Genomic DNA, 72,089 nt, shown 5'->3' with positions numbered 1-72,089 from the left:
AACTGTACTATTGCGTAATCGGGTTGCAAAATGAAAAGCTATCTGGTTTTGTTTCTTTTCCAGGTTGGAAGTACAAATGTGTTTTTCCCAAAATGGGACAGATCTGGAAATATTTGGGAAAGCTTGGCAAGAAAAGTAATAAATACCACCACCTTCTGTCTAGCCGGTGGAACCTCGGTAGAGGAAGTTTTCACCTCCTGCCTCTTAGGAGTACCTACTCCTCCGACGCTTTTGGAAAATTATACTATTTTAAGATCTTTTAATATCAATATGACATACAGCAGCATGTATAGCTGGGGAAAACCAACTAAAATCAGGGAAAAAGGTAAGCTAAGAGTGAGAGTTAAGGGCATGTTTCCAGCTGAAAGTTGTGTTCAGTTTGTGAAGTGCACTCCACGGTCTAAATGTGAAAATCTTTCAAGAATCGAGCCCCCACTGAAACATAATAAAACTGAGATAGTAAGTTATGCGTGGGCCCATACTAAATTGCCAGTAGGATGGTTTCTTCTCCGTGGAAAGAGATCATATATCTATATCCCTGTAAACGTCACTGGAGGACCATGCGCAATGGCAAGGTTAACAGCAATGTTACCAAAAAAAGGAAGACTTACGTGAAAAGAAAACTGTTAGACAGAAGAGACAAGTCTCTGCTCTGTCTCCAGATTGTAACTCTCAACTGACATTATGGAATCACAGAATCACAGAATCAGTACGGTTGGAAAAGACCTGTAAGATCATCGAGTCCAACCTGGGGAAAAAAAAAAAAAAAAAAAAAAAAAAAGAAAAAAAACACACAACATCAAAAAACCCACCAAAAAAAAAAAAAAACCCAAAAACAAAAACAAAAAACACCAAACCACAAAATCCACGCCACACAACAACAATAACAAGCCACAACCCACCCAACACCACACAGCACCATGTCCATCAAGCTACATCCCACAATGCCACATCCACACGCTCCTTGAATACCTCCAGGGAGGGTGACTCTACCACCTCCCTGGGCAGCCTATTCCAGTGTTTCACCACTCTCTCAGTGAAGAACTTTTTCCTAATATCCAGCCTGAACCTCCCCTGTCGCAACTTGAGGCCATTTCCTCTTGTCCTGTCACTAGTCACTTGGGAGAACAGACCAACACCCACCTCTCTGCAACCCCCTTTCAGGTAGTTGTAGAGAGCGATAAGGTCTCCCCTCAGCCTCCTCTTCTCCAGGCTAAACAACCCCAGCTCCCTCAGCCGCTCCTCATAAGACTTGTGTTCCAGACCCCTCACCAGCTTCGTCGCCCTTCTCTGGACACGCTCCAGCACCTCAATGTCCTTCTTGTAGTGAGGGGCCCAAAACTGAACACAGTATTCGAGGTGCGGCCTCACCAGAGCCGAGTACAGAGGCACGATCACCTCCCTGCTCCTGCTGGCCACACCATTTCTGATACAGGCCAGGATGCCGTTGGCCTTCTTGGCCACCTGGGCACACTGCTGGCTCATATTCAGCCGGCTGTCGATCAACACCCCCAGGTCCTTTTCTGCAGGGGAACTTTCCAGCCACTCATCCCCAAGCCTGTAGCGTTGCCTGGGGTTGTTGTGGCCGAAGTGTAGAACCCGGCACTTGGCCTTATTGAACTTCATCCGGTTGGCCTCAGCCCATCGATCCAGCCTGTCCAGATCCCTCTGCAGAGCCTTCCTACCCTCAAGCAGATCAACACTCCCTCCCAACTTGGTGTCGTCTGCAAACTTGCTGAGGGAGCACTCTATCCCCTCATCCAGATCATCAATGAAGACATTAAACAAGACCGGTCCCAAAACCGAGCCCTGGGGGACTCCGCTTGTGACCGGCCGCCAGCTGGATTTCACCCCATTCACCACAACCCTCTGGGCTCGGCCATCCAGCCAGTTTTTTACCCAGCGAAGAGTGTACCTGTCTAAACCACAGGCCGCCAGCTTCTCTAGGAGAATACTGTGGGGAACAGTGTCAAAGGCTTTGCTGAAGTCCAGGTAGACAACATCAACAGCCTTCCCCTCATCCACTAGGCGGGTCACCTGGTCATAGAAGGAGATCAGGTTGGTCAAGCAGGACCTGCCTTTCCTGAACCCGTGCTGGCTTGGCCTGATCCCTTGGGTAACCTGCACGTGTCCCGTGAGCGCCCTCAAGATGAGCCTCTCCATAACCTTCCCCGGCACCGAGGTCAGGCTGACAGGCCTGTAGTTCCCCGGATCCTCCTTCCGACCCTTCTTGTAGATGGGCGTCACGTTGGCAAGCCTCCAGTCATCCGGGACCTCCCCCGTTGACCAGGACTGTTGATAAATGATGGAGAGCGGCTTGGCAAGCTCCTCCGCCAGCTACCTCAGCACCCTTGGGTGGATGCCATCAGGCCCCATAGACTTATGAGTGTCCAGGTGGCATAGCAGGTCGTTAACTGCTTCCTCCTGGATCATGGGGAGCCTATTTTGCCCTCCATCCCTGTCATCCAGCTCAGGGGGACGGATACCCTGAGGATACCCGGTGTGGCTGTTAAAGACTGAGGCAAAGAAGGCATTAAGTACCTCAGCCTTTTCCTCATCCTTCGTGACAAGGTTCCCCGCCGCATCCAGTAGAGGATGGAGATCCTCCTTGGCCCTCTTTTTGCTGTTAATGTATTTATAGAAGCTTTTTTTGTTGTCCCTCACGACCGTGGCCAGGTTGACCTCTAGCTGGGCTTTCGCCTTCCTAATTCCCTCCCTGCATGACCGAACGAGGTCCTTGTACTCTTCTTCACTTGCCTGCCCCTTTTTCCAGAGGTGGTAAGTTCTCTTTTTTTCCCCAAGCCTCAGCATAAGCTCCTTGTTGAGCCAGGCCGGCCGTCTTCCCCGCCGGCTCTTCTTACGGCACATGGGCACTGCCTGCTCCTGCGCCTTCAAGATTTCCTTCTTGAAGAGGGTCCAGCCTTCCTGGCCCCCTTTGCCCTTCAGGACCATCTCCCAAGGGACCCTCCCGACCAGTGTCCTGAACAGGGCAAAGTCTGCCCTCCGGAAGTCCATGGTAACGGTATTGCTCACCCGCCTCCTTACTTGGCTAAATAATGAAAACTCTATCATATCATGGTCGCTACGCCCAAGACGGCCTCCGACCTTCACTTCACCCACCAGACCCTCTCTGTTCGTAAACAGCAGGTCAAGCAGGGCACCTTCCCTTGTAGGCTCGCTTACCAGCTGCGTCAGGAAGTTATCTTCGACACACTCGAGGAATGGAGCCCTAGTGAAATTATGGCAGCTGCCATCCTTGCACCTGGAGTTGGGGTAGCTATGAATTATCACAGTATAAAGAGACTAGCTTGTGAATTAATCAAAAATACTAACTTTCCTTCCCAGGTGCTCTCTGCCTTGAGAGAAGAGATGACACAGATTAGAGAAGTCATGTCAGAAAACCGAGCAGCTGTTGACTCTCTGCTTTTAAGACATACCCATGGATGTGAGGAATTTAAAGGAATGTGTTATTTTAATTTGACAGACGATTCTCAGATCACAGAAGAAAAGATCCAACAGTTGAAAGAATTAGCGGAAAACACCAAAGAGAGAGAAGGCTTGGATTTTTCTTGGCTGACTTCCTGGTTGCCCGGTTTTGGATGGTTAAAGCAGCTGTTTATAGCTGGCTTCCTCCTGATATTTAGGATTCTGATCAGCTGTTGCATGATACAATGCTCACCTTTATGTTCTAATTGGCTGAAATAATCTCTTCAGAAAAAGCCTTCAAATAATATTTTAATGGTGCAAAAAGAAATTAACCCCTTCGTTGACAAGATAGAACAGATGGCAATGGAAATTAAGGACGTTCAGACTTGTGGGAATGGTAAAACATATCCATAAGTCTCAAAAGGGGGGAAATTGCTGTGTCTGGAACCACATTATAGCAACGGAATTCAGGTATCCCTGAGGACGGGGACGGGGACTCACCTTGGTCGCTGGGATACGCATCCTGGCGAAGACAACGGTGCTGTGCGAGGGCCTTCGAGTGGGCAGTGACACACAGAAACGAACTTCACAACTGACAGAGAGTTATAAAGCAGGCATGTTTATGGCGGCGCCGGGTGCAAGGGGATTTCTCCTCCTAACATGCACACCGGGTTAAAATCATGACAGGTATTTAAGACAGTTAACAAAGTTAGTTACGCCTCCTGGTTCTGCCCCTTAATTAACTCTTGGTTAATACTTTTCTTACTTCATCTTAAAGTTACAGTTCTCTTTTAATTCGCCACGCATGCTCAGAGAGTAGGGGGCTTAATTGGGTTGGGGCTTTTCTAACCAGGAGGTGTGTTCCTGAGCATTAGAATGAGATTATAATGAGACGAGTTAACTCTAGGGCACTATTTGGGCAGTCCATTGTATTTTTCTACTATTCGTCCTTGCGCTAATCGTTATTGCTAGTTAGCAGAGAGTCGGTGAGACAGTCTTTACCTCTAATATTTCTAAGTGCCAAGCACACTTGTTATGAAGTATCTTCTTTACATTCTTCTCTCTTACTTTTAACCCTTGTTTTTCAACATGTCCTGTAACAGCAACAACCTACTGAGTGTGTGGGATGGCGTGTGGGGACGTGGGAGTTATTGTGGAGAAGGAGTCTGGGATTTCATCAAGACTGGGATCCCAAACTAACCTCAGTTAGTGATTTTAAGAGTAAAAAATGGGCCCCTCGGAGGAGATTTTAGGTGCAAGTACAGGTCCCCCTCAGTGTAACGAGTGACATTAAAATGAAGACACGCGCAGACGGACTTTGGTGTGAGCGACCAGTCAGGGACTGCGATGTGATTCTGTCTTTGTCGCTGTTCCGTACGAAGGACCCCGCGTGTGTCCCAGGGGTGCGCTGGGTGATGGGCAGTGCCCGGCACCGCGCTCTGCAGAGCGGCGATACGGACCGAGGTCTCGGCTCCCGGTGCTGACGGGCGTTGTGCACAGCGGGCGAAGAGCCCCGGTGTAGGGACAGGGACCGCACCCACAGCCCGCCCGGCCCCGCCGCCTCCCGCGGCCCCCACCCGCGCCCCCGCCCGCCCCTTCTCCCCCGCGGGTCTGTCCCCGCAGCAGCTGCAGCGGGATCGCGCTGCTGCCCGTCCCCAGCGTGCGGGGCAGGGCTGCGCACACGGAGCCCGAGGGGTCCCGTCCCGCGGGCAGAGCCCGGCGGAGACCTGCGCGGGGGACGGGCGGGAGCGGCGGCAGCAGGAAAGGCGTCTGGGAAAGGTCTTCTCCGGCACGGAGCGGAGCGGGGCGGGCGGAGCAGACGCGGGGCTGGGGAGCGGCTGCGGAAGAACCCCCGGCTTGAGGTGCTGGAGAGAAGGGGGGCCCTGCCTCCTCTAAAACTGGGAGTTTTAAGTAGTACAGATACTGAGATAATAAGGAACAAACTCACCACGGTGACCAGTGATCTGAACAAAATATAGAACCCTTTAAGGTCTTCCCTCCTAACTTTAGGAACCGGTCAATGGCTTACAGGAAATGTGTTACCACAGTGGGATAAGCTTCATGAAAAGGACAGTGAACTAATTATAAATGCATTAGACGTGGCTCAGACTAATGCTTCTACAGCACTCAGTTGTATCCAAGCTCAATTATGGTTACAGACAATAGCAGCTGCAATCATTAGGGAAGGTGGAGACGGAATCCTACCAAAAGAAATCCGAAAGGTGATTTGGAATAACGCAACGGAATTTGAAAGGAGATTCCAATCGTGGTGGCATTTGGTTAATTTTACCTTTGACCCTACTAACAACATAGCTAACATAACAACAGCTTTTGTACTAACAATATATAAAGCTTTAGTACATAACATATACCCGATTGTTGCGCTAGGATTAAATTACCATGGAACTGTACTTTATCACCCAGAACATAGGGTACGGGCTATGAAAAACAGGAATAAGTGGCAAACTACTGATGTCGAGGCCTGTGTCGTACGAGACCAGCAAGGATTTGTTTGTGAAGGAAACACCATCAAAGGGCAAGATATTTGTCTTGACACTGAACAAAATGTTTGTCACTTTGAGGTGCATCCCAACGAGACCCTAAGAACCATCATAATTTACAGGGGTATGGGATGTGTTTGTCTGAGAACTCAATGTGATTTTGCACAAGTAGATGATCAAATGGTGGACATGAGAAACCATTCAAATATTTGCATTTGCAACTTTGTTAGTCTTACAGGATGTGATTTTAACTACACTGCTCCTGTTACTACTTATCAATTGCTACAATTTAATTATACATTGATTCAGGATAGACAGCCCACCCCTATTGGAATGAATCTCACTCTAATAAGAAAACTATTACATCATGAAAATTTAAAAAGGTTGTTAAAACAAGTTGAAGAAAGTGGAAGAAAGACTTTAATTACTGTCCATCATGATGCAGATGGGATGTGTTTAGGGGTTATTCCCTGTCAGATACTAAAATCTTAAACATAATGACCCACCCGATATTGGTGTTACTAATAGCTACGACAACATTAACAATAGTAAATCTTATCCTTTGGTGTAAACTAAAGGAACTTATTGGACCGGTTATTAAAATAATGATGAAACTTATTATTATTGTTATTGTTATTGTTATTGTTATTGTTATTGTTATTGTTATTGTTGTTATTATTATTATTAAAAATAATGATCAAACATAACGAACCACTTTTAAAAGCAACGGAATTTGCTTACGGGAAAGAAAAGGGGGGACTGTTACAGGACATGTTGAAAAATAAGGGTTAAAAGCTCCCCTCGTCGGGGCCGGCGGGAGTCGCTCGGGAGCGCCCGGCCTGCGGCGCAGAAGCGGCGTCCGCGCCCGCGCCGTGCGGGAGGGCAGTCTGCGGACCCCCCCGCGAGGGGTTCCGCGGCCCGGGGGGAAGCGCCGGGAGGGCAGCCGGCAGCCGGCAGCTCCCCCCCGCCGCCCCCCCGGGTCTGCAGCGCCGGGGGCCGAGCGCGGAGCGCAGACGGGGCGAGCGGGCGCCCGCGCTGCCGCCTCCCGCGGGGCCCTGCCGGGGTTTCCCCGGGGACGACCGGCGGCTCCAAAGGCGAAGGAGCAGCCGCCCGTACAGCGGGAGGTAAAGCACCGTCCCTGGGGCCAGACCCACCCCTGCCGCGGCGGCAGAGCTTGGCGAGGGGCGAATCCGGTCCCTTGGCCGGGAGGGGAGTGGGGCGTGAAGGTGCGTGCTGGGTCACCCCTCCTCCCCTGCCTTTAATGCACAGCTTTAACTCCCTTCCCCGTACCCAGCTCCGCCGGAGCTTCACCAGAGGTTGATCCCAGCGATTAGATCCCTTGTTATCCAGGCACTCGTGTGCAGGAACTCTTACTCTCTTCTTTAGGAACTCTTCTTTAATCCGGTGGTTTTTCCCACCCTCCATTCCACCCTGAGCTGAGAGACTGTGGTCAGGCACTGGTCACAGAATTTTATTTTAAAAAGAAACGGGAATCATCCATAGAACACCGAGGAGTTCAGAGCTTGTGAAGTGTGGAGCACGGTGGCGAGCTGAGCTTTTACTGGTTTCTTCTTTGCAGGAAGAACGCGCAGCACAAGCTAGAACACAAGCGCCGTGCACCTCCAGGTAAGCCAAGTTGCTTAATACAGCTCAAAGCAGGGGGAAAAAACAACCCCAACCCAGCAACGGATAGAAAAATGGGAATTAAATGCTTTCAGCTGCTGTAAGTGAAGAACACCGTATTTGCAGCTTGCTGCGTATTACACTGCGCTCTCGCGAGTAAAAGATGGTATAGTGTGGTATTACCGGATCTCTGTATTCTGCTTCCCCCCTTCAGAGCTGGAGTCTCACAGTGAAAACAGGGAATATATTCAGGTGTTACTGAAGTGTTTCTCAGCATTTCCAATGGACACTTTGCCTTTTTGGGAGCTTTTTTGTGATTATTGGACTTGGAGGTTTTTTCCACTTGAAATCCCAATGCAATTCAGAGCGGAGCAGAGCCGTCATGGCAATTTAATGATAATGTGTTTTACTGCAAACAATCGGGATTATGACATTATTAAGGAGAAATTGCACCCCGGCCGCGCCCGCCCCGCCGCCGTCCCCCGCCCGCGGCCCCGTTATTCCAAACTGCTGCGAAAGGAGGAAAAACAAATGCACACGCGGGTGCGCGCGCGTGCTGCCCACCCGGGACGTGGGGGGTCGCCGGCGGGACGCTCCCCACCCCGCTCCCCGCAGCGGGGCTCGGCGGCGGCGGTGGCACCGTCTCCCGTGGGAGCTGCTCCGCGTCCCGGGGCTGGAGCCAGCCGGGCGTCCCCGGCCAGGGCCCCCTCGGTCCCGGAGCTCCTGCGGGGGGGCGCGTTTGGGTTCGGCAGCCGGGTGCCTCTTCCACCCGCTTCGGTGCCGCCGCACGGGTGGGCGTGGGGCAGCAGCCCCGGGACAGCCGCTGCGGACCCCTCTGTCCCGGGAGGGGAGGGGAGGGGCGGGCCGGGACCGCCGCGCCTCTGCCCTGCGCCCGCCGGGGTCTCTCGGTCCCGCCGGCTGCCGCCCAGCGAGGGGGGTTCGGCGGAGCTCGGCAGGGGTGTCCCGGGACCCGCCCGAGGAGAGCTCCTGCGTGGGCAGCGCCCGGGCCGGTTCGCCTGGGCGGGGGCTCCGGCACCGGGCCCGGCCCAGACCCGCCCCGCCGAGTCCCGCCGAGCCGAGCCGAGCCGAGTCCCGCCGAGCCGAGCCGAGCCGAGTCCCGCCGAGCCGAGCCGAGCCCCCCCCGGCCGGGGCGCAGCGGCAGGGGCGGGCGGGGCGGGCAGCGCTGCCCGCGGGCGCGGTGCCGTTCCTTCCGCCGCAGGCGATGGCGGGCAGGAACCGGCCCCTCGGCACCGCACACCGGGCGCTGCAGCTCCGCGTCCTGCCCCGCTCCGGCGGTGGAGGGGCGGGAAGCTGCCGGGGGCCGGGGAGCGAAGGGCCGGGGAGCGCCCCGGGGGTCCCCGTGTCCCGGGCGGCGACAAGGACGCCGAGGCCGAGGGGCCGAGCCGGCTGCCGCCGTCCCGGCGCTCCCCGGAGGCGCACGGTGCCGGCCGGGACGAAGCCCGCGCCGGCCCTCGGCCGCACCCGCGGCAGACTGCGCCCGGTGCTCGGCGCTGCCGGCCGGCCCGGCCCCGCCGCCGGGCTCGGTAGCCAGCCGGGCTCGGTAGCCAGCCGCGCCAGGGCTCGCCCCGCTCCCGGGGGCGCGCCCCGCTCGGGAAGCCCGGCCCGGGCTGGCCCCGGGAGGGGACCGGCTCGGGAGCGTTTTCCTGCTGCCGCCGCTCCCGCCCGTCCCCCGCGCAGGTCTCCGCCGGGCTCTGCCCGCGGGACGGGACCCCTCGGGCTCCGTGTGCGCAGCCCTGCCCCGCACGCTGGGGACGGGCAGCAGCGCGATCCCGCTGCAGCTGCTGCGGGGACAGACCCGCGGGGGAGAAGGGGCGGGCGGGGGCGCGGGTGGGGGCCGCGGGAGGCGGCGGGGCCGGGCGGGCTGCGGGTGCGGTCCCTGTCCCTACACCGGGGCTCTTCGCCCGCTGTGCACAACGCCCGTCAGCACTGGGAGCCGAGACCTCGGTCTGTATCGCCGCTCTGCAGAGCGCGGTGCCGGGCACTGCCCATCACCCAGCGCACCCCTGGGACACACGCGGGGTCCTTCGTACGGAACAGTGACAAAGACAGAATCACATCGCAGTCCCTGACTGGTCGCTCACACCAAAGTCCGTCTGCGCCTGTCTTCATTTTAATGTCACTCGTTACACTGAGGGGGACCTGTACTTGCACCTAAAATCTCCTCCGAGGGGCCCATTTTTTACTCTTAAAATCACTAACTGAGGTTAGTTTGGGATCCCAGTCTTGATGAAATCCCAGACTCCTTCTCCACAATAACTCCCACGTCCCCACACGCCATCCCACACACTCAGTAGGTTGTTGCTGTTACAGGACATGTTGAAAAACAAGGGTTAAAAGTAAGAGAGAAGAATGTAAAGAAGATACTTCATAACAAGTGTGCTTGGCACTTAGAAATATTAGAGGTAAAGACTGTCTCACCGACTCTCTGCTAACTAGCAATAACGATTAGCGCAAGGACGAATAGTAGAAAAATAGAATGGACAGCCAAAATAGTGCCCTAGAGTTAACTCGTCTCATTATAATCTCATTCTAATGCCAAGGAACACACCTCCTGGTTAGAAAAGCCCCAACCCAATTAAGCCCCCTACTCTCTGAGCATGCGTGGCGAATTAAAAGAGAACTGTAACTTTAAGATGAAGTAAGAAAAGTATTAACCAAGAGTTAATTAAGGGGTAGAACCAGGAGGCGTAACTAACTTTGTTAACTGTCTTAAATACCTGTCGTGATTTTAACCCGGTGTGCATGTTAGGAGGAGAAATCCCCTTGCACCCGGCGCTGCCATAAACATGCCTGCTTTATAACTCTGTGTGTTGTGAAGTTCGTTTCCGCGTGTCGCTGCCCACTCGAAGGCCCTCGCACAGCACCGTTGTCTTCGCCAGGACGCGTATCCCAGCGACCAGGGTGAGTCTCCGTCCCCGTCCTCAGGGATACCTGAATTCCGTTGCTATAATGTGGTTCCATTCACAGCGATTCCCCCCCTTTTGAGACTTATGGATATGTCCTCTAGCAGAGGACAAGGTTTTCAGTGCGATTTCTGTATTTGATACCCAAGGGAATTTTTTCCCTCTGCGAGGGTTTCTGTGCAGGCACGTGCATGAAACACGGGTGTTTCTCTGTGCCCTAACTGGGACTGGTGACAGCCGGGTGGGTGGGAACGTGTGCAGTCAGGGAAGGAGCTTCACTCTGTTCACAAAATTGTAAACACAGATTCAAGTTCTACAGTCAAAACAGAGCAATAGTTAACCTCTACTGTAGCCTGAAAGTCCGCACTATATCCTCTGAGTGTCCTTGAAAGAGACATTTCCAACCTAGTGTAATTTGTAGTTGTTCAAAACAAAGTCCAAACGTATTGCAGCTTAAGAGTGCCTATGTGGTTAGTGAGAAGAAACTAAAATAACCAAACTCGCTTGAGATCAACTTATTGTTCCGGAGTATCTCAGAGAGCGACCCTTGTCAAATGCTCACAAGTCCTTAAAAGTTGAAGGGGTAAGGAAGCTGTCAATTTGCTGCTAAAAAAGCATTTAAAAAAATATTTCAGTTTATTTGAAAAGGAAGCATCACTACAGGAAACTGTTTTTCAGTGTAGTTTGTAAATTAATCAGTTAATATCTCATCATTTATAAATGCACAGGGCTGTACTTTATGAACACAGTATAGTTGCCTGTCAAAATAAAGCACGGGTATATCAGCCCTGAAACATGAACTCTGCCCCTCCTGCCAGTAAGTTTAAAAATGCCAAAATCACTGTACCCCACAAAACCCAAATAAAAACACCAATCCCAAACATCAGCCATTAAAGTAACCCACCACTTTGCCTAGAAAAAAATAAACTGCTGAAGTTATTGAAATGAAGGTGTTTACCACGACAGAGTAGCCCATAAAGACTGAGAAAACGGGTTTCTTGTATTTTATTAGACCACAGGCCATACTATCCCAGTTTGTTTGGGAATTGTGAAAACTTAGTATTATTCTCCTTGCTATCAGACCAACACCCATTTCTAATGATGATGTAAACATGGATTCAGAGCACAATCCTGTAATAGTTTTCTCCACTGCAGCCACACTCCTCCCTCCCAGCTACCTACTGGAACAGCTTGCAGGAATGAAGTCCTCAGGCCACTGGTTAGTAATGGACTGCAGTGTTTAGTGAGAGCGAATGCTGAAGGGCAGTTTTTCCACAAGTAAAAAGCGTAACTCTTGTCTTGCTCTTTTTCCAGTATATTGAATTACATTACGCCACAAGCAGCAGCAGTTAAGCTTACACTAGTAAAACATCATCAGAAAGACACATCGCTGCTCATTATGTCTGAAGTTGTTCAAAAACGTAGAAGAACATCTCACCGTGTAAACTGAACAGCTCTCCTCAAGAGGCCACTAAATCGATCAGCAGAGAGATTAAAACCCCTCCTTGGAAAAAGCTCCTGTCCTTTATTCCCTCATGTGGTGGAAGAATTCAAGGGAGCAGTTTTAGCAGTCTCGGGGGGCGGAAAAATACCTACATGCAGAAGAGGATTCCTCACTCCAGTTAATCCTTCCTTCTCCATATATTTAGGAAAGCACATACAACATTTCTGTATTACCAGCTCAACAGTTCTTGAAGATGTGCCTTTGGAGAGGAGCACCCAGATCTGGAAACAGACACCTTCTTTCCATTGCAAGTCTTACCATAAGACCCACCCTTCCGTCTTTTCAGAACATTTTGCACCCAGTTCTGTTAAAAAGGAAGCCTGATCAAGTACTTTGAAGCTTCATGCACCGTATGCCACTCTTTTTTACATGTGGGAAAGACAGGCCTATGTTTTTACCACTATCATTTTGTGTTTTTTCAGAAGCCAACAAGAAATTAGGAAAACTCTCAATTGGAGTCTTGCGTTAAACAGTCCAGTATTGACCAGTAACTGAAACATAACAGTTAATAAACTAATAGTGAGTTCTTGTATTTTTTCGGGAAGCAGTTATTCTCTGGCCTGCAGGCAACAGTCTCATTTCTTCGAGGAGGTGATAGCACTCCTTTCTACTGAACGGTTACCAAAAGCAGCAAATAGATAATTAATGTGCTATTTAGAACGTTTGCGCAACAACCATCTTCCAGTGATCCAACATTCGTGGGTCTTTTGTTTTTTCCTTTAAATTTCCATGGAATTACATCCTGCCAGTCCCTCCAGTCAGTCACGTTGAAACAACAGCTCCATGAAACTTGTATACAACCCCAAGATAATACTGCAGAAGAATTGGGAAAAAAAAGCCCAAGCAACAAACAAACGTAAAACCCCAGACTCGACAGTCAATGTATTAACTCCCATTTCAAACAGAAGACTAAACAGCAACGAACACAAAGCAAGTGGGAAAGGGGAGGCAAAATAGGAGGAAAAGGCTAATCTCACTGCTGGAGTGCCACATTTAAATTACAGTGGTTTTCTAAAACAGGACAGCAGCATCCCTGTGGCTACCCACAACCCAAAGCAGGTAAAGTCAGAGCAAACCAGAGGGAAATGTTTTTGTCTTGTCTTTTGTCTTTCATTTACTTTAATTACTATGAACGAACACGAAGTCTTCCCTCCCACTCCAGGACTCTTCCTTTTTTTTTCTTTTTTTTTTTTGAGACATCTGTGTTAGGTTATGGTAAGATGCTACTTAGAAATGTAATGCAGAGGTGCCAGGGAACACACGAGTCTAAAAGAATGAGAACTCTATTTATGAACATGTGAGTTGTGTTTATGCACATGCTAGTAAACAAAGAGAAAAAACAGCCATGCAATTGTCCATGTTCCAGAAACGCTTCTATTTTGGCTCTTGCAACCCCCCCTGAAATGTCCATAACCTACAGCTAATTAAAATCCTCTGCGAACATTGTCTTAGTTAAATTAACGCAAAATTAACAAAACATATGAAAAACAGTAAACATCCTTTTAAGAGGAAGATGTTTTGACACTGCCTGTCTTTGGCGACTGCCCCTTCACTTTTTTCACAGGTGGTTCCATTCGCGGAGATTTTTCACAATCTCTCTCTGCCTTCCCTTGGGAAGCTTCAGCTCGTTTTCTGATACTGCCTTTCTTAGGAGATGAAGCCCTATAGGGAGACTTGGACCTTAAAAAAAACCACAAGAAACATAAATGAAGTTAATTCAAAACAGTCACTCTTCCCATTTTTTTCCTTCCCAAATTTGGTTTGGTTTTCTTCTCCCTCTCCATATGCTTATGTCAAAGCTTCTTTCAGCTGTTGCCATAATGCTCCTGCAAACTGAAGATCTTGATCACATGTAAAAGGTTCTGCTTACAAGACAGAAGAGCTGCTGCTTTGGTAGTGTGAAAACAAACAGGAAGGGTAAGGCTATTTCCACTCCCTTCTAGCACATGAAACTCCCACAGCTATTGATTGGTTTCAGGTGGTGTATCCTGGCCTCTACTGGTACGTGAACACGCACATTTTTCACTACTCCGCAACGACATGGGGTGCAACTCATTTTTGCTGCAGTAAGATGCAAAAAGAGCAAGTCTTAGTGGCTACAGTGCACTATCAAACATCAAGAAAACGCCATTTAGCCTGAAGAGAGTAAAACTCCATTTTAAAATGCCAGCTTAGTCTATTTACCTTCACTACTTATTTGGCAAATTGTACAGGATGCAAAATACTTGTACTGCAATCCTACGTACAGGACTATTTAATCAACACTTCTAGCCAGACGTCCTAGCAATATCTTGCACTTACCTCTGGCTCTAACCAAGGATAGTGACCGCATTTTAAGAAAAGTCCTATCTAAAAGCTTCTGAGCTCAGCCTCTTGCACTATGACTCAATGCCATTCCTCTAGGAATATGAGCCTCCTATCACTCCTCTAGGAATATGAAACTCCTATCACTGCTAATCCCTTGACTCATCCAGTCCACCTAACAATAGAGGGGTGGAGTGGAACGCCTCCCGATTTTTCTCGACAGTCTGCTTCCCCATTACAGATGTGCAAAGCAGTTACCTGGAAAACGAGCGCCTGCGCTCCTCTTGAATCTTTTTATATTCCATCAGCTCCTTAGCAAAATCATCTGTAAACTCCTCAGGCTTGGACTTTTTCTCTTCCCTGTTAAAACAAGTTTGACCTTTATTACAATTAGAGTTTGACCTTTCTTACAGGCAGACACCAAGAAACAAAACATGGCCCATATGAGAAAATGTATACTGCATGCAAATGCAGAAGGTGAACATCCAATTTAAGCAAAAACAGTTTAGCATTCCTACAAGTTTTAGGGAAAGTGTTAGAATGACGTTTGTCTTGGTTTAGTTTTAGATGTTTACCATCTGCAACGCAAAAGCATGGTGGAAAAAACACTGTGTCATTTTTGCTTATGTCACATGCACTTCAGTGTAACTGCAGTCCGATACACCGTTGAAATACAAAAATGAAACCCAATGCAACTTGATTGAGCCAAACACTTACTCCTCTTTAAGTCTCCGTTGTTCTCTGTAAAACTCCTCCCTGGATAAGGGAGGCCAAGAGCCTCCTGGCTTGTATCAGAAACAGAGTGGCCAGCAGGACTAGGGAAGCGACCGTCCCCCTGCACTCGGCACTGCTGAGGCCGCACCTCGAATACTGTGTTCAGGATTCGGCCCCTCACTACAAGACAGACATTGAGGTGCTGGAGCGCATCCAAAGAAGAGCAACAAAGCTGATGAAGGGTCTGGAGAGCAAGTTCTATGAGGAGCGGCTGAGGGAACGGGATTTGTTTAGTCTGGAGCAAAGGAGGCTCAGGAGAGACCTCATCGCTCTCAACAACTACCTGAAAGGAGGTTGTAGCCAGGTGGGTGTTGGTCACTTTTCCCACGTAACAAGTGATAGGACAAGAGGACACGGCCTCAAGTTGCACCAGGGGAGGTTTACATTGAATACTAGGAAAAATTGTCTTCACCGAAAGGGTTATCAAGCACTGGAACAGGCTGCCCAGGGAAGTGGTTGAGTCACCATCCCTGGAGGTAGTGAAAAGAGGCGCAGATGTGGCACTTGGGGACAGGGTTTAGTGGTGGACTTGGCAGTGTTAGGTTTGCGGTCGGACTCGATGCTCTTAAAGGTCTTTTCCAACCTAAATGATCCTGTGATTGTATAAAGGAGGTGCTTGTGTCGTTGGGATGGTATTTGCATGAGCCGTTGGTACTGCTGTTGGTAGCCAAGCTGATGACATGCTTGCAGGAGCTGGGGGATTTCCTGGAGGGGGGACAGTGTACCCAGCAGATGGAGGCTGACCAGGTGGAAAATGAGCAGGAAACTGCGGTGGTGGTACCCGCAGCGGAAGAGGAGTGCATGGAGTGGTGGAGGAAACGAGGGATGGGTCCTGGGTTTTGTTTTGATTTATCTTTAAGAGTTTATAAACGCAATGCACCCTGACAATCGATGTATAACAGACATATACCAAAAGGAAGGACTAACTTGACACGGCAATAATAGCTACAATAGACTCCTCTCTCGCCAGCTGAGAGAAAGCAGCTTGGCCATGCGAGATGAATTGAAGAAATTCAAATTTGCCATAAAATGGCAGCGTTGACTTTTCCAATAGTTTGGTCAGTCAGTATCAACTGAGTTGTTAAAAAAAAGAATGTTGGCGGCTGATGCCTATTGGGAAATCAAGTTCTTCTCCAGCCCTATTCAGCCAGTAACCAAAGGGTGGCTTTCCACCTGATCCTTTAACTGTATTTCATTTTTAGATGCAATTACGGTTTCCCCAAAAAGCCTTCATTTTTCAGAGTCCTCTTTTAAGTCATGTACTGGAGGTGGTTTTTCAATAATCGTACTGCAAGCGCCGATCCCCTTTGTTAATGCCAATTCAAATGAAGCCATTTAAAAATTCATTACCCTTTGTGTTCTCCACAGCAGTCTGTGCATACTTATTTCATTATAAATCAGCTGTTGTGTAAGTTATGTGTTACCGCCTCATTTAACAGGTTACAAGTAGTAAGATACTGAATGTCTGCGGAATACTTACAGTTCCCAGCCTGGTCTACCACCTGCTGAGCGAGTTGTACTGGCTCTCATTGGACGACCTTTTGGAGTGGGGAGAGGAAAAAGCAAAAAATCCCATTCAGTTTCTCTGAAGATAGCTTCTTCAAAGAAATTCTGCAGTTACAGATACTTACCAGTTGTGGGTATGGATTGTCCTCGGGGGCCCAGAAGACTTGGTAACTCAGGTTGTCCGGGAACCCGACAGCCCTTGTGAATCAATGCAAAGAGTTGGAAAATAAGCTCTACTAAAATACAAGAATGACTGCGTGTGTTGAGTTACAACTTCCCTTCTCTTCCAACAAACTGCTGACTGTCAGAGGGGAAGATTCAGAAAGTTCAGCAGCACTCACCAGAGCAGCAGGAGATATAACAGTCATGAGCGGTGGTGGAGGTGGCGGCAGTGGCGGCTGCTGTGGCTGTTGAATCTGCTGACGGAGCCTTTTTGTGTAGCCAGTTCCATTTTTGAAGTTGTTCACAGCCTAGAGGCAGAAAAACATTGACAGAAAGGTAGTATGAAACTTCAGTAGACAGACGGAGAAAAGCCTGCACAGAGTAAAATTCCTTGCGTCCTTGCTTGGTAAATGCTACCAATCCTAAAATAAATCAGCATACAGATACATGAACACATCACATTAAACCCTGATGTTAATGATTGGTAACTCAGAGTATCTGTATTTAAAGTACTTCTTTGTAAACCCCAAACTTGAAAGTGAGGCAATCATGTCAAACAAAAGGGTGACCTGAATTTGCCAGATTGTCTCTAGAGTTGTAAGCTTCTGTGACAACAGATAATGTATTTGAGCAGTAAATTGAGCCTCATTCAATTCAGCCTTGCTTAAGGAGAGGGAAATTCTTATTTTCTTCCCTTTCCGCTTTTTACAGAGACTTTTCCTACGAACAGTTTACGTAACAGTCATCAGGTTACCTTGCGTAGGAACTGGTTGGCAATTAAAGAATCAGGAGAAACATCTGTCTGATGACACGTTGGGCATGTATGTTCCTCAGAGTCCAGTAACACTGTTCTAATACCTGTGAATCATTAGAATCGTCAAAATAGTTTTCAGCCAAACTGAGGAAATTTTGGGGGGTTCTAATCAATTATAAAAACACGCATATGATTAATGGGTGAATATGGTCTTGAATTGAAGGAACATGAAGCTCTAAATGTTCAATTGTGCAAAAGATTTCTAGTATGCAGCAAATGACTCTACAGTTTTGATATTTCACTACTGTAACATTTGAAGATGTCTTGATGTTTCGACTAGCCTTTTTCGCACTACCTAGTACAGTGAGAAGTCACCAACATCAACGTTCATGAATAAAACACATCTTAAAAAGCCATTAGTAGGTTTGAGTTGGGAAGGTTTTAAGCAACTCTCCTGCGGAGAAGAATGTGGATTAAATGCCTAACCATCCATTTGTGGCAGACCACAGCAAGTCACCGAAGCTGGCTATATAATTTTGTATGAGAGAACAGGCTGTGGACAAACCAAATGCACTCGGTGTCTAACACTGTAATCACCTGCACAATTCTGCACTCTTCTCACGCTCGTTCTTCTGCACGTAAAGAGGATTCAACTAGAGACGCAGAAAGGGAAAAAAGCTCTCTGCCTTTTTTTTTCCTTTCCACGAGAAGAGTCCTTTCCTATCCAGGGTATTGTGGCGAACGAGTGGTTTAGGCCACTTAAAGAATCACCGTCAAGGGTATTGGCAAAAGGGATTTTAATAGAAGTTTATGAAAAGGTGACTGATGAGAATTCATTGGCAAGGTTCACTCTATTACTTACTAAAACATAGAAAGGAAAATGGAATTAGAATCAAATCAGAATGATTTCTACAGAGAGACGGGAGAAACAAAAGGGTAAAGAGGACCCTCCCGTTGAGTCACAAGGTTCAGAATGCACCCCCTTGCTTTCTAAACTCCTGCTCAGAGAGGAGTTTAAGTGCGGCTGAATCCAGACTTAGTCTCAGACTTGGTCAATGGTTCATGTCTAAAGGATTCTATGTATTTAGCAGCAATCTAAGGTTCGTTCACAGTTTAAGGCGGATCACAAGATTTTAGCAGCACTTCATCATTGATGAGTCTAACGTTTGCACAGTGAGTTAATAGAATTTACTACAATCACAACAGTGACTTGATTACAGATTTGAAATGGTAATATTTATACTATACTTGTTATCGGGTATTCAAATTGATTCACACACTCACGCACACAGTCACAAATAGAGAGTGAGAGATGTACAAAGGTACCTGTTAGAAATTCCCCTCGAGTTCTATGAAATATTCACTTGTCAGCATTTCTCAACGGGCGAGGGTTGAGCCTCCAGGAGGAGAGGGTTTCAGCCCATGTCCCGTCGCCAGCTTTTGGCGGCAGTCCTCTGAATTTCGCAAACTGGAGAGTTTGCGAACTCCAAGAGGCATCCCACTTGGAGGGAGATGCTGTTTGCTGCCCGCTGCGGTCCAGGAGAGCTCAAAGGGCCTCACTTGGGACTGCTGTTTAAAGGTTTGCAAGATGATTTGCTTTAGTCACTAGCAAAATGATGGAATTTGGGTAACCGTGGTGTCATTCCACTTGGGCTATGATCCTGATAAGGAATGTCCAGGGCTGTCAGGGAGTGACTGATTATTCCATTGTTCCCGCTCCTGCTACCAGCCTCGGTCAGGTAACAGCAGTGCTTGGTACGGTCAGAGTGGCCCATGACGGGGTTGGGGGGAGCCATGCACTACCGCAGGTATACTTAAGTATTAAATGGAACTGGGAACAAAGTCATTTCATTATCGCCTCTTTCTGCTTTGAGAAGATCAGACATGATGTTTTGAATTAACAAACATGGGAGTAACACTTACATTCGTCACAAAAACTGTTTCCACAGCAGGGAATAACAGCGGCATCAGTCATTATATCTTTACAAATGACACATGACAGCTCCTCTGGAAGAGGATCATCTGAGAGGGTGGAGGAGGAGAAAGAGGAGGAGGAAGAGGGCTCCTCTGGTAGAAAGGGAGGCTTTTCCTTCTTTTCTCTAGCATAAGCTTCCCTGGAGGGGGGGTGGGGAAGAAAAAAAAAAGAAAACAGTTAGAGGTGGGTAAAGGAAAACTTTTCTGAGCTTTGGATTTAATCCAAGGAAGATAACAGATGGAATTCTCCTCACTCTACATTTGCCTTCTAAAACGTAGGCATTTAGTTTAAACTACTTTCCTCGAGCCACCACACTAGAAGAGGGAGGGGGGGACAATTTTCCTTCTGCAGAACTCTGCCATTCATTGGATCAACTAAGACATTAGCTCAGACTAGACAAGTCATTTTTGACAGCTAGAAAGCAGGTGAAATGAATCTCACCTCTCTTTGCCAGAGGGTAAATGTAAATTGCAGGCTCAGGAGAAAGTTAGTCTCCGAGTAATTACGTTTTATAAAGGGAAGAAGTCTGTGTTACAGCTTCTACAAAAGGAGATCCATGACAGAAAACCAGAAATGCTACCAAGTGTGTTTTCAAACAGCCCCTCTTGTCAGCACACAGTAGTACGCTGGCCAACTTGGTTGCGCTGCCACTCAAACATTCACGCATGGTTTCTCTCGCTCACTTTTTGGTCAGTCCAATTAATGCCATACTTACGCATTAATCGTTGGGATTGCATATTTTCCCCTGCTTGTCAGCATAGCACCCTTTGTATTGGGATCTTCCACCTCCATCATGAAACTCCTTGGAATTCCGGTGCTCATTTTAATTCTGGGAACAGACTCAAAATTTTTGTCCTGTTCAGAAAAGAAATGCAGACATATCTCATCTTAAGACCCACACGTAAAATGGCATTTCAATGATTATTTGAAGCAGCAAAAGCCTGTAATCCTCTCCTGTTGCCTAGCGTAAGGGTTGCTCGACTAAAAGACTGATTTTCCTAAATGAATATAGCCAAGACGTTCCAAAGGCTTGAGCAGCATTTTGAACTCAATCGACATTCTTTGGCTCATCTTCAGGTTCCTTAAGGGTGAAATATCCCTCAGCTCACCATCCATTCAGAGAAGAGACACAAACCCGCTGCTCCTCCACAGCGCAATTCAGAGTGAGAGCTTAATTTGGTGCTCTGAATCAGTCACTGGAGAAACTTACATTCACCACCTAGACAGGAAGGTTGAATTCATAGCTCAAGCACATACATTCCGTGACTAACATTAAATGGCATGAATACTCACCCAGAGACTTGTGTAATTAACACATGCAAATATTCAATAGATGGGGTCAACAGAAACCGCCTATTCTTAGACAAAATACTACAAACTGTGAACTGCCATTAAAGAGAGTTAAAAGCATAAAAATTTCCCCTAATATTGCAATATATAAAAATATGCATGAAAGTTCACAGAGAAAGCTCTATGCACACATTTAATGTCTATGACCTCGAAAAAAGAAAATTTCACATTTGTGATTCCAGGTTTCCCTTGAATTTTGAAGGGCTTTGCAAAATTGCCACATAACCTCTATATTTCACCCCAAGAGAAACAATTCTTCCTAGGAGCGTTCATGGACTCGTTACCTAACTGCCAAGATAAAAAAATGAAAAACTAAGTCACACCACAAGTCCCCCACAATCTTACCCCAGTTGTTGGGCAGTTCTTCCTATAGTGGCCCGGTTTTCCGCAACGAAAGCAAGTATATGATGGTGGAGGCGGAGCCAAGGGTTTCTTCATGTAACTAAAAGGTTTTGGGGAAAAAAAGAACAAGGTATGCGTGTGTCTCTCGTGTTGAAACAAACATCTCTACAATTTTTCCATCAGCTTCAAAGGACAGGTTTGACATTATCAACACTTACTTGATTGGATCATACGCACAGCAAGACTGCATCATCATAGCTTTTATTTTCTCTTCTTCAGAAGCATTGGCTTCAGCCAGATCGGCGGTCTGTCGAAGAGGTAATTATTGGACACACACGTTAGAAACACATTTAAGCCCACGCAGCCAAAGACACCACCACTCACCCAGTCCTGTAAAGAGCAGCACAACGCTAGCTGAGGTTGCATGAAAACAGCTGCATATAGAAAATATAGCTGCCCTGAAGACGTTCTGGGGAGTCCTGATGCCATTCCGTGCTGTTTATGTGCCTCTTAACCTACTTGAAAAGAGCATTCTTGGGCACTCAAAAGCTTAGGCTCTGTTTGGACCTTATGTAAAGACCTCTGTAAGCAATCCCATTTTCTTCCAAGTGGACTGAGGCGATGTGTAGAAAAAATGAGACTATCCCCTATGTTTAAACTGATTTTTAAGCTCCAGACTATTTGCAGGGGAAGATGTCCACTGGACATTTAATTGAGAAAGATGTATGCAAGTATCATTATTTACATTTTGCAGCATTAAAGGACACACAAGAGTCGGGGGAGTTGTTTCTGCTTGCTGAAAGTCAGCTTCAGACACAGACGCCTTAAAAGGAATCCAGCTTTTTATAATCCCTCAGCAGGACAAAAGATGCTTTCCAGTAGAAATTTGACCATCATGTGCAGCAGGCAGTCACAACTGCATGCCCCCCCCCCACCTCCTAACTTCTTCATGGAAAGTGATTTAACTACAGTAAGCAAAACCTGCACTTTTTTCCAGATGACTGTGGCCTTTTAACATACAAATTGTAATCTAAACCTTATGCAGAACTAGAACTTCAACTTAATGAAGCCAGCTGATTGTTCTTCAGTAGTATTTGTTCAAACCTTTTTATTACACACTGGTCCAGGCACAAGCAGGGTCTAAGGGAGTGACTGTAAATGATGTGGACCTTCAAGCACCTATCATTCAGATCAACCTCTCATGTTTTTGTTTTTCTAGGCATGCAACCAGCTAGTTTCCACGTTTTATTAAATGGGAGTTTCACAGACACAGTTTTTTCTCAATAGTAACATAATCCAGGTCGACATCTATGAAATCATCTCCATTAACATATAGAGAAAACTTTACAGATACTTGACTAATTTCTTTGAACCCAAATGGCTTACAAAACACATCCAAACCCCACAAAACATTCCTAGGAATAGACCAAATCTCCAATATGGCATTTAATACACAGTAAGAATAAAACAGAAAACTTCTTACAACGCATTGCCTCCACGCTAAGCCAGACTGCACTAAAGAGGTTAGAGGAAGTAATAGTTTTGAGCTGCTTTATGTTATGTTCCTGCATTTTTCTGAAATACTTGAATTTTCTCAAAAACTGAAATGTGTACTCCACTTGGACAGGTTTTCGCATTTCAGAGTAAAACTTCACATGAGTTTACAGAACCAAGGACACGTTTAGGGACAGCACTAATGGAGACCGCTTTCTTTTGGTGGTTACCTTCCAAACTAATTTTTTTGGATTTTTTTTTCCAAATGTACACAATTTAATTTCTCCACTGAGAGTGGGAAGAAGTTACCAGAGGGAAGAGATTTCTCTTTCTTGGAAATGAACCCCTGCCTCACTTTTCAGATGAAAGAACTAGCTCCTCTGCATTAGGCCCTGCCTTCTCTCATCTTTGTAACTCTAAAGACTAGGCATTGCATTGGCTAGCACTGTGCCTTTTCACAAAGCACGATCGCTAGTGCTTTCCCAGACAAAGTTACCCATTGTTGAGCAAAAAATGCAAGCAGTTCCGTAGCAAAACATGGCATTACAGCAGTTTCAGAAGCTCACATCTGCTAATATGCCACACATGCACCTGGGTATGTTCCTCTAAACAATTAGATACATTTATGCAATTTACACAGTCTGCAATCAAGCAAATTAGATTGTGTTGTCCACACTCTATATACTACAATTTAAGAAATTGTGCAGCATTCAAAGAATGGATCTACAACTGTAAGGACTAGAAATCCAAAAACAGCCACGCAATTGTCCACGTTCTGGAAACGCTTCTATTTTGGCTCTTGCAAACCCCCCTGAAATGTCCATAACTTACAGCCAATTAAATTCTTCTGTGAAAATCCTGTTAGTTTCCAACACAAAATTAGTGAAACGTATGAAAAACAGTAAACAGCTTCTGAAGTGCTGCTTCTTTGTGTCTTGAAGATGAGTAATACTGCAACATTAAGTTGAGCCTGGAAAGGTACTCCCCTTCTATCTTCCCAAACTGGCAACTACTCTTTACGGGATAGTAGCAGAACATACAGACATTTTACAGTTAAAATAAATACTTTAAATTATTGAAAATTAAATTCAAGCTTTGCTCACATTACAAAGGTTATCCAGCTCTGGATCACAGTATAAGGTCTAAAAGTATGAAGCAAATGCTGTTTGAAGAGAATATGTATGTACCTTAATAAGCTGGGCCAGCGAAAGAGGTGCAAAAGGGTCATCAATCTGTTCACAAAAAAATAAACACATATTCAAGTTTTACAGTCAAAACAGAGCAATAGGTAACCTCTACTGTAGCCTGAAAGTCCGCACTATATCCTCTGAGTGTCCCTAAAAGAGGCATTTCCAACCTAGTGTGATTTGAACTTGTTCAAAACAAAGTCCAAACGTATTGCAGCTTAAGAGTGCCTATGTTGTTAGTTGGAAGAAACTAAAATAACCAAACCTGCCTGAGATCAATTTATTGCTCCGCGGTATATCAGAGAGGGACCCTTGTCAAATGCTCACAAGTCCTTAAAAGTCGAAGGGGTAAGGAAGCTGTCAATTTTCTGCTTAAAAGGATTAAAAAACATATTTAAGTTTATTTGAGAAGGAAAATGTGCCTTTGGAGAGGAGCACTCCGATCTGGGAAAAGAGACCATTGCAAGTCTTACCAGAAGATCCACCTTTCCTTCTTTTCAGAACATTTTGCACCCAGTTCTGTTAAAAAGGGAGCCTGATCAAGTACTTTGAAGCTTCATGCACCGTATGCCACTCTTTTTTACATGTGGGAAAGACAGGCCTATGTTTTCTCCTGGCAGGCACAGCCACTATCATTCTGTGGTTTTTCAGAAGCCAATGAGTAATTAGGAAACCTCTCGACTGGAGTCTTGCATTAAACAGTCCAGTATTGACCAGTAACTGAAACATAACAGTTAATAAACTAATAGTGAGTTCTTGTATTTTTTCGGGAAGCAGTTATTCTCTGGCCTGCAGGCAACAGTCTCATTTCTTCGAGGAGGTGATAGCACTCCTTTCGACTGAACAGTTACCAAAAGCAGCAAATAGATAATTAATGTGCTATTTAGAACATTTGCGCAACAACCATCTTCCAGTGATCCAACATTCGTGGGTCTTTTGTTTTTTCCTTTAAATTTCCATGGAATTATATCCTGCCAGTCCCTCCAGTCAGTCACGTTGAAACAACATCTCCATGAAACTTGTATACAACCCCAAGATAATACTGCAGAAGAATTGGGAAAAAAAAGCCCAACCAACAAACAAATGTAAAACCCCAGACTCGACAGTCAATGTATTAACTCCCATTTCAAACAGAAGACTAAACAGCAATGAACACAAAGCAAGTGGGAAAGGGGAGGCAAAATAGGAGGAAAAGGCTAATCTCACTGCTGGAGTGCCACATTTAAATTACAGTGGTTTTCTAAAACCTGATAGCTTGGCTAAACTAAAAATTCAGCCAGGAAGGATCCCAGCTGTGCTTGACGGTGCTAAATCAATGGGCACAACTCTCTGCATTTCTGCAGCCTCTAAGGACAAACACCAACTAGAGCTCCTTGCAGTTACTGAACTTGTAATCCTAAACCAAAAAGGATCCCCTTTCTTGCTTTGGCTGTAGTTAACGGTAGGACAGCAGCACAAATGTGGAAGTCTAGGTTGCCAGCTAACATAAGAGCAAGACAATGAAGAGTCAAAGTATAAGCTATTGCGCATCCTTTTTAAAAAAATGTTAACTCATTTGCACTTTGCTGCTTTACTGTTCAACAACAATTGCCAAGCTTTCCAGTGATTTATTCCCACCACACTAAGATCCAGGTTCTGCTTTGAAATACATACAGAAATACGTGTATTAACAAACCCAACCAAACAATAGAAACCCCCCACCCTTTAGACCAAGACCTGAGCTAGCTTTAAGAATAAAGCTCAGTGTGTCTCCAGAGCTAGAAGCACCTGAGGCTGCTGTGCTTTGACAGGGAGAGAGAGAGAGGGCTTGTAAGGAGAGATGCAAGGCTTCCACCCACCCTGTGGCTACCCACAACCCAAACCAGGAACAGTCAGAGTAAAGAAGAAGGGAATGATTTTGCCTCGCATTTCATTTGCTTTAATTAGTTCTAACTAGTCTTCCCTCCCACCTCAGGGTTTTTACTTTTCTTTTTTTGTTTTTTGAGACATCTATGTTAGCTTATGGTAAGATGCTACTTAGAAATGTAATGCAGACATGCCAGGGAACACACGAGGCTAAAAGAATGTTTTTTTCTGAACACGTGAGTTGTGTTTATACACATGCAAGGATACAAAGAGAAAAATAACTGTTTTCAGGAAAGAAAAACCTGTCAGAATTAGATCAAATACTATAAACGTGGTTTATATAAATGCATTACATTGACTACTAGGGTCACTGGGCCAGTTAAACTAACTCAAACTCACAAGGAGAGGCATTAAAAACACCACATGGACATTTTTACAGTATATAGAATATTTTGAAATGCAGAGTTACACATCGTATTTGAGCCAAGTGGCAAATCAAGATCTAGACCACTACCAGTCAAGTATTTCCTTCTATTACTTATTTATATTTTAGCGGCAGAATGACAGGGTTTTCAAACCTGAAGAAAAATGCTGCCCCTTTTCCAAATGTACATTCAGAATGGTGCTATACTAAAGAAGGGCTTAACCTTTGGGAAATTAAAGCAGCATCCAGCCCTGAAGTCACCCAGATCCAAAAATGGGCTGCAGGCAGAAGTTAAGAGAAATGACAGGGTTTACACCCACTAATGCACCAGGCTCTAACCTTGTGCCATAATTTGTACACTGGGTTTTAGATCCTTTCATTTGCAGGCAAACTATTAAGCTAAACTGATTAGTCAGATGAAGTGATCAAATGCAGAACTTGACAATACCACTTTGTGTAGCAATGCTATTTAAATTCACCGCCATCTATTAAAGGCATTTACGTACTCAGAGGGGCCCAAACAATATCATTTCAATTATACGGTTTTTGGAACAAATACCCAAGTATTTACGGACCTGAAAAGGAATCATTTAGCTGCACAGAACTGTCCTCACATCGTATGGGATATGTTGGTTTTGGTATTTGTTTGAAGCCCCAAGTCAAAATTAAGAAAGAGTACCAAGTTTAACAAGAATGGTTTCTCAGCTGTTTTTGATAACACTTTCAAGAACCATTAGGCAAAAAAGGTATTTAAAAACAACAGCTAAGTGATAGGCTGTGAAAATGGCAAAAAATACACTCCAAACAATTTGTACTGCGAGAAAGAAAAAGCACACAACACCCGATACAAACATCCAGAGTACTAGCAGTAGACAGACAGCTGCAGAACATGGCGCCATGTTCTAACACGTTCTAAAAACCATCATACATTATCTGTACAACACACAGTCACACAGGAAATATTCTGGCATAGTCAGTATGAAATACAGTGCATTACTAGGCACAAATACCAAGATTCCCATGAGAACTGTGCAAATGATGGCATGACTCAGTTTTTACTATGTTGAATCAAGGACATGCTATTTACAACATATTTACTGGAAAATATATTAAGCTAATGTTTGGAAAATTAATACAAGGCTACATTGTTTAGAATGAAGTGCAGTGTGTAGGAAAAAGCCTGAGATTGTGTTTTTACATACCGCTTTTGGTGTTCCGCTCACTGGCGCAGTTCGACTTCTAGAAGAAGAAATAAAGGTGATCAGAACTTCAAATAAAGCACTTGTACCCAACATCGAGCAGTGAAAGCACGTTGTAAAACCACAACATCAGAAACATTATCTTCTCATAGTCTAGTGAATATGGAAATTTATTCATATACATAAACTCTTCTCTCTTTTGATAACACTCAGTGCCACTAATAAAACCACTCAAAATCCCATTTCTACTTTGTCACAAATTCCTCTAAGACTTACAGATCTAGAACACAACAGTGCAAGAGGAAGTCCTCACATATTTTGCCTCTGCTGCATTAAGTATCTAAAATACGAAGTCTGTAGTACAGCTTTGTGTTCTTAAATAATCAAGCATCAACATCTGAAGGTAACTTTAGCCAAGCTGTATGCCCCTAGTCTTACAAATAGGCACCAGAGAGAGCACTTCAGTTTCTAAGAAAGAACAGGGATAGTCGAGACCCTTTGAAGTGCAAGTTTACTTAAGAGTAAAAAATCAGTCCTCTGACAAAGAAATAACAACAATGTCAGCAGCATAGTCTTTAGAACAGTGTTTCTTTGTGGAAGCCCAAGCACTGTGTTCAGACATTGACCATACTTAGCCATGAAAGTGCCAAAATACTACATGTGTTACATATGCTATGTTAACTAAGAATAGTAGTAGAAATGTCACCTGAAAGCAGTTCCTAGGATTTTGTGCGATTTAGGAGCCCTGTGGGGGAAAAAAAAAAAAAGGTCCTAATTGCCAGAATTTGCTTGAAGATAATCTTGAACATGCTACAATATCTTAGGAAATATTTATTGCATTTGAAAACCTGCTGAGATTCCACATACTCATTGATCTGTATCTGCAGGCTCCTCATCATGAATCAGACATTCAACCACTGATGTAGTTAACAAACAATTCAGACATCATCCAAAGTGTCCCATGAGCAGAGGCAATTCCGAGGCTGCTGTGGAACTGAGGCACAAATAGAAAGGCTCATGCTTCCTGCCACTACTACAACAGCACCAGGCTCGCAGCTACAGCCACGTACCTCCTGAAGACGAGGAAGCATGAGGAAATACTTTAGATGGCCACACATGGGTTTCTTCATCCACTGAACCTGAAGAACATACTACAAGGGGAGTAACGCACTTTGAAGGCCTCTCCACCATTTCAGCACACATTCATCATTCCCAAACACTAACCACTCTACCAGCTGTTTCTGCAATGCTTCCAGCTGAAGGAATAGAAAGTTGATCTGCCTGGTTAATTTTCAACGTTAGAACAGCGGTGCCATTCTTTCCTTATCCCCACATCCAGCTATTTATTTGACCTTTGACGCTTGCAGCACCTATCCTCTCATTTTAGGGCAGCATTACAATAGCAAGAGAGGGCGCCATCCAACCAGAAACAGAGGATGCACTGACGAGGCAGCACTAAGCATACGTATTTCTATTAATCCCTCAAACAAGGCCGTGTTTATAAGCACCATGCTGTGGCATCCGGAATTACTAGCGAGTGCCTGAAAGCAGTGCAACAACCATGGCACTAATATGCCCAGAGTTTACGTGCAGAGCCACATAACTTCAGGGGTTTTTGCTTGCAAATGCTTCATGAACACCAGGATGCTGCTGTACTGTTTCTTCCAGGCACACTGTAACTCATCAGTCTACTTTATTTCTTGAGAACCCACGTTACAAAGACGTGGCAAAACCACAAGCTAGTAACAGCTACTCATTGTGGTGGAGACGCATATCTTTAAGGAGGCTGCAAAACATGACCATTCAAACAATGCTAATGTAGCTGATACAGAACTGGACTATATGAATACTGAAATGACAGCCATAATCCTGCAGTCACGATTGCATTTGCATAGCTGTAATTGTAATCAATATACCCCATTCTCTGTCCTCCGTAAATCTTAGGAACACAGAATTAAACCCTGGAGCAGAGATATCAGCTTAGGGGAAAAGCAGGCTTAGACAGACAACTAGTAACATTTGGGAAGGTCCTAAACTGCTTACGCAGTTTCAGGTTTGGAAAGGATTCACTGTTCCTTCATCGTACTCGCACAAAAGGCAGTACACTTTAGGATATTGTTCTTTTTCTCTGCCTGAAACGGGCATTGTCTTTAGGAAACTAAGAGGAATCACTTATGAATGCCACTTCTTGTTTGCGTGGTTCATCAGCAGGCAACCTTGGTCTTTCCTCTCTAGCTAGTATGCAAAAACCCCAGATTTGGGGCAAAAGAAAACCTGCCATATCCTACCCCCTGCTCCTCCAAATGCCAGAAATAGTCAAACACTCAGAATCAGACTCTTCTGAGATGGCAACAAATTCGAAGTTTACAGTAGAATGCGTATCTCCCTCTACTATAAAAGCAATAAAAGCAAACACACAGAATGAGGAATCTCTCCACCGAGAGGAAACGGGGTCTACAACTTGGCCCTCAGAACAACCAACCCCAAGAACAAACACAAAAGAATCATCGCACAAGTTACCAATGTTGGAGTTCGAACCCCGTGTCCCAGCAGGCCCAAAAATTTAAGTCTACTTTGGGACAGATGCATTAAAATCTACCCCATGACAACAAAACTTGACAGCAGCTTTAACAAGAAAGAGCCCATCTGAATGTGCTTTATGGATACTTACAGAACACAGGTTTTGCTGGTAGCTTTAACTCCTCCCGCAGGGATTCTTCTAACGATTACTGAGGAGTTCTTAGGAATCAGGGCCTGATCATCGGTGTATTCTGAAAACAACATAAAACCAGAAAAAAACAGGAGTCAATTCCTAAGAATGTGTATTAATCTGCAATTATATAGCACTTCAGAGAATCCCTTTAGGGATACAGAAGCAAAACTTTATACGTAACATCACGCTGTTACCGTCTCAACACACTAACGGTACATTTCAAGAAATCTTCAGGTTTGATAATCAAACACAAGCAGCAAAATCTTTTCCAGTTTTTTACAATAGTTTGAACGCCAACAGCGAAATAGTCTCAAAGGTCACGAAAGGAGAGCCTGCTAATGCACGAGGTTCTTTCCTGACCTAGCTTAAGTTGCTTTTGCTTCCATTAGGCTACAAAACCAATAGATCTTTGGAGAAAACCAAAGCACAGCAAAGTCTCACCTGCATAAACCAGACTCTAAAGTCTGACTAGCTTGCCCCGCAACAAAACAGGCACTTAGCTAAAGCATGAAAACTCTGCGCCAGCGCTTTTGTGGCTGTTGACTAAAACCGATACACCTACACTGCTAGTGCTCCAGACTGACAGAACAGAGAAGAGAGTCTGCCATTGCTGCCTATTTCTTGGAGCTTAATCCATCAACAACCACACTTCTCAGCTGCTCAGTGGTTTCCATTGAAATGGAAACAAAACTGGCAGGGCTAGAGGATTCTTTCTGGTCCAGATCACAAACCACTGGATGAAGACCAGTTCAGAGCCCCATTTTTGGGTTCCTAGCATTTTTTTTGTATTTTCCCTGATAAGCAGAATAGCACATTCTCCAAGTGCTTGGAGTCAGAATGTTACAGGGCAGGAAAGAGTACTCAAGAGACCTGAGTTCTGGAGTCTGCAGTCCTTCCACTATATTGTGAGAACATCTAGTATAAAAAACAGGTCAAGAAATTCAGATCAAATTCAAAGGAGGCAAGTTTAAATGCCTCATTCCTGAGTACAGGCTTTTTGAAGGGAATTCTGCCTTTCTAGAATGTGTCTCTAGAGTAAGCGTGGAAGAGGACACTCACCCCCCCACCTTTTAAAATGGGTCCTAACCATCCATTTTGCTTTCCCAGCATCTTAAAAAGAGTCCATCAGAAATTTTTTTTCCACTGATACTTAAAGTCCTGTTTACTTTTAGCTTGTATTAGCATTGCTTCTATGACTAGATTTCCATTATGAAAAGTAACAGTTACTGAACTGTAAAAGCTTAGAGGAGTACTCAGAAAAATCTGAACAAGTAGGCCATCTTCACTCAAGGTCCACTTGGTTCTTTCCAAGATCACGTCAGCGTTTAGTCAGTCACAGATTATGTTATAAAAACCCAATACTTCATGACCACATGTAAGAATTCCAAACATCCCATTTAGGCAGAATATCCGGGCCTAGTTTGTTCCTTTATCTTCCGAAGGTGAGTTTAAGCATCTACATCTGATTAATAACAACTGAAATTCATGGTTACCCATCTAAACCAAAAATTTGACATAGACATAGATGACACTGAAATGTATTCTCCAGCTTTAGCTCTGAAAACCCCTGGGGGATTTTTGCGTTTTCACAAGGAAAACACCCTTACCCCTTGCTTCAGTAAGCACCTGTCTCTCTAATATAGCAAGCGTAAGATTTTATGCTCATTTTACAAAGGTCAAAGTGCAACACAACCTGCCTAGAGGAGGATCTTGTCGCTGTCAAACAAGAGTGATGCTCTTTAAAGCAGGAAAGATACTCCTGCTTGAACTTCACCTTCAGGCAACGCCACATTTAGCAGGACCTAGTGAAGCAGATACTTTGTCTTCACTGTCTTCGGATTACATATGAAAACAAAGCAACACACTTTGTAAAATGGCTATTATGGATATTAGAGTAACGCTTTGTGGGGGAACATATTTACGAGCATAAATTTTTCTTCTGAAATGTTGCGTTCTGTTCCTCACCTGCTATAACAGAACCCACGTGCTTGGCCTATTTCAAAACATTTTTTCTTCTAGTGATAATAATTGGGCTCCTTCAAAGTTTATTACCATCCAGCATTCTGGTTTTAAGGCTCTGTTTGACACAGACCCAACTACTACAGGACTGACGTCAGCCAGTCGGCCATTGAGCCTGCTAGCATTTGTGAAGCTGGAGGTACGTTAGCAACTGATGACAAAATTCAGAGACCCTTCTGCAGCAAAGCCCTTAAAGCAAATTAAACACTGTTCAAAAGGTCTTGACCATTTTCTTCAATACTACTAGAAAAATTCAAGCCTTGTGAAATGTCTCTCTACCTACGCATGTCATGCAATGCAATGGCATCCCTAAGACCCCTAACATTGTGCCCTTGAGTCTCTTCACAGACATTCTCCTGAAATAGTTTCAATACCTGTAGATACACAGCGAGCTTTAAGTCCAATCACTTGAAAGGCCAGGGCTGAAGTTACAGTTACCGCAGCGTACATATTTTTCTGTTTAAGTTTTAATACATCAAAGAGGAAGAGGAAAAAAACCACTAGTCCACATTTCAAAGAAAGGCTGTTGTAAGAGTGTCAGAGAACCACAGGAAAAAAAAAAAAAGAACTTTAAGGACTGAAAACACTTTATAAGTCTTTTTATTTCTGAAAAGTCACAACCCAGAGTCTTTAATCACATTTAAACTTATCAAGATGGCAGATTACCAAACTGAAATGTCATACCAAAACCATTATCACCTCTGAGAAAGAAGCACCATTTATTAGATTTAAAAGAATTTATGACTGCTCTAAGAACATTTCTTATGTATATTCACTGTAAATGTTCTGCCATAAAACCTCAGTATTGCCCTGATGTGGTTAGCATGTAGTACCAGGAAAAAAAAATCACAGTTAGAAATGGATGATACAATGATGTTCAATAGCATCACTTTCAGCTTACTCTGTTTTTATAAGATATCCTCCCACATTTCCTTATCATTTTACCTAGAGGAATTCCAGGAAACCAAAACTTTGGTAAACACTACATGTCGCACATCAACCACGTCTCCTTCTACGCCTAGCTCCGTGTCTAAAACACAGATCTGAAGGTAGCTGTCGGAAGAGCAACTACAAAAGAACAGCTCTGTGAGGCCCCCAACACAAGTCACAGCTACCGATCGTGGCCGAATCGCATTACCGCTTCCCATCCCGCTTCAGCCCCGGCGCCGCTTGCCCTCCCGGTCCCCCCACACGCCGGCGGGATGGGCCCCAGGCTGACTCCACCCCCGGCTGCCCCCACGCACCTTCTTTGCTCTGGGCGTTGGTGATCTGCAGGTCGCAGTTGGCCGCCTTCAGCTTCTCGCGGCCCATGATCTGGCGCTTGAGGTCGCACAGGGAGATGTGGAGGCCGTTGAAGGTGACCGTGGCATAGTTCAGCTGGGAGGAGAACTTATAGTGGACACACGACATGGTCGGGGCCAGGCGGTGCCTGCTCTGCGATGGTGTCTACCACGGCAGACCGCGTCACGACCTCTGTGTTGGCGGCTTGAGGAAGGGCCCACTGAGGGGGTCGGGGAAAGCAGCACCCCCTGAGGTCGAGCTCCTCCTCGCAGCCCAGGCGGGCGTCAGGCAACGGGGAGAGGCCTCTGCAGCCCCGGCTCAGACCCACTCCCTCTCTCGCACACAGCACTTCCAAGCCCAACCGCTCGCTATGGCGACTCAGGCGCCCCTGCCTCAACATTCCGCAGAGGGGTTTCCCTTGCCTCAACATTCCGCAGAGGGGTTTCCCTTGCCTCAACATTCCGCAGAGGGGTTTCCCTTGCCTCAACATTCCGCAGAGGGGTTTCCCTTGCCTCAACATTCCGCAGAGGGGTTTCCCTTGCCTCAACATTCCGCAGAGGGGTTTCCCTTGCCTCAACATTCCGCAGAGGGGTTTCCCTTGCCTCAACATTCCGCAGAGGGGTTTCCCTTGCCTCAACATTCCGCAGAGGGGTTTCTCTTGCCTCAACATTCCGCAGAGGGGTTTCTGGGCCGACAACCGTTGCGCACGCACAACAGCCCCCCGCACCCGGTGCATTTTGACAACAGGCCCGTGTCACGTGAGCGCGGCGGCCCCGCCATCTTCTTCCGAAGTCTGAGCGCCCTATAGGGGAGGGCCGTTACCAGTCCATGTCACCGCCCGTCAGCCCCAGGCCTGTCACTGCCCCCGGCTGCTCGTGTCCCTGCTGCCCCCCGGCCCATCACCCCCCGGTGTCCTGTCACCCCCCAGGCCTCTCACTGCCCGCTGTCCCTCCTGTCACCCCAGGCTGGCACCACCCGCTGTCCCCTCCTCTCAGCAGCCAGGCAGGGCAAGGCAGCCTGGGGAGATGCAGCGGCCTTTTCCTGGGGCCCTCGGCTAAGGAGGACGAGCTTCCACGACAGCTTAGTTTAGATCTTTCAATGCCTTTTGGGTTTCCTAAGTCAGGAAAGCCTTTTGATTTCAGTGCTGTCCTCTATATCCAAGGGAGAGTTGGTTTTGCTCTTTGTGTCTGTTTGTTTTTCCTGTTCATAGCTGTTTGGAAGCCTAGGTTTTAATAGGGTAGCATTGCTTAAAAGCCAGTGGTGGAATATGGATTATACATATTCGTTCCATAATCCGGCCATAGCCACAGTCCAGCTACAGCAGCAGAGGCAAATAAGCCCGACTGTTGCATATGCCCTAAAAGCCCATCCTCTTCCAGAAATCAACTCCCCTGGGTATCTGTCCCATTGAATTCTCAGTGGTACAAGGACGGGCATCTGCGTTAGGAATTTTCACTGAAGAAAGGAAGGATACCACCCTGCTGCCAAGAAGGGTTTGTCACTAGTCTGAAAGGAGACCCCTGGGTCTATCTACTGCTATCTACAAGAAAAAGTGTTACAGCCCTCTGATAGCATGTGGCACTAAGTTCCACCTGTCTGTAACAGCTTTTATCCCACAGTTAGGGGTTGCAGAACTAGAAATAGCTATTGCAAATGTGTCAAGGGAATTAGAAAAAGCCATTACTGAAAGCGCAGCTAGTATTACAGCCCTACGGGAAGAAATCAAATTATTATCACAAATGGTAATATAGAATCCATTAGCCCTAGACCACTTTTTAGAAGTACAGGACAGAGTATGTGCATCATTGAATAACAGCTGCTGGGGTCTTATGTAAATCACGCCCAGAAAAGTGAAACTGATAGAAGCAAGTGTCTCTAGTGATCTCCTTGCCCATCCACCTGTGGTGACATCTACCTGGCTGGCTGTGCCTCCTCATCCCATGCCCACCTCTAGCAAACGAAGGTGGCGTGTTGCATGGGAACATTTTACAGTCAATGTTCAAAGCATTCCTGAGTTAGGACTGAGAACGAAATGAACCTGTGTGGCATCAGGTGCTTGTTAACGTCATCACACTTAGCAAAAGCCTTCCTAGAAGATGGTCTCTCCTGGAAGTCCCTCTGCAACCACGCTGAAATTAAGATGCAAGAATAAACTCATTACCGTTGCTGCACACTTACCATCTCCCAGGGGAAAGTCACTGAGCGTGGAAGGCCATAGCAGGAACCAAGTGTCCTGGACGTTTAGTAGGGCCTGCTGAGGGCTTCTCATAAATGAGTGGTTTAGGCCGCTTAAAGAGTCACCATCAAGGGTATTGGGAAAAGTGATTTTAATAGAAGTTTATAAAAATGTGACTCAACAGAATTCGATGGCAAGGTCCACTCTGCTACTTACTAAAACATACAAAGGGAAATCAAATGAGAATCAACTCAGAATGATTTATACAGAGGGAGAGAGCGGAGAAACAAAGGGGTAAAGAATAAGGAAGACCCTCCCATTGAGTCACAAGGTTCAGAATGGACTCCCTTGCTTTCTAAACTTCTCAAAGAGGAGATTAGCTGCCGCTGAACCCAGACTCATTCCAAGGCTTGGTCAACGCTTTACCTCTAAAGGAAAAGAGAAGGTACAAGGGATGAAGAGTTCCTCCCGTTGAGTCACGAGGGTCGGAATTGACCCCCTTGCTTTCTAAGCTCCTTCTCAGAGAGCAGTCTAGGTGCGGCTAGGTGTAATCCTAGTCCCAGACTTGGTCAATGTGTTTCATCTAAGGATTATGTGTATTTAGCAGCAATTTGAGGTTCATTCACCGTTTGAGGTAAATTATAAGTTATAGGCAGCACTTAATCATGGATTAATTTTAGGATTTACAAAGCGAGCTAATCACAACAATAGCCTGAAGCGAGCTAATCACAACAATAGCCTGATTACAGATTGATCCACACACGCACGCACACAGACATAAAGCTATAGATAAATATACAAAGGTATACCTGTTAAAAATTCCCCTCGAGTTCCGTGAAATATTCACTTCAAATATCTCAGTACTTCTCAGGGGGCCAGGGTTGAGCCTCCAGGAGGGGAGGGTTTCAGCCCAGGTTTCGTCGCCAGCTTTCGGTGGCAGTCCTCCAAATTTCACAAACTGGAGAGTTTGCGAACTCTGAGAGGCGTTCCACTTGGAGGGAGATGCTGGTCGCAGCCCGCTGTGGTCCAGGAGAGCTCAAAGGGCCTCCCTTGGGACCGCTGTTTGTAGGTTTGCAAGATGATTGGCTTCAGTCATTAGTAAAATGAAGGAATTTCTGGAACCATGGTGTTGTTCTGTGGAGGAATGGCTTAGTAACAAGGGACACGATCTGATTCCCATGAGCAACCCAGTCTCTGATGAGAGGGAAGGCTCGGAGGAAACCGTTAACTGTCCTTGAAAGCCTGTTGTGATAAGAGACAGTGGAATGGTAAACAAGAAGAAGGAGCTACATTCGCGAAGAGGAGAAGTGCTCTTGTGCGTGCGTGCACAAGAGCACTGTACCAATCTCACTCGCCGCCTTGGCGCGTGAACAGAGGCTGTAAGCCAATCATACAACTGTTGCGGACGCGTGTTCTTGGCATCTGTCTATATATACTCTGTAAGCTTGAATAAAGGGGAGAACAACTATACTCATATTGAGATTCCATCGTTACTCCAGGTCCGTCTCCCACTCCAACAATACTGGATTAGACATTACATGTTGCTGACCAACGTATTGAATTACATATGGTCCTGTTGGATACACTTATGGTCCCATTTGCTCAGGCTCTGTGGGAGTTGACTTAGTAGCCTGAGTCGAGGTAGTGTAGGCAGGGGGAGTGGTGGTTTCCTCTGGTGTCTGCAACCAAAATCTAAAAGTTAGAGCTTGGGCCCCCTCTTGAGTTGCCCCCAGACATACTATGGTCACCGTTTGAGTTATATTGAAGGGATACCAACAAACCTCCTTGCTTTCACATATCGTGCTGCCTGTTCTATTGGCAGAGTCCCAGAAAGCACCATTCTTGGCAGTAATTTGGGTCTGGAGGGGAGGTGGATTACTTACATTAAGGAGTCTACAACCTATCTGGACCTCCTTTCCTTTCTCAAACGTCCAGGTATAGACCGAATCTATTCTTTCCCATTCAGTTGGTCGCAGTGTCATGTTATTATTATATATTACCACAGTTGCCAAATTCAACCCATTTCAATCCTTTCCGGAGCTTCCCGTATACCTAAAATAAGTATCTGTCCGAGGCCACTCCCAACAGTGGTTACAGTTCAGCAGAGTCATAAGAATCCATACCATTGCTTTCGAATGCGAAGCTTCAATGGTCCCATAGGTGTCGATTCCCATCGTGGCTTAGGGGCTTTCTTTGCTCTGGTGTGATGCACCCACGAGGTTTGCTCTTTAATCTTGATCGCTGTATGGGATGTCAGCAGCACCTGGAAGGGACCTTACCATTTCGGTTTCAGAGGTGAATCCGTAAAGGACTTCACATACACATAATCACCAGGCTTAATATTATGCACCGGCCCATCAAGACCTCGGGCTCTGGTTCCTAAGACAAGTTTCTCTATCTGTTAGAACCAGCAGATATCAAAATCCCCCTTTTCTTGGAAGTTCTGAGAAATCAATTTGCCACTGCTGCCCTGGATAGTTTCCCATCCCTATTTGTCCAGGATGGACTTTAGAGCTTACTTTAGGATTATTTTGCAAACATATTTCACACTGCTGTGTCACTTGTTTAACAGTGGTGTAGAGGTTCCAGGCAACTATGCACTGACTCAAATGTTTATACAATGCCTCAGCTCCCCAACGGGACTTCCTGTGTTCTGCTTTAACTATGGCCCACAATAATGCAAATGGGATTATTATTTTACCCTGCGGAGCCTTTGCCCACTTGCCTTTCTCTATTTCTCCACCCATGTCTTCAGCTAATTTCTGATCTTCTTTGGAATACCTGGGTTCAAAATCAATTTGTATTTTACAATAATTTTTATTTATTGCAAAGACTGCACCTCTAATTCACTTTTCTCAGCTACTCTTTTGGCTTCTTGATCCGCCATAGCATTGCCCAACTCTTGAGCGGTATCTCCTTTCTGATGAGCCTTGCAGTGTATGATAGCCACTTTTTCGGGTTGCTGCACTGCTTCCAGGAGCCTAAGAACTTCTTCAGCGTGTTTTATATGTTTCCCCTGGGTGGATAGGAGTTCCCTTTCTTTCCATATGGCTCCATGGGCATGGACTACCCCAAAAGCATATTTGGAGTCTCTCCAGATATTAATCTTTTTGTCTTTGGCTAGCTCCAACGTTCGGGTTAAAGTGATTATTTCTGCTTTTTGTGCCGAGGTATTTGGGGCAAGGGCTGCGGATTTTATTACCTGATTCATGGTGGTTATTGCATACCCTGCTCTGCAGACACCTTGTCGAACAAAGCTGCTTCCATCTGTGTACCAGGAATCCTCAGCGCCTTCCAGTGGCTCCTCCTTTAGATCTGGTCGGCTGGAATAAACCGCTTCAATCGTTTCCAGGCAGTCATGTGATACCGGTTCTCCCGTGGTTCCATTGAGGAAAGTTGCTGGATTGACAATGTTAGTAACAATTATTTCCACATCATCCTGTTCCACCACAACAGCCTGATATTTAAGGAATCTCTGCAGTAAGAGCCAATGCCTCCCTTTCACCTCTAATACTGTAGATACAGTATGAGATATCAGCACTGTAATCTTTTGGCCCAATGTAAATTTACATGCTTCTTGAATATTTAGCACCAATGCTGCTACCGCCCTGAAGCAGCTAGGCCAACCTTTACTTACTTCATCAAGTTGTCTGGAGAAATATGCCACTGCTCTTCTATATGGTCCCAAGTTTTGGGCTAAGATTCCCAGGGCTATTCCCTGTTTCTCATGGGAGAACAACCAGAATGTCTTAGTAATATCTGGTAACCCCAAAGCAGGGGCTTCCGTTAATTTCCTTTTCAGTTGCTGGAATGCTCTTTCTGCTTCCCCATTCCAGGTGAGGTCTTTTGGATTAGATTTTAACAGTTTATAGAGTGGTCTTACCGAGAGTCCGTAGTTATAGATCCATAGATGACACCATCCCGTCATCCCTAAAAACATACGGAGTTCTTTAGTTGTCTGTGGTCGAGGAGTTTGGCAGGTGGCCTCCTTTCTTGCTGTTCCTAGGGTCCTTTGGCCTTCAGCCACTAACAACTCACATGGTCTTTTTCTTTAGGGCTTAGCTGCAATTTTACTCCCTTGAATCGTGAGCGACTTCACTGAAGTCAGACGTACCCTGGGGAAAAACAGATTCAAAGCAAGGGAATTCTAGAAACCAGCTCCACACCAGGAAGACTCGCCAACCTTGACGGAGGGGTTTGTACCTGCATCCCGATTCACTGGGTTGTCCACAATCCCGGTGGATCATGGAGCAGCAGAGAGGCAGATGTTGTTCAAAGGGAACACTCATAAGCCTTCCACAGCTAAACCACAGATATTCTGCATGCAAGCAACTGCAAGCCCAATGCAGGTGGCTTTACAGAACCATTTCCCAGAGCCTGCCTCTTTGCTAAGGGGTTTTCAAGGTGCTGTGCACCTCCTGACCGCACTACTCATGCATTTCTAGCTGAGCTACAGCACTTAGGTACTTCGCTGATTCACGCTCCACCAAGGACGAGACAAAACGTTCCATTTGTACCAAATGCTGATTCTGCTGTATAAATCCCCACGTGCTCCTCACCGAGCAGCACTCACCCCTCTCCCAATGCCCTGCACAACCCCTGCAAGGGGCACAAAACCCAGTTCAGAACCCTGCCAGGGAGGTACCGAAGCTGTGCGGAGGACCTCTCGCTGGCAGAGCTCCCTACTCCAGACACTCGCCTGTTCAAGGGCAAAACAAGGGACAAAGTATTGGACATCAGTGCTCTTGGGGGTTATGTCACCCTACTTCTACTTGTGGTGATGTTCACGTGTTGCTCTGCTGCCTCTCCAAACTTGAAGAGCAGCACTTTGCCGCCCTTCATGGGCGCCCGTTTACCTCTTCCACCCCAAAAATGAACACTAATTTATACTAATAAATCACATTTTAAGGCACCAGTGTACTTTGCAAAGCCTACCTCAGTGAGATTAAGCTCTTGTGTCACTTGGGTAGCATAGAAATCTGCCCTAGGCCAACATAATTTTTACCCTAAATATGGTTCATGTGAAGTAATTTCTCAGTCCCTCCAAAGGAACAGATTATTTCACAAGCATGGGGAGCCAGGCACCACAGGGCACTTCCTCTTTAGTTTTCTATATCCATACTGTTTGAGGACAGGACAAAGTGTTAAACTAAATCTAAGCTGCAAACGGAACATGAGAAAACAGCTATGCCCAAAGAGATCTTGCACCTCTGGCCTGGTGCAGAAACACCAGCTGGCTCAGAGCTATGCCCTAACCTGGCCTTTCCAACCAAGTAATGCGAAAAACAGTGCTCAGAGGTGGCAGGATGCTGATGGAAGGAGTCAGCCTGCCTGTCTTTGTCTGCCTGCAATGCTTCCTCCCTTCCGTGCCATGGACTAAATCCTCTGTATTAACAAGCCTCCCGGTAACAGCACTGACCCTTCACATCACTGCACTGAGAATCAGACTTGCCAGGGCCACGGCACTGATGTTCAAACCTCCAAGCAAATGCATGTGTGGCATGGAATAGGTGTCAGTGGACAGAGCAACCACACTAACAAGCATGAAGACACAGCCACACCAGTACTACTGCCCAGTACCACTGCCAGTACTACAGGCTCTGGAGTAAGGTGTCTGCCTGCAGACTGTATCTGCCCCTTTATTCCTAGACATGCTCTGCCAGCCAGATGTCTCACTGTCATCTGCAGCACACCACCCTCCTGCTGAGTTAAAGACATCTAGAGCTCAGTGTCTCTGCACCAGGCTGGCCACCTGCCATGGGCACAGCACTCCCTCTCCCCTAGAATCGCAGCTGGATCACAGGCAGGCAAGTATCCTCAGGGACAGCACGGCTGCAAGGCTTGGAAACACAGGGGATGAAAAAGCATCATCTTTGCTCCAGTCCAGGGTGGGGCAGGGAAGTGGCTGCCAGATGGGAAAGAGAAAAGCTCTCTGGATCTACTTGTGCCTCTAGGATTTTCCATAAGAATTAAACTCCTACCACTGAGATGGCTAAACATCTTATCAACACCTCTCCCTGACACTTTCCTACTCTTCCACCTGCATCTTCCCTCACGAACACTCAAAAAAGCACAGGGAGGGAAAGCAGAGCCTGCGAGTCCCTGTGCAGCGCCTAGCAGCACCGTGCAATGCCAAGATGTGACCAGCTGCAGACTGGAGCAGACCTCACAGCAGGGTGTGGACTACAACCGGCATGCAAAAAAAGCGATTACTTTAGACACAACGTTCAGCTGTGTCACTACTGTGTCCAACATGATATACATTAAGGTGACAGCAGTTTTCAAAGGTGGTGGTCCTCAACCTGATCAGGCTCACTTCGGGTCCTCCAAATAACAGGTCACTTTTAAACAGACCTTTGTATCTAATTATTGGAGCAAACCCATAATTATGCAGCAACAGACAGATACTAGAAACCGACATCTTGAGAGGCTGCCCCACCACAGACAGTAGACTCTGTTAGCCCTGAAGCCAATAGACATTACATTAAATGTGCCAGCGCTGAAGGATAAAAACAGCCTGAAACACACAAGAGCCTCCAGCCTATGAGAGCATAATCTTCACCATGAGGAAAGAGTTTCCCCCAGTTCTAGATCCAGTGCAACCCCACCAAAACCAGGATGGGTCCTCAAAACCCACACCAGATGCCCTGGTCTGAATCCGGCCCTGCAGGTGCAGCTTCCCCTGAAGGCACCAACCTCTTGGCACCTCCAGTCTCACCTTGTTCTCCTCAGGGGTGAAAAGGATGCGGAAAGTGGAATGCATGCCAGGTGCTACCTTACGGTACACAACCTTGGGGCCGATCAACTTGAAATAAGGTGAGCTCTCCAAGACGACCTTCACCAGCCGAGGAACCTGCAGGAAAGACATGAAACTGTGACTTTGCCAGTTGTGGAAACACGAGGAGAAGAGACCTAGCCATGCCCTGGTGACATCCTTCGTCAACCACTTTTCCAAAGCACTTTTACCTCTCCAGGTACATGCACATAATACACAAGGGTGGACCTGAATCCCTTCTGCCCGGGCAAAATAGCTCCAGGCCAGAGGCAGTAGGGCAATGCCCGGCTGTGAAGGAAGTGCCAAGCACATAAGACACCAGCAGTAAGGCGATACGATACCCAAATCAAGTCATCCGCATATTCAACAAGCCCATAGAACCTGCTTGCTTCTGCCTGCGCACATCCATGCCATCACGCCTCTAGAGGGGGAATGTATTATCTGAAGGCAAAACAGGACGTGTTATACTGGGGCAAGGAAGAAATTAACTTCTAACCTACCGGGTTTGAGCGGGGCAGTCAAGCTGCAGTGCTACAGAGTTGTGCAGGCAGACCACAAGAGAAGGAGACCACAGACATTGTGGCCTTACTGGGAATAAAAGCAAGCTGAAGAGCAAAAGGAGGAACATAGGAAAACAAAGAGACAACCCCACAAACAAGGAGATGGCTAAGAGAATTTAAAGGGGGCTGTAAAGAAGCAAGGAACAAGCACGATACTCTACAAGGAAAGGTTGATGCAGAAGACCGAGGAGTCAACTTACCCAATTAATGGGAAGCCAGACAACCCCCCAGCCTATGCCTATCAATTATGGGCTTCAAAGGCATTTTCTGCCCTGAGATACATGACCAGCACTGACTCACACTGTGGTTTCATTACTAAAAGTCAATCTCAGCTCTCTGGAGGCTCTCACTGCCTGCTGATTGTAGCCAGGCAGCTGCCAGTGCAGGCAAGGCAGATTTCTGGGCATTCCTCCCCACACCCGGGAGTCCCTGCAGGCACCCTGCTGCAAGTTTCTGCCCTCTGGGATGCCACAAACACAGAGACTGCACACAGGCATTTTCTAGCACATGGATATCAACCCCTGAGCACCAAATCTCATCTCAGAAAGTCTAAAACAGGTGATTTTGACTGACAGGCAGCTTCACTGAGAAACAAAAAACCCACACGAGGCTTGGCAAAACTGGAGATTCATTCTGCACCACCCACCCGAGCCTGATAACCCATGGCCGAGGCAGTCCTGAACTCTCCAAACGCCCTTTGCTCCCAGCAATGCCCTGAGGCAGCGGGTTCCCAGGGCCAATTTCACACTGCAGACAAACATTTTGGTCACCAAGCCCCTTAGGAGAGGAGTGCACATGGCCAAGACCTTCACCAAAAGCCACCCAGAAGATGTGAGGGTGGCAAGGAGCAGCCTGAAGACGGAAAAGCAATTTTACAACACACAAGTAAGAGCAGTAAGTGTATGGCGAAGCGCTTCTGTATTTGAATGATTACAGAGCCTCTCTTTGGAATACACTTTGCTGTCAGCTGGATTTTGATGGAGCAGACAACCTCAGGCTACCATGCAGTATAAGTCAGTGTGATTCAGAGGAATCTGGGAAACTGGTGAGAAAACTTTGAGACACAGCACCATGTTGCTTTTCTCTAGGACATTCCGAAAAGCCAACAACATACGGATATGATTTAACCTCTCTTGGCATTATCATCTCTATCTGTGTGTACTTAAATATGCCAAGGATTTTCCTTAGAGCTGATCTTACTTTTACCACAGTGCTGTCCAATGGTTGAAGTCTTACTAGCTTCAAAACTAATTCATTGTGGGGAAAAAAAAAAAAATCAACAGTTCACACATTGCCTCCCCTTTACAGGGCATACAAATCCCAAGGTGCAGCTGTACAAGTTTATGATTTTTTACTGGGAATGGCAAAAGTGTTGATGCAGATGCTCCTTTCCACTTGAGGAAGCAGGAAAAGAGCAAATTAACTGTTTGCCTGTTGGCTGCTACTTGGCAAAGACAAACATTTTGAAGTGCCACATGGATAATGGAGCAGCTGAAGCCAAAAGACTTAGTGGGAATGAGCCATAGGGAAAGAGAAACTGAGGCACACTTTAATCAGGAAAGAGGATACCTACAGCTAAGAGTGCCCAGAATCACTGTGGACCACACAAATGGTATCCCTTAGGCATGGGCATCCACACTGCATCATTCCAATATCCCCAAGCTGAACGCCAGACCAGGGATGGTGCAGCACTCTCCAGGAGTAACTGAGGGACCACGCCTGCATCCTTCCTTGCCAAAGGGGCTTCCATTTTCAACTGTGTCCATGTCAAAACCTGTCATCTCAGAATATACTTTCACTTCTCTTGCTGTTCTTCCACCTGCCATATGCCCCGACAGCTTTTTTTTGTCCACCTGTTTGTTCCCCCAACAGGCAGATTTGGAGAAGGAGTTAATTCACCCGCTCTTGTGCACACTTCCATCTTCCCATCCTGCCCTCCTCTCATGCATACTTCTTACTCTTCAGTACACAAGAGTGTCTTTAATTACACCTTTCTTTTTCTGATCCTTCTCTGCTGCCAGCACACTTACTGTTACATGTCAAGAGAAACCCTTGCCTGTACAATGTTCTCTCCCAGAGCACCTTCTAATTCAGCTCCTTTCCTCGCTCCTGTCTTTTCCCACCAGCTTGCTCTTGGCACATGCCTCACTCAAGCAAATGTTTCCCCTGCTGAAATTCAAAAGGTCTCAATTTTCCTCTTTACAGTGGAAGAAAATTGCTGATGTTTTTCAACTTTTCCCTTCTCAACTTCCTTAGGAAATCTCAAAACAATCACAATTTTTTCAAGTAAAGGTGGAGACCTTCAAGAGCATGTTACTGTGGATGGGCTGTGGTTCTCCAAAGCGAAAGCAGAGAGCCACGTTGCCTTAGAAAAACCTGGGCAGAACTGAATTAAACTTAGCAGGAGCCTAAAGTGGCCCCTAAAGGCCTCCCACTGCTCCTGCTAAATCAGTCCGTTCCCACTGCTGTTTCAAAACACCCTTCCTGGAGTGCTAACACCACTAATTCTAACTTATTCCAGCATAAAGCGGAGAAGACACAACCCCTGTGCTCTGACACTGAGCTGCACAAAGGCAGCTAAACAGGTTGTGAGAGGCAGAGATGCCCTGCCAGAAACCAAGGTTAACCAAGGAGCCACCAAGACGTGATACACGCTCGAGGTCAAGCATGCAGCTGGCAAGAACTGTACAGTCCTCAACATTCCCCTCAGTCCGGGGCTCTCGAGGGGAAGGATGCAGACTAGAAAAGCTCCTTGCTGCTAGATACCACCAACACATGGCCAAAATCAGGGGGAGAAGCCCCAGCATGGGAAGATTTCCACCATCTTGCAAAATAAAGGTGGTGAGGCTTTTTATTCTGACATGTTGTGCTGCGGCAGATACCTTGCTATGCTGTATACCACGTGAACTACACTGCTCTCCTCTTCCAGCACAGCGTTAAACCTCCACCTCCCAACACTTACCTTGTCGGTGTTCCTCAGAATCAGGGGCACTTCATAGACCTCGCAGGGGACGTAGCTCTGAAATACCACCTCTGATGGGAAAGGCTGAATCAAGCTCTGTTCCAGGTCAGCTGAGGAGACCTGGAGATGCAAGAGAGGGCAGTGAGAGGTTCAGCTGCTGGGAGAAAGATTCATGAATGAGACTCCTATATTGATCTCCAGTGAAGTACAGTCTCTTGGTGAGTACGTCTGCCCAGCTCACACTAGGGAAGCAGGAGCTCACCCACCCGTGTTCTGAGCTCAGCACCATGCTCAGCAGGCTCAAGCTAAGAAGCTCTTTTGGGAGGTGTTGCTCCAGGTTTCCTTCTCCAAAATGCAAGGCAGCGCTTACCTGCAGCAGAGCCCTGTGTTAATGGGATCACACAGCGCCGGAGCATTTACTGAAAGAGCCACGAGCGCTCACGGAGAAAGCGAAACCCAAGAATTTACGTGAGACTCCATGGGAAACCATTTTGGGATGATCTTTACTCTGAGACAGAGAGACTGCGCCCTACACATCCCCAAATACATTTTTTGATATAGAGCCTAGAAACCAGTAAGAAGGGAACAGTACCAGAGGGGGTAAGGCCAACAAGAAAGTAACACACTAGTTAGGAAAAAGACAAGTGAGGTGAACGTTGGATGGTGATAAAGTTTAGCTCTTTTCTCAGCATTACTGGGCAACTTGAACAAGACTGGACTTGGTATCTCCTTTTTCCATGGGCTTTAATGGGATGCTTTATTGTATTCTGGTTTTGCTGTTGTATTTAATACCACTGCAGAAGCATGGCTGAAAACATACACAAACAGCAAATGCTGACAGAGCAGAGGCATTACTTTGAGGGAATTCCTCCCTGCTTTGCCTCCCCTGTTCCAGCTGCACTTTTCCCACTCAAAAGACACGGGCAGGTCTCCTGCTTCTCCACAGAAGTCACAGTCGCGCTGAAGCTAGTAGCCGCACCACACTGCCAGTTAGTTGTGCACTCGTCTGACACATTCCCAACCTCCCGTGCTGTCTAGGGCAATCCTTAACCAATTTGTTACAGGTCTCTGGCTGGCAATTTCCCACTCAACAGCCTACCTCAGTAATCTACCCATTTGGACTGCGTGTTGTACTGAGCAGTCCTGTAAGAAAAGCAGCTTTAAACATACATCTGAGTAAACACTGAGCCAGATAGAGCACATCCACGCCCCTCTGCCCAGGGTCATTCCCCTGTATATCTGGCAGCCTGCAAATTCTAACACCCTGCAAGGGTCCCACACATTGTTCCAACACAAAGCATTAATGCAGTTGGTTTCGTTAAATCTTTAATACTTGCCATCGGCCTTCAGCCTTCGAAGGCCAATGCTGCCACCGCTGAGGGAGTCCTATGACCCCAAGCATTTGACAGAGGCTACACCAAAGCGAGATGTGGCTATTTCAGCAGGAGGATGGAAAATGGCAAGCTCGCACCCTGGTGTCCTGCCCCAGCCTTCCCCCAGTATCGGGCTTTAGCACTGGTAGCTAAATTCCAGGAAAACCCACCAAGTTCACCAGAGGTTATCTGTATTGGCTACTAAGCATATCAGGACTTCAATGTCTCACCGGGGAAAAATGTTTTACCTTTCCCCCAGCAGAAGGCAGAATGAACTCCACCACCACCAGCAGTTTGAAAGGACAACAGGACCTAGTCACTGAGGCATTCAGATAAGCTGGAGGCGAGCCTGTCACAAGCACGCACCCTCTTCAAATGCCACACCAAACAGCAAGGAAAAGGCTACCTTTCGATGGGAGCTTTCACTCCTCTCTAGAAGCTGGATAATCCGGGGCCGCCTCATCTCCCAAGTGCTGGCCAGCCTCTGCTCCGTGGTGAGAGACATCTCCTTCAGGAAGGCGGAGGGAGTCAGCTGAAATGCAAAACACCAGCAAGAGCTACACAAATGCCTTTCTTCAGAAAGGCTTTTCTTGGTCAAGTGCCACTGATGAATAATTTGTGATCAGAGCCACCTGCATAGTCCTGGAAGTCCCCAAGTTTCTGCTGAAATATTTAACATCAGGAAATTAATGATACAGAGCGGAATACACACGCTCTAACCAAGTGGCTCTGCCCCATTAGCTTCTCCTTCATGATTCGATGTGACATGTTTTGGGGATTACTTCTCTTTGGGCATTTGTTTTCTCATTAGTTTTGCTGGATTGAGCCAGATTGAGCCTTTGAAGAGAGTGGGGAGGAGTTATCAGAAATCCCCGAACTCCATCCTTGCACAACGCTCACAAGCAACACGTGTGTGGAGATGTCACACAGTCATGCCAGGACCTGGAAAATTCAGAAGGCTCAGCAGCACAAATACAGGCACAGAGGGGCCCTTCAGGGCCCGTGAGCTTGGCAAAAGCTGCGCTCAGGAAAAAGTTAAGGTGAGCACTTTGCTATGGCCCTTAAGCATCCAGATCCCTTTGTGCATGTGTCCAACAGCTTCCCTCATCAAAATAAAACTAAACAGCTCTCTGATGATGCTGTGCTGAAAAAGACAGGAAATTAAGAATAAACAGCCGATTTCTTGATGGATGTTAAGAAAAAAAACGGGAAGTTTCACCTAAAGGCACAGCTTCATGTCTATACAGATCCTGTGGCTAGCACTATGCCACGTGCCAGTGCTCTTACTTCAAGGGACCCCACATCACTTGTGCTGAAGCAGCAGCACCAACCTCTGAGCTGGTCCGATACCAACCCATCGCCCTCCAAACTTAAAGGCTGGGGATACTCTGCAGATACTCTGCACTACAACACGCCATACCCAGCTTTTCTTGTAGCAGCAGAGACTAGTGGCTCAGTCTTGCTTCCGTATACACAATAAATCCTCTTTCTTCTTCCTTCTGCAAAGATAAACCATCTCTCTCTGGACTAATTGGTTAGTTTGCCTTCCTATTACACTTTGCTGGAAGAGTCAGACAGGAGATCTGTTCAAAGTGAGAATCAGGATGCTATTGAACAATTTTGTTCAGGTAAATCTTCTTGCCCTGTTCAGGCTTAAGTAGCAAGATCACATTTCAGGACTAGAAATCACCTGCTTAGCTATCATTACCATAGAAACAGCATCTCAAGGAAGCCAGGAAAGGAGAAGCACAGTTTCCAGGACTAAGCTCTTGTCCCTCCAGCCCACTGCTAAGTGGCTGAGTGCTTTCTAAATCAAGTCTTGCTACCCAGGACGCCTCACCCGCCAACTTTATAGTCCACTCCCTCTGTATTTTATCACTTCGGTACTGTCATCCTGCCATTTATTACAAAAGCTCTACCACAGCCGAGATAGTTAATAGGAGCCTAGTGTTATACCTTCCTGTTTTTTCTTTTAATAAACTTTCAACCCTCAGCTGTCAGTGAGGTGGACCAAGCTCCCTTCCAAGGGTCTGCTGAAGATTCCACAGCTCCACATGCTATAATTCACAACTGTGGCTCCTGCCTTAAGTATTTACAGTACTGTTTTCCCTTTCCCAACTGCCTCTCCCAGCACCTGATCTCTGCTATCCTGGCTTTGCTACTTGCATCAACTCTCCCTTTTTATTTACTAGTTTCCTGGCATCTCGACCACATTTCATTCTGGTTCGCAATGCATCGCAGCTTCCATGCAGGCAGCAACTTTGGAGTGGAAAAGCAGAAACCAAAGGACTACGAATCGGTCTGCAGGTCAGGAGCAAGCGGCCATAGGCAGGGTCAGAGCTGATGATGTTCACATCCTGACCAGCTGCCTTCACCAGCCAGGACCCTGAGAGGTCAGGCATCAGCCGAGTTCTCTGACAAGCTCCTGTGAACCTCAAGCCAAGCCAAGATCTTTTAATCTCAATTTTCAAAACCTTCCAAGTGAAATATTTATGTGTCTTCATGCCCAGATCTCAAAGGAGTTTCAAGCTCTGGAAAAACATCAACATTAATTGAATTCAAAGGTGCTAAACAGCAGACAGGTAAGCAGAGGCAGGACTACCACCCCACGGCCTCACTGTGGCTGGCTCCAGCCTCGTACCCAATTATCCAGCACACATACGTTACTGGCCGCCAGAACAGCAAATATTCCCTATTGACTGGATTACTCCTCCTGTAACACTACAGCACTGGCTGTAACCCCGAGGTTCTACAGAGCAGACTTTGGCTTCACCGAGTTATTTCCCACCCTTCAGTCAGGGGCAAGGCTGCACAACCTGTTAGGAGCAAGCTGCACCTTCCTGGAGCAGTCTAGCCTTTGGATTTTCCCTCGACATAGGCAGGAATTGCTTCTCAGGAAATCACCTATGGATTTAGAAAGCAAGGAAAGGATAGTTAGGGTGAGTTGGCTGTGCAGTCGCTTCGAGCTAGGCCATTTGTTGCATTTTGCATCACAAGCCTTCACGGCATTTTATAGACAGAGCAAGAATAAAGCATCTCGTCCCTCATTTACAGACTGGGCCACACAAAGATTTAAGGCCAAAACATCCGAAAGCCTACGTGCGAGACGAGGGGGCCAAGACCAGCAGTGGCGAGGCAGGCAGCCTCCATCCCCCTCCACATTTAACCCGCAGCCCCGGTGCAGTCACATCGGCATCCCATGGGGAAAAGCAAGCAAGCTAGCACGCAGCACTGATCATGAAAAGAGCCACACACCACCTGGACACAGCCGGTGTGTCAACAGAGCCTAAAAATCAACTCACACACACCCCACGGAGGCGTCAGCACTGCCCTCAAAAGGGACTATCTGCTCTTCTCCTGCTCACGCAGTGATAACTCGCACCCCAGTCCAACCGGCTCACCTGCTCGGCTGCCACCTCGCACCTCCCAGTCTGCCTGTGGCGGGGCGCTCGGCACAGGTGACACCGATGCACAAACCGGCACAGCCAACCTTGTCATTTCTCAGGGAAGCGCTGTAATAAGCACACCCCGACAAGCACAGCCCAACAGACACAGCTCTACACTCTTCGCTGAAGCCAGGCTCCCCCTCACTCCCTCACTGAGGAGCTCCAGATGGGCTCTGAGCTCCATCACGGGGCACACTACTGGTCCACTCAAACGGATGCATTTCACCCGAGTGCCTCTGCCCAGCACTCTTGTGCAGGGGCTGACACAGGGTTAAAGGGAGCTCAGGGCTTGCAGAGTTCTCCTCAAATCCCTCATGCCCATTTCAAGGCCAGAGATGCTTCTGCGACTAGGAAAACAGAACCGGCTGTTTCCATCATGGTGGAAAACTCAAGTTGCCTACGATGGCAAACAAGAGCACTTCCAAAGCAGATATCTGGAGGTTAATTCCTGCTTCACAGTCAGCATCACTGGTATTTCATTAAGAAGCCATCCAGGATACTTCAAACTCAGCCTTGGGCAAATGCCACAGGACTGCAAAGTGTGAAATCATTATCTAAAAGAACAGGTCACCTGTTCCTCTTCCCCACACTTCCTCTCCAACAAAAAGGCTCCTGCCTAAACAACTAGACCTGAGAAGTCCCACAGCCGTTAACGCACTTCACCTGGGGGCACGTGCATTCTGCTCCTGGGGAACAGCAAGCCTTCAGGCAGGGCTCACCCTGTGCCACAGGACAGGCACGTAGCGCAACGTCTGCTTCTCAGCGTACAGTCTCTTCCAAGGACTGAGGGACAAAATACAAATGCACGCAATAAAGTGTCACCCCTGGTATGCAGCACATCATCCTCCGGTGCCTTCAGCGTGAGCACAACCTGGGCTCATCCTCCTCCCACCATGCGTCAACTCATTTTTGCCTTATGTTCCCTACACTGCCACAGAGACGAGCCAGTCATGAACTGACAGAGGGAAACACAGGGCTCCGAGGTCAGGTAACCGGGGCAAGATGTGACCTGCAGTTCTTCCCAGCCACTGCTTTCCTTCCATCCGCCTCAGAGCAGCAGAGGCCAGCTTATTCACCCCCACTCTACCAGGGGGACATTGGGATATGGATCCCATAGCCTGGCTATTTCACTCTACTTTCTCATCTAGATGAAGACCCAGCGAGATCTTACAGATGTTGCACAAACTTTAGGCAGGTTTTTTTCCCTAGACAGGCTCAATCCAAAGTAAAGCAGAACTCACAGTACAAGACAAGTCTGGGACGAGGGAGCTCAAACATGCCAGACAGGGAGAAACTTATGCTGACATTTTTTTATGCGCATGCCTTGACTCCAAAGCCTTTTTCTCCTTGGCTCCTCTTCCCACATCTCAACTCTCATACATTAACTCCCTTATTTCAACTCCTGGCTAATCTCCATCTGCTCTTGCCAGACCCTGGGCTGGACATACCCAAGCCCATCACCTGGAGGGCAACTACACCAGCACGCACAGCAACACGGTTTATCACTGTGGAAATTCCAAATGACAGCCCTGAAGAGGTCACCACTTGGGAAGACCACACCAAGACTCTCTGCAGGAGCTAATTTCAGCCACCCAGGCTACGGAAGCGCAGCACCCAGAGGGCCCCAGCTCTATCCCTGCGCTCAGCCAGGCTCTTCAGCCTCCCTGCAGCACCCATCACTAGAGGGAGAGCCTGGGTAACCCTTGGAAAACCTGCTCCCAGCCCCGAGGGAGGTCAACTCCCTTTGCCAGGGCCTTAAACACCCAGACAAAATCCTGGCAGGCTCAATGCTCAAATGAATGCAACAATAATAAGAACTCCCAGCAGAGCAGTTGTCATCGCAAGAAAGTCTCCAGAAGTGCGCGCGTGCACACAGACACACACACACGCAAGGTCTATCAGTATTATTAAATTATTATTCTTCTCCCCTTCTCAAACACTTCCTCCGCTGTGTTGCCCCACACAATGATGTCATCAATACACTGCAGGTGTTCGGGAGCTTCACCTTGCTCCAGTGCAGTCTGTATCCATCCATGACAAACGGCAGGACTATGTTCCCACCCCTGGGGCAGTCGATTCCAGGTGTACTGGACACCCCTCCACGTGAAAGCAAATTGTGGCCTGCACTCTGCTGCCAGAGGGATCGAGAAAAATGCGTTGGCACCCAGCCGGGATGCCGGCACTGAGGAGTTCTTCTACAGGCAATTAGGAGAAATCTCTGGATGGGCAGCCCGTGTCCGTATGGGGGATTTCAACTTCCTGGGCACCAGCGGGGAATACCGGTCACCAGCGGCGTTCCTCTGGGCTCAGTCCTAGGGCCGGTGCTGTTCAATGTTTTGATCCATGGTCTGGATGCGGGAGGTGAATGCCCCATTGGCAAGCTTGCTGACGCTCCCAAACTGGGCGGTGCCGTTGACTCTCTTGAGGGACAAGAGGCCTTGCAGAGGGATCTAGAGAGATGGGAGCATTGGGCAATCGTCAGCGGCACGATACTGAACAAGTCCAAGTGCCGGCTTCTGCAGCTGGGAGGGCATTACGCCGGGCACAAGTCTAAACTGGGAGAGGAGTGGCTGGAGAGCAGCCCTGCAGAAAGGGGTCTGGGGGTGCTGGTGGGCAGCAGACTCAGGATAGGAGTCAATTTGGACAATGCCCTTAAGAAGATGCTTTAACTTTTGGTCCGCCCTGAAGTTTGGGTTGTGGGCTTTTTCTTTTCTGCTGTTCTCCTCTTTCCCTGGAGAGTCGTCTCTGTGGCCCCCGAGAGCTGTGGGCGGTGGTGGTGCAGCTGCTCCAGGGGACAGGAGTTTTGGGGCAAGGAGGATGCTTGGGGCAGGTCAGCATGGGAGGCGAGACACTGAGCAGCAGCGGCAGCGGGAGCTGCACCGTGCCATGCTGACGCCAACGGGACTGTGACTGTCCGGGGTCCCGAGCGGCTCCCACTGCCCCAGCGGGGTCGCTGGGACTGCCCTAAGGAAGGGGCTTATCCCCCCGGCCCCCGGCACTGGGGGGCTGCCCCGATGGGGACCTCACCCTGCACCTTCTGCTAGCTAGATCCAGAAAGGTGAGGCCACTTCCCGAAGGCGCCGTTGGCTGCATTGGCCCCAGGTTGTGGAGCTGGGATGGGAAAAGGGGGAGAAAGAGAGATGAAGTTTCCAGGCACTTTCTGGCCAGTGCAGTGATTTTCTTTCTTCCTTTTTTTTTTGCCACCTTCCTGGTCTTGCGTCTGCCCAAGGTGCAGCCAGACAAGGGGAGGAGGGTCCCTGCCTGGCCTGCAGCTCCCTCCCTCGCCATTCTTGGAGTGATTTGGGGTTATTTTGCTGGGCAGTGAGGCAGAGCCTGGCTCCGGAGCGGAGCGCGGTGGGACCCAAGGAAGGGTGTGATTGTCTTGAGGCTTTGAAGGGATTTGCACCAAGCCCCGTCCCTGCTGGAGGGGACACTGGTCGTGTTCAGGACGAAGGCTTTGCAGCCCCCGTTGTCGTGTGTGTCCGTCCCCAGCCTGGCCCCCAAGGTCTGTCCTTGTCCCGGGGACTCCATGCTGCTTTCTGCGTGGGGCCGTGTCCGTGTGTCGTGCAGGGACCCGTCTGTCCTGGCTCCCCTGCCGAAGGGCTGCTTCCCCTGGGGAAGGGGACAGGGCAGTCCCCCGGCTGCCGCCATTGTCTGCCCGGCTGCTGGTGACTCAGCCCTGGGGACGGCTCGGTGCCCTTCGGGGCTCGCCGGCTCTGCTGTGGGGCTCTGCGGGGCTTTTGCACCTCTTGGGTGCCCTTTCCCAGTGCCCCCTGCGCTTCCTCCCGCTCCCACACAGGCACGGAGTAGTTCAGGAGAAACGGCTTTTAATGAAGAAAACAAGAGGAGCGGCCTCACCAAATCTACTATACCAACTCCACCACCCTCCCCAAATACCCAGCCCTCCTCCCCCACCCCCCGCTCCCCCCATCTCCCTCTCACCCCTGCTGTGGGTCCAAACAACCCCCCGCCACCCCCGTGCTGCCGGCAAGAGCCCTGCGCTTGCTGGCTGGCTTTGGCGAGGTGCTCTTGGCCCGCTTCTTCCCCCGCTTCTCTGCCGTGGCAGGCTGGGACGGTGGCAGGTCCCTGCCCTCATCCCCCCACGGCTCCTGGGGCTCCAGCCCCATGACGAACTCGTCCAGGCTGAGGATGGTGTCGGCGGTCTCGGGGACGCTGTAGTCGGGGCTGAGCAGCTCTTCGGGCAGGGAGAGCGAGGCGAAGTCACAGTGGGGGATGGCTGCGCCGGTGCCACCAGGGTCCCCAGGCCTGGGGCCGCTGCTGGGAGCGTCCTGGCTGACCCCCACCGCGTCCGGGGAGCAACCAAAGAGCCTCAGGGCCTCTTCGAGAAGGACCTCCTCAGCCACGGCGAGGTCGCCTCTGGGGTCCCCCAGGGCTTGCTCGTGGGGGGCAGCAGAGGGGCTGGGGGGGACGTCGCTGCCCGGGGGGATGTTGCTTCCCGGGGGTGCTGCCCTGGGGGTGGCACTGCCGGAGGTCTTGGTCTCTGCGGGCTGCCCCGGGATCTGCTGGTAGCTGGGGATGGACGTCGGCAGCAGCGGGGGGGCTGGGGTCACCGCTCTCCCCTGCTGGGTGTAGGGTGGGAGGTGTTGCGGCTGTCCCTGGGGGCTCCGATGGGCTGCCCAAGCCGGGGGGGTCCCGCAGCCCCCGGGACCCCACAGGGCAGCACCCGGCAGAGAAGCAGCAGCGCGGCCAAGCGTGGCCGTGGCCAGTGGAGGCAGATGGGTGCTCGTCCACGGGATGTGGAAGAGTTGGGGGTGGAAGCAGCAGCCGCATGGAGCCCTCTGCAGACCTGTGTGGGGGAGAGGGAGCCGTGCTGGGCCGGGGGACCCTCCAAGGGCACCCGCCGAGCCGGCCCCGATGGCCGAGGTCCCCCGGCTCTGCGCCAGGCACGTGGGGAGCTTGTGGCCGGGGCACTCGCCATGGGGTGAGCTGACGTGCCAGTGGGACCAGGTTGCAAACTGGGGAAGGAGACTCACTTCCAGGGGGCTGACACGGGAGAGGTGGCCCCAAGGATTTGGGAAGTTCTGTGGAAATGGGATTTAGTGGGCACCCATCACCCAGGCAAGGGCAGGGGATGGTCGCCCGGGCTTGCTGAAGCCCTGTGCCATATCTGCCGGGGGGGCGGGGGTGGTGGGGATGCTGGGAGTGCTTGGGGGTGGTGGGGGGATCCTGGGCGTGCCCAGGGGTCGGGGGTGCTGAAGGTGCCGAAGGTGGCGGGGTGCCCGAGCAGAGAGGGGTGCCATACCTGCTGGTGGTGCCTGGGGGGCCAGCCCCACTGGGGGTGCCCAGGCTGCGGGGAAGGGCTGCTCCTGCCCGGGCAGTTGGCACAGGTTGGGTGAGCCTGCAAGAGAGACAGGAGCGACGGCCATCGGTCACCTCCGTTCTTGCCCCCAAGAGCGTCCCGGGCTGCAGGGGTCGGGGTGGGTCCCTACCTCGGGGGTAGAAGGTTTTGGGGAGCACAAAAGGCTGAAGGAGCCAGGGCGCCGGGGGGGCCCAGGGCCCACGCGCTGGGAGCCGCAGCGGTGGCCGCGCCATGGTCCGTTGTGGCTGTTGGCTGCTAAGGACTCTCTGGGTCTCCCAGGACGGAATGCGGGGGCTCCCTGTGTTCCGCCCCACCCCAACAGCCTCCCCGGCTCCTCCTGGGGAGGGAAAGGGTTAAGGGGGGCTGGGCTGCCCCGGGCCCTGCAGGTGGCTGTTGGGTGCTGTGGGTGCAAATGCCTTTGGCTGGAAGCCTTGGTGCCTTCCCAGAGCTGGGATATCCTTGGGATTAGTGGGACTTGGTGGAAGGGGTCCCGCTGGGATGTAGGGTCCAGGCTGTTCAGGAGGGGTGGGCAGGGCAGGCGAGGTGGAGGTGTCGTGCTGTATGTGAGGGAGAGGTTTGATGGTAGAGCCCTTACAGGTGGCGATGACGTACGTGATCGAGAGCCTCTGGGTGAGGATGAGGGGGATGGAAAGCAAAGCAGATGTTGTAGTGGGTGTCTGCTAGCCATCGCCCAGCCAGGATGCCAGCGCTGAGGAGTTATTCTACAGGCAATTAGGAGAAATCTCGGGATGGGCAGCCCGTGTCCGACTGGGGGATTTCAAGTCCCCAGGCCCCAGCGGGGAATACCATACTGCTGTGACGAGCAGGTCTGGGAAGTTCCTGAAGTTTGTGGGACAGAACTTCTTGTTACAAGTACTCAGGGAGCCAACTAGGAAAGATGCCCTCCTAGACTTGCTGGTTGGGAATGGAGGAGGACTCGTGGGAGATGGGATGCTCTTGGCCACAGTGATCATGAAACGGTTGAGTTTAAAATTGTCAGTGTCATGAGAAAGAAGGACAGCAGAGTTGCTATGCTGGATTTTGAGAGAGCAAACGTTCCGTTATTCAGGGAGGTACTTATCAGAGTCCCCTGGGAGTCTGCTGTTGAGGGCTCAGGAGTCGGCGAGTGCTGGTCAGTCTTTAAGAAGCGCCTTTGAGAAGGTCAGAAGCAGGCAATTCCCCTGTGTCGGAAATCAAGCGAGCGGGGCAGAAGACCACTTGTTGAAGATGGTCGCCTGACTGATAGGGGCGGAGAAAAAGCAGAGGCATTCAATGCTTTTTTTTGCCTCAGCCTTTAATGATACTGATAGACCTTGGGCTGCCCGGTCCCCTGACTCCGTGGAGCACGAGTGTGGGAACAGTGACTTTCCATTTGTGGAATAGTGAAGCTGTCAGGGGCCCGCTGTATCAGCTGAATGCTCACAAGTCCATGGGGCCTGATGGGATTCACCGCAGAGTACTGAAGGAGCTGGCAGATGTTATGGCAGGACCCCTCTCCATCATCTGCCAAAGGTCTTGGGACCCAGGAACCTACAGACCTGTGAGTCTAACCTCAGTTCCTGGAAAACTTCTGGAGAAGATGGTACTGGGTTCTCTTGAAAGGCTTTAAAAGAATAATGCAATCACCAGGCACAGTCAACATGGGTTCACAAAGGGAAGGTCCTGTTTTACTCATTAGATACCCTTCTAGGGTAAGGTCACCCAACCAGCGGATGAAGGGACGGTGGTGGTGTCGTGGTTTAAGCCCAGCTGGCAACTAAGCACCACACAGCCGCTCCCTCACTCCCCCCCTGCCCCAGCGGGATGGGGGAGAGAATCGGAAAAGAAAAGTGAGAAAGCTCATGGGTTGAGATAAGAGCAGTTTCGTAAATGGAATTGAACAAAATAAAATAATAATGATAATAATACTAAACATTGTCATGAAAAGGAAAATAAAAACAACAAAAAATAAAAGCCAACAAAGACAAGCGATGCAAATGGAAACAATTGCTCACCACCCTCAGACCGATGCCCAGCCTGTGCCCAAGCAGCGGTCCCCCGGCCAGCTTTCCCACTAGGTCATATACTGAGCATGACGTCATATGGTATGGAATATCCCCTCGGTCAGTTGGGATCAGCTGTCCAGCTGTCCCAGCTGTCCCAGCTCTAAACAAGTTCAGAGCCCAAGTGTTTGTGGTTTGTTTTAGAGGTTACCGGTGGGAGATGAGGACCAGCAACAGCTTTCAGGGCTGGCACCTTTACTGTAGGAGCAATCGCTGGACGTTCGCTATATCGGTGTTGAGCTCTGGCCAGCGTGAGCAGGAGAGCGAGTGTATGTTGGAAGTTTTAGTAGCCTAAACAAGTTCAGAGCCCAACTTCTTGTGCACCCCCAGCCTACTCGCTGGTGGGGTGGTGTGAGAAGCAGAAAAGGCCTGGATGCTGTGTAAGCACCGCTCAGCAATAACTAAAACATTATCAACCCTGTTTTCAGCACAAATCCAAAACTCAGCCCTGTACTAGCGAATGTGAAGAAAACTAACTCTACCCCAGCCAAAACCAGCATATTCTCCACCCGTTATTCCTTACCTTTTATGGCATGCTCAGGTAGCACACTATCCAATACGTTCTCCTTAGTTACCATCACCCTTCCCACCCTTTGATATAGGACATGGACATCATTCCCTTAGTTTATGGATCACCCCTGTGAAATGTCTGTAAAATGTCCATAAATATCCACAAATGTCCACAAAATGTCCACTGAGTTCATTTCAGTTCATTTTGGGCTCCAGCTGTTAGGGTGGTCACTCAGGACAGGAGAGGTGTTGTATTGCATGGAGCTCTTGGGCACCACAGCCAGCTCAGGTCGGGTCACTGCTGCACTTGCACTGCTTCTTGTAAGGCTTGTCCTCCATTGGTACAGGTGGCTCCTGCTATAGTAATTCCTGTAACACACAACTCAACTTATGGGTTACAACAATTTAAAAGTATTTCCATGACAATCTCCACCCCTGGTCCCTTTGGGCCAGCTTATAGGGTTTAAGATTGCAATGAACTCCTCCTTTTGCTCCTAGCCTGGCTAGCAACAATGGGTTCTTGCTATAGCAATTCCCATAACATGCAGCTCAAATCATGGATTATTTTCACCCAGAATTAAATCGCCTTGAGGTACACACTGGACTCCCCCATCCTTCTGCATTACCCACCAAGTACACCCAGGTCCTTGAGCAAAAACAACCCCGCCAATAGGTTTACCTTTTCCTGAGGAAGGAATAACCCAGACTGTTTTTCCCAGCAAGTTCTTTTTATGTACTAAGGGGATCTTACCTCCTTCCACAGTGCACAGGGGTTTAGACTGGGCAGGGCCAGGTCGACTGGCAGAGCCTCTAGCGTTAACTAGCCAAGTGGCTTCTGCTAAATGTGCGTCCCTATGCTTGAAAGTCCCAGCACCCATTGCTTTCAGTGTAGTTTTTAACAGCGCGTTGTTATCGTTGCTATGAAACCCATCTTTAGAGTGAATAAACCCCCATGAGCTCATTTTGCAGGTAGAGCATACAACAAAGCTATACCTTCCTCCCTGCTTTCTCTTCTACTAGATTTTGCTTTTTTCATATTGATCTAAGGAGAGCAATTGAACTTTTAAGTGAGTTGCCTGGGGTTTTTCTGAACAACAGTTTAGGTCATGTACAATAAAAACATTAGTATTAATGCTATGATGGTCTTTTAGTAGCTAAAATTAGATTCTCCAGGAAGAAAATTGTATTTTGAATTACTGTGAATTCTTGTGGGTTTATGAATTTAGTATTTTGCCCTAGATGATGACTTCTAATAACAATCATTATACACATTTCACAGACATTACGGTGAACGATTTAAACTTTAAGAAATTTCTTTTTTAGAAGCCAGTCTTCACAAAGGAAGTTAGAGCGCTGGCCCATTTTAACATAAATGGTAAAGTGCAAATGAAAATTAATTCAGTTTGCAAAATTTGTTTCAGGATGTGTTTAAGCAAATGAAAATCAACAAATCAAAGGTCATTCTTAGAAGATGCAGAAATGTGGAGCAAGTGCCTTGGAGCACATCTCCTAATTAAATCCCTGTAGAGGAAATCATGGTGAAACTTAAAGACCAGAGTCATCGCATCTAGGGCAGGTCAGCACATCAATTATCAAGATGACTTTGACTGTCTTATTGCAAATGACTAACAAAAAGTAAGCTAACGTATTTGGGAGTAACAAGATGTAATAGATTCATAATTTCACTAGTGATAACCTGTTTCACTATAAATTCCATATGCTCACATTTAATATGGCACTCCATTTCCAAAGAAAATACTTCTGCATCATAAAACTGTTATAAAAGACATCACTGTGAAAGGCAGGTGGAATTTCTGAATCCCATTCACTTCACTTTTTGCATGTTTATCCATTTCCTAATGCAACATATGCGCCCTGAACATGGTCTTCCAAAACCTGTTCACCTGTAAGGAGGACACCGAGCTAATGGTGCTCAGGAATTTCTGAAATGGCTTCTTAATCCTTTTCCCCAAGATTTTTTGCTAATCACTCTTATAATAAATTGATTACAAAGTTTTAATTCTATTGGATTTCTCCTACTTCACTGCAAGCGCTTACTCTTATTTGTTTGTTTATATTGAATATTATTTAGTGTTATTGAAGACTATGTTTAATTACATGTGAGGTACTTTGGGCAGCTTATACATAAACAACTGATGTAGTCAAAGAGACAAAGGAACAATTCTACAAGATTTTTAATGTTCACATCAGTGTTCTGTGTGACAGCAAAAATTAGTGAGACTGTCTTTCTAAATGCGTGTGATTCTGTCACCTGACACTAAGGGGACAGACATTACCGGGGTCGGGAGCAGGGGGTACCGATCACACCTGCATAGGGCAGAAATGCCAGAAACAGCATGGGGGTTCTTCAGTGGTTGTGTAGTGGATGATGCCCCTTATTGTCAGGCTGGAAACTTCCATCTTAATCTTAGCTTGGATTATTCTGTATTTGACTTGTGCTATCTCCTTAACTGAGTAGCTTAAATACTAGCTAACTTTTTTTAAAATATAAAAAAATGTTTGTGCCTCTTTTGGTACAAGTGGCTGAATTTCAGATTTGAAACATTGTCCTTGGGGGTGCAAAAAACCCAGATTGTTTTTATTTTTTTGGGGCAGGGTTTGTTTTGTTTTTAATCTCTTTAGACTGACAAGGGCTACTAAACCTGTTGCCACGTTATGTTTTAGTTTGGCACTTGGTTGTAAATAGGTCAGTAGTACAGGTAACCTAAAATCCACGAAGGGATTGAAAATAAAAGAAGAGCATTAGCTGTTTCACAGGCTGAATAGAAAAAGAGATGATGAAATCATTCCAGAGGCAGGGAGGAAATGTGATTTCCATGCTGCTTTGATTTATACTTTCTGAGCTGTGCTACAAAGGACAGCAATGAAAGGAAAGCAAAATATCCTCTGGTGATGTTGCAGTAACACTACAGATTATGGAAGGATTGTAGTTGAAGACCAGCAAGCTCTTCTAAGCAAGGCTGTGCAAAGGAGGTACTGATATTCCCTCTGGTCCCAGCTCTGCCAGTGCTTCTGTGCTCTAGGCAGATCTGTGCACACCGTGTGACACCTTCCGTCTTTGCCCCAGCATTTTCTTTTGTTCCCAACCCTGTTGATAATTTTGGGAGTCAGGAGCATGATTATGGTGAACTGGAAGCCCGCAGCAGCGCTCCTGTATTTAGTATTATCTATTGGCCCAGGTAGGTTTAACACTGTGCATTAGAAATCAGCATAAAAAGGATTTTCGCGGATTACAAAGAGGAAAAGGTACAGACAAAACCTGTGATTCCTTAGCAATGTTTCCTGCATGTGTTGGACCGGTGCTGAGCAGTATAAATCAGCCTTATTCTGCTGAAGTCTGTGAAACCATATGGGAGGTGGAGCAACAAATACATTAAGGCACTTTTTGGTTTAGCCCCCAAGATTGGAAGGTTAATGTGAGGAACAGTTCTTCCATTGTCACTCAAGTCAATAATTATAACAGGTCCAGTCCTATGCTTACGCGCACAGTAACTTACTCAACTGAAAAAACCTTTCCACAGCTTTTCGTAATTGGTTTCTGCTAAACTGTGATGATGGGTTATTTTCAGAATTGCCTGGTCATCAGTGGTAGAATTGAGGAAAAACCTTTTCTGGGATAATATATAGCGATATTCAATGCAAACCTTCTCCTGCCTTCTGGTTGGTGAATAGGAGGCACAGGGCTCAGCACGAATATGGCAGGGAGAGCTCCGAGAAGCATAGTCCATAAGCGAGGTGGAAATTATCCTTAAGCTATAAAAGGTGAAAGATTGCTGCAGCTGATTTGGCCTGGCTGTCTAAGCTTGAAAAATATATGGTTTTTTCATCACCTCACTGCTCCTGTTTCAGCAAATCTGATTCTGTTTTAAGCTTTAAGATGTTTATACTATCCCTTCTATGGGCTTCATACATATTTTGTTCAAAGGAACTTTTCCAAAATGATGGGAGCTTTACTTTTAGTATTCATTTCAGCAGAGTATGTTTAAATCCATTCAGTCTTATGGAACTTGTGACTGGTTTAATGGACGTTAAATGCTTGCTGAATTGGAGCATTAAGGATATTTCTGCAGGGATGTGTCTAAGATACCAAGCTTGAGGAAGTGGACTATATATTTAGTGGAACTCTGGACGTTTCAGTTTCACAAATTTAAAATAATGGTCTATTGTTGCCTGCTTTACATAGGATATTCCTCAGATCTGGGCAAAAAGCTTTAAAATGTGAATCCTCTGATCCACTGAGCTAGACATCAAGAGGGAAACTTTACTGTCAAGATTGACTTCACTGGCAAAATTCAGATCTACAGGGGTAAAACCCTCTCATACATTTCCAATAATTTTGTCTTCCAGACTGCTGAGTATACTCGGGCAGTGGCTTGGGTCACTGACAGACAGAATCAAGATAAAACTCTTACTCAGGCCTTCTTTTTCCAGGATTTTCCAACTGTGTTTTTATAGACTTAGCAAATTTTCAATTCTTTCGGTCTTGCCTGAGGGGGCAAAAATTCCACACTCAAGTTCATCCTTACTGTTCTATGCTGGCATCCTTCCAAACTGGTCTGCATATTTGCTAAGACGTGATGCTCCAAGCTGGACACAGGACTCTCACTGAAGCTGTGTAGAGCAAATTACTTCGTGTCTCACACGTCCCTGTTTAAATGTCCTGTTACGATGCTCACTGAGCTGCAGATATTTTATTCTATATAATCCCTTTTCTACAGCCTAACCAACATAGGGAATGCTTTTGTTTCTTACTAACATGATTGCTCAAGGTATTTCATTGAAGAGCTACCAGATATTTTTTCCCTTCTTCTTGCTCTTGGAGGAATAAACAATTTGAACTATTCTAGCTATCTGTTGTTGTTGTAAGTGCAGGTCTGTCTCATATTTGTTGTGTTGCTGGGGAATGTGTGCAGCTTTTATTGCTTTTGAATTATAGCTGCTAGCACTTATCCTCTCTTCCAGCAAATAGCATTTATAGCAAGTTATTTGAAAGCAGTGCAGTCATTTGTACTTAAGACAGAATTATGGCAGCAGCAAGCAGTCACAGGGAAGAATTTAGCCCAATGTTGCTTCTGCACACAGGTAACTCTGCTTACTCATATTCGTTACTCATTTTTCTAAGAAAAATTTCCTTAAATTTCTGGAAGAGTGGAAGAACAGGTTTCTACTAGTGCTGGCTAAATCAGAGAATTTCCATTTGCCAAATATGCATTCTGTGACGCTACAATGTTTTATGGAGACTTAAGTATTTCAATGATCTGCTGAGAAGGGGTCATCGCTGACTTACTGCGATACTGATCTGGGATGAGAAACAGGAGCTTGAATTTTCCATATTGCTTCATAACAGCTAAAACACCCTTGCTTCCTCTTTCCAAATGGAAAAGCTCAGATTTTATTCTGAAAGTAGACATTTTTGTCTGATTTTGTTTTCATGGCAAGATTTTGAAATGGGTTTGTTTTCTGTTTTGCATTGGAACAAAAGCATTTGGAAAATATTTTCCACATTTTGTTGTGGTTACATTGAAAGTTCTCACAAAATGAAATTGTCATTGTCTGGTCAACTCTAATTTGCTGGCATTCAGAAATCATACCAGACAATTGCATGTCCCCATTCCTGTTTTATGGACATCTCGTTGCATATCCTAGCAACGCATGTTCTGTTCTGTAATCACGACAAAAATGGATTGAATGGGAAGAGGGATTTTTGTTCAAAACTCCAAAGGTCTGCTTTAAGCCAGGGACATTGGTGTGTCATCTTCACAGAAAGAAACCAATGCTTTAATCCAGTGTAAATCAGCTGTGTCAGCCTGGAAGTCAACTGAGAGGATCTCGGTAGAGAAAAGTTAGTGTTAAAAGTTGCCCTAGAGAGGAATAGATTAAGTTCTCATCTTTTCCTTCGTGTTATTATTTAAAGCTTCTGGGGAGACAGTGACTATACCTGGCATCACGCTGATGAAGAGAAGGAGCTTTGTGACAATACAGCCAATGTGAAAGGTTTATTGTTTGGGTTTTATATTCTTTCCAGTCTTTTTTATTTTGAAATGCCAATCACTGACTTTGCCTGTCAAAGTTGAAGAATTTAGTGTTCTTTTCAGAGAGCCATTCCAGCAATGGGTGCTTTAAATATTTAACCCATATGGTAGATAGTGTAGGATGGTGTATGGTGATAGTGTAGGATTCTTTTTTCTCTCTCCAAATTATAAGAAAAACAAGACATCCCTTTCCCTCATTTAGCCTAATACACCAGGGTGAAGTCAGGCAGTATGATATGTGATCAGATATATTAATCACAAAATCCTCTTACTGTGATTTCATGAATCTTGATGCTACTTACATGGTATTGAGGGGAATCACTCTATCACACTAACTCTAGAAGTAGAATGACACACTTGTGCTTATTTGCCTCCCAACCAGTCACTGAGTGCAGTAACCCCATTGAAGCATCCACTGTTATCACCAGGGAATTGTCTTTGGCTTTGCTGGAGCTCTGTTACTTCGCATCAGTCCAGGCTCCTGGACTTCTGGTGACAAAGAGAATATTCTGAGTTTGCTGCCAGTAACTTTTTACTTCCCTTTAGCACCCAAACACCTCTGTAGGAAAATATTTCCAGAATCACACCTTACTGTGAAGAGTGCAATTCTTTTTCTAACAAAACACACTGGTGTAATTTTTTGTCATTTTATGTGTAGCTCCCTACTGTCTTATGAGATTGGAAAATGAAATTAGCTTGAGGCCAGTGAGTAGTTCTCTGAATATCCAGTAAGTGAAATAAGCTTTCTAATTAAAGGTGTTTATAGCTACAGAAACGTTGGATTTCAGTTTCTTCTCTTTGAAATAAATGTTTCACCATTGGGTGTTGCTTATTCTGAGTATCTGTGGCTGTATTTTTCCTCTGTGGCACTGCTAAGAATTTACAGTAAGGCAGAGCGGATCAGCTGGGTTATCCACGGTAGATATCTATAGTAGATCCCCACTACCTCCATAGTATTTTTATATCCATTGCAAGTCTTGCTTTATATTTTCTTTCTCATTTCCACAGCTGTGTGATGCTCTGAAGGAGAATGTGAGCTTCCAGAGATACTTGAGTTCTCCAGAAAGAATGCTAAACAGATAGTTTCATTTTCATGCTGAAGTGCTTCATTTTAGGCTTCGCTTGGAGAAAATATCTTTAGGAGTGTCTTAGATTCTTAGATCTAGAGATGTTGAAGTGTCTTTTTTTTTTTTTTTTTAAACTATCTTTGAAATCTCTGTAGGCCCTCCAGCACACACAGTGTGTTATCTACAGCTATTGCTTTTCCCCCTGCTTTTCAATTCAGTACTGTGACTGCTTGCTTGATGTGTTTCTACTTACTGCTTTAATTCTGTTTCATATCATATGTTATTTATACATCCCTGTGTTAAACTACAGGTTCTATTATATTCTCTGAGCATCCTTTTGGTTGTAGCCTTTGCTGTGGTTCTCTGCCTAAAACCACAGGAGGTGATTTTGCAACAAGAAGCAAGTCTAGGAGAGAAAACTGTTAATGCGAGGATTAAGCACTCATTTAAAGGGAAGCACATATTCGGTTAGACAAAGAAGGAGGACAAAACACTCTTTGTCCAACCTGACTTTTAGCTGTATGGAGGCTGCTAAAGGTGGTCATCACAAAGGGTGGACTTGAAGTCTATAAAGCAGAGGTCTCTCTTCTCAGCTGTTTTAAGGAAGCTGCAGAACTATAAGCCTAGGATATGCAGGCAGTAAAGAGGAAGGAAAATGACTTAAAACATGGCCTAAATGCTTGCCCTTTTCTCCCCTTCATATGGGAATGAATTTAAGGGAATAGGAAGAGCCTTGCCTCCACTTCTCTGGCTGTCAACAGGAGTAGGTGGCCCAGTTGGCAACGGGAAAAGAACTGGTAGAAGAGGTGAAGTGAGCCAGCAGTCCTCTCACCACTGAAACAAATAAGGGGGCAGGAAAGGGTGAGTGGTGGCATATGGCCCTTAGCCAATTTCAGGACTGTTCCTGAGGCACTTCATTGCTTATGACAATGAGAAAAGGAGTTCAAGGTAATTCACACATTAATCCCTGGAGTTGTCTCATCCTCTGAAAAGAAAGGCAGAGGAGAATAAGCATTTTGGACCTTGTCTGTGGCTAAGCTATGAGCCTGTAGTATCACTCATTGATGTAGACATGGAGGCTGGTTGAAGTGGACCAATATTGTCATCTTATGTCATCATCATCACATGTTCTGGCATCTCAATTACTGTTCTAAAATAATGAAAGGAGTTGTCAGGTCAGGTAGGTTAGATGAATTACCCAGCTCAGTTACTCCTATCTAAAATAATCTGTATCACTTTAGTGAGCATCAGCATGCTACTTACTTGAAAAATTGCACTTTAACCCTGGTTTCCCTCAGCCATAAGCAGTCATTAAACAATTCTTTGGGATTTAGGTTGCTTGATTTAGTCCATAGCAAAGAAAATGTCAAACCATTTCTATAGAAAGTATTTTAACATTAGAAAAACATTTAGGAATACAGTAGAGGAAAAAAAAACTACTATGGTGAAAATAAACCTGTTTAGAAATGAAGGATTTTAATATGGGTGAACATATTGATTTCTAAATTTACATTTATTAATAAAAATGGATGACTATGCAGTTGCAAAAAATGCAATACAGATCCTGAGCAGGGGTAACCCAATAGCAGTAATGCTATTATAGTTCATTTTCGCATTTTATTATGTTACTAACTATTTAATCCTGTCACAACAATGCTAAGCTTTGTATGGACAGGTAGGAAGTCAATGTCCTCACAGGTCTTCAAGTAGATCTTTAGTACTGCAAGGAGAATCCATGTGCTCATATGATTTCATTTGGTAAGATGAGGAACTAGAAGACAAAGAAAAAATAAAATAAAATTGAAGAATTGCAAAAAAAAACCCCAGAACAAATGGAGAAGTTATGAACGACCATTGATTTCCAAATTGTGTTAGCTGGATATTTCATTTACATTTACCTTTTCTTTTTTAGTTGTTATGTTAGTGAAATGTGATAGAGCAGGAGCACCACATTGGATTGATGCTACACATACCCAGCAAATCTTCAATGTGGCATACTGATATAACACCCTATAGAAACCACTTCACCTTCAGCTGGAGCATGATTTGTCTGGAGGTTGGTGGTGATAAAGAAATCTATGAAGATAAACATCAATTAGAGCTAGATGGGAATTTTTCCTCGTAAAGGAAAAAGCAAAGAAAATTAACTTGTATTTTTTCTAAACCCCTATTTTAGAAAAAAAGAACCTATAGAGAGATATAGGTTAAAGTAAGTACATGTGGATTGCTGTGGAACTCTTAATTAAAAATATAGTATAAAATTAAATTATTTTTCTAAAAGGAAAAATCAGTGTTTCAAAGACTTTTCCCTAAATCAGAATTTCACCAGAATTTATACTTTTCTAATAATGATGCTGATAATAATGTCAGCTGTAGTAATGAGCTGACATTTATTGTTAAAGAAACATTTCCCTAGAAGTTTACTGTTCTGTTGTGGTCTGCTGGTAAAAAATTAGACTCCCACCCCCTTACCCCATCCCGCCCAAGGCTGCAGAGATGACAGAGTTCAAACTCTGCCCTCACACAGTGCTTGTGCAGGAGGATGGATTTAATCCCAACTTGCTTTCTAACAGGATGGAAGATGGATGTGTGGAAACCAGCAGTCCCTCCCCTGCTGAGCCATGTGGGTTTTGTGCTAGAGCAGAGGATTGGTTCAGTGACCCCATCTTCTCCCACACAGGGGCCTAATGGATTAAAAAAACAAAACAAAACCACCTTTCTTTTTTAATATCTTGTAATCAATGTTTCAATTGCTTGAACTTCTACAATGTCTCTGGCAAGCTGGCCTGCTTTGTGTGTTTACATATTCGCTTCCATGTGATGCCCCCTCAGAAAAGTACCTAGAATGGATGCTCATTGCATCCTCCTCATTTCTAATTAGAAAAAAAATTGGTCTTGTTTAATTCAGATCTTGGTGGCTGCACTGAAAGATAAACCATGCTTGGCAATGATATGGTTTACCTCAGTTACCAGCTGATACAAATTCAACAGCTGCCAATTGTGACTTTTCTGGTCTCTGCTTGGGATTTGTGCTGTTGCTTGGTGAGACTTGAATATGCGCAGGTTTTAGTCTGGGGTCTATAATCCAAAACACATAATAGAACCACTTTGCTTTGGGGAGATGGGAGAGGAATTCATAATACAGTCTAACAAAGTAGTACTTTTCCATTTCCAATTAGTGTTCTACAATAAAGCTGCCTTTGTCTGCAGTGATAGTTAGGAGAAACTCAAATAAATCAGAACATATGAACCCAGAATATCAATAAGGTTCTGAACTATGTGGCATGCTTAGAAAATGAAAAACAGAGTAGATTAGTATTGGTCAAAAGCGTGGACGAAAGAAGAGCAATAAATTCCAAGAGCAAATGTAACCAGATACAATGAGACTTGTAATAGATCAAGGTCAATTGTTGACTAAAACAATTTAGTATAGATGAATGAAGAATAATCGAGACTTTATGAGACTTTATTGTGCGAGTCTTTAAACCATTTAAATAGTTGAAGTAAAAAAGGCTAAGAATCAACAAGACAAGTTGGCATTTCATGTTATTGAGTGATATGAAATAGCAAAACAAAAGATAGGTTTTCACCTATAGAATAATGCTAATTTTTTAGTTCACACAGACTACTGCTTTGGGGGCCTTCATGAAATACAAAAACAAAATGTCAAAAGATAAATAATTTGACAAAGCAGAAGAAAAACTCATGTGTCAGGGACATTTTAAATGTGAGGGAGATGAAGAGTAATGTTTGAAAGCAGTAAAACTGTTTGAAACACAATGCTAATATATATACTTTAGAAACCAATATCAGTAACTAACCCATCCTTGTTACCATTTTCAAAGCAGGATTCTAAAAGATACTTGCTTCTTCTTTGTGACACACATGTCCTGAATAAAATTCAATCCCTTTCACTTGCTTAAAAAAAGCGAGTTAGCCCAGGAGAGTGGATGAATAGAGCCAGCAAAATTCTGTTAAAATAACATCAAAGTGTTAGTATGCATTCATTTTTCCCAAACTATTGACTTCAATCAAACCTGTGTTTTCAGTGGAGCTTATTATAGTTGCAAAATATCCGGTGCTGATCCAGCTTGGTTTACGATAATGGACGGCATTGGGAGCAATAAGACCAATTTTCAGTGCTTTTGAAATTCTGTCTTCCTGTCAGTTCTTTACCAGTGATATCCAGGTGTCATTTCTGTTCATATAAGCTGTGGAAATAGAGAACCACCTCTCTGCCTGGTCTGTGGCTAGTATTTCAGAAATACTCTCTCTCCTGGATTTTTTTTTTGGCAGTGTGCCTCAAGAGTTACTCTGCCCAGTTTCGTCTCCTAATTTTCAGTGCAGCTTTCCCTTATTTCTTTCCCCCCCATTAAACTGGAAACAACTCATTTGTAGCAAATATTTAAAAAAAAAAAAAAAAAAAAAAGCCCTATACATCTAAAAATACCCAGCCTTTTTGGAATGAGAGGCCAACAATCAGTAAATTTTCTCCTTGAAGTTTTTGACACAAAATGGAGTTGAGCTTCAGGTTTTGAAGTCGTCTATGTCACTCTGGTCCCAAAGTCCACATCAAAAGGCTATCTGATTCCCTGTTGGTTTTCATCCTATTTATTATGTAGCGAATATAGTATATTTATTTTGCACATAGTTTGGTAATATTTTACACTACTGTTTGCAATGGTTTGACTATTGGAGAGAACAAAGCAGGAGTCATCAAGTCTACTTTTTGCAAACCTTAAATTAAATAGGCTTGGTAACGTGAAAAAACAGAATCAAATCTATTCTTCAATTGGCTAGCCAGCTTGGTAGTTAATTGCAGGTTTTTTTAATATGTACAAGGAACATAGCTGTAGTATATTAATTTGCAAATACAACAAAGTGCTTGGGTATAAGGATATGCTATCAAAAAAGCGCTATTAAAATCATTACCTTGAAGACACAGAAAAACAAACCCCAAAACCTAGCATTTAAGTTATTTACTAAAGCAACAACAATAAAGCTTTAATACAAACTAGCTATCATTTCTTTATGTACTGCCTGTACAATCCTAGAATGGCTCAGCTTGGGCAGGAGCTCAGGAGGTCTCCAGTCCAACGTGCTACTCACAGCACAGTCAGCTCTGAGGTCAGACCTGCTTGCTCAAGGCATCCCCCATCCAGGCCTGAAGCCTCAAAGGATGGAGCCTGCACAACCTCGCTGGACAACGTGCTCCACTGCTCGGCTGTTCTTACGGGAAAAATTGTGTCCTATATCCGTATCAGGGATCAAAGCAACATTATGCTAATAATCTGCATGCAAATAATCTCTGATCTGGAAAGCGCTTACAGCCCGCTGCTGTAATTCTCACAACGAGTTTAACACACGTTGTCTCTGAACGCAGAGGACCAAAGCTGCTTATGCTGGTTTGGACAGAAAAGGGTCATGGTAGCAGACTCCGTGAGTCTGAAGCTACAGTTCGCAGGTGCAACCGCAGCACAATCGCTCCGGTAAGAGCTGAAGTCCACGTCCGGGATCGAAGCACCGGTGTACAAATCAACTGAAGAAAGACAGTCTCTGGTCTGGAGAGTTCCTGGGGGCTGTTACTACAAATGAGAAGAGGGAAGGATGCTTAAACTGAACGTGGGCCTTCACGGGAAGCCAACAGTAGTAGGGAACCGTACCTTTTAAAAGGCTATGGTGTGACTGGAGAGTCGGTTCCTCCCTTTCCTTTTGTGGAGAAATCCAGTCTTGCAGGAAGCAGGTAGCTATGGGCATCCTTACTTCTGAGGGACTTCTGAAGAGCACGATTTATCAGAAGTAGCCCCTGCCCACCTCTTTCGTTAATGCCTGTGTGTCTTGTTCCGCTACTGCACAGGCCTCTTTCTTTAAGAGGTCAATACGGATTCTTGTCTTTCCCTTTACAGCCAAAATTTTCAGTGCTGCTCTCTCGATTAATGCAAAGACATTTTCTACCCAGGTATTACTATTTGTTACTCATAAACCGAGAAGACTGTGATTTGATTTGTCCTGACCCACCTAAAAGATACTTAGGTTTATGTAATGATTATTTATTGAGAACTTTAACCAAATTTCCTCTTCAGTTTTACTTTGATTAGTGTAATAAAGATGACCAAAAGAGCTGGCCAGACTTTTTCAAATACTGAATTGGGAGTCCATTAGAGCATCTCTTACTGCCCTATTTTTTTGCTTCTTTCTGTGCATGATGAACAGCCTCCTCGCCACCACTGTGTTTTTAGGTGCCAGAGTTACCTTACAAGTTAATTTAGTAGACTGACTTCAAACTCTCTACAAAGGAGGAAACTATGAATTCAAAATATTAAATGTATAATTCCAATTAGAAATAGTGATTCCACATTGTCAGAAAAAAGATGGTATTACCCAAGGGGAAAACTGAGGAAAAGATTGGACACATGGGTGTTCTTACATTGTTAGAAAAGCAAGACTGAACTAGTTTGTAATAGCTGCTAATTAAATTTGCAGTGGTTAGAAAAACAT

General features: G+C 46.3%; 1 protein-coding gene across 1 annotated transcript; it reads right to left on the bottom strand.

Moving 5' to 3' along the window:
• Positions 1-13,480: 13,480 nt before the first annotated feature.
• On the bottom strand, positions 13,481-33,436 carry LOC132320732 (E3 ubiquitin-protein ligase RBBP6-like). The gene is made up of 13 exons (XM_059834021.1): positions 33,271-33,436; positions 29,966-30,065; positions 27,232-27,334; positions 23,827-23,871; positions 21,364-21,452; positions 21,149-21,245; positions 20,169-20,308; positions 19,402-19,592; positions 17,479-17,582; positions 16,904-16,978; positions 15,782-15,909; positions 14,541-14,642; positions 13,481-13,658 (listed from the first exon to the last, which is right to left on the bottom strand). The coding sequence occupies exons 1-13, from the start codon at positions 33,434-33,436 to the stop codon at positions 13,481-13,483; spliced, it is 1,518 nt and encodes a 505-aa protein (XP_059690004.1).
• Positions 33,437-72,089: the final 38,653 nt, after the last annotated feature.

This window comes from Gavia stellata, chromosome Z (assembly GCF_030936135.1).
Source record: "Gavia stellata isolate bGavSte3 chromosome Z, bGavSte3.hap2, whole genome shotgun sequence".
Taxonomy (NCBI): Eukaryota; Metazoa; Chordata; class Aves; order Gaviiformes; family Gaviidae; genus Gavia; species Gavia stellata.
The sequence above is the reverse complement of the archived record's forward strand: the minus strand, read 5'-3'. Positions and strand labels throughout refer to the sequence as shown.

Coding starts and splice junctions, on each gene's coding strand:
- LOC132320732 (XM_059834021.1), bottom strand. CDS start 33,436: ATGTCGTGTGTCCACTATAAGTTCTCCTCCCAGCTGAACTATGCCACG. Junction 20,309..21,148: donor AGAACTGCCCAACAACTGGG/GTAAGATTGTGG, acceptor TTTTCTGAACAG/GACAAAAATTTTGAGTCTGT. Junction 19,593..20,168: donor GCAATCCCAACGATTAATGC/GTAAGTATGGCA, acceptor CCCCCCCTCCAG/GGAAGCTTATGCTAGAGAAA.